The sequence below is a fragment of the Pelobates fuscus genome, chromosome 7, assembly GCF_036172605.1.
Source record: "Pelobates fuscus isolate aPelFus1 chromosome 7, aPelFus1.pri, whole genome shotgun sequence".
NCBI lineage: Eukaryota > Metazoa > Chordata > Amphibia > Anura > Pelobatidae > Pelobates > Pelobates fuscus.
Genome location: NC_086323.1, coordinates 39112510 through 39184598, shown reverse-complemented (window position 1 = coordinate 39184598; position 72089 = coordinate 39112510). Strand labels below are relative to the sequence as shown.

Below are 72089 nucleotides of genomic sequence, written 5' to 3'. Positions count from 1 at the left end.
CGATTTTTTGCTGATATCCCATTCTCGGCTCTAGCAGAGAGAAAAAGGCTAGCACCAGTGGCCAGAAGGCTAAGGGACTCATCCATCAGGTACCGGTGGGGCACAGAGGGATCAATACTAGCGGAGAAGGGGGGTGAGAGCTTCACGCTAACGTCCCGAGACGACCCCGACCAATTCCTGCAAAAGTTAAACCTGGCACCTCAGGCGCAGCTGGAGGATACACCAACCTCACCAAGCAAGGCAGTCTGTGGAGACAACGCCAAGCGCGTCTTTAAAAGCTTAACAAAACTTATCACCAAGAAGCAGAAGCCGTGATAGAGGCTTGGATACCCGCCCTTACCCTCACTGGCCCAACATCAATCCACTGACACCGGATGGCTCCTAAATACCTGTGGCCCAATGTCAGGGTACCTGTTGTCTCTACCTCGGAGGAGGTGAGACACTTAGACGTCCGTCCTCTCAGGGGGGCTGACTCACCTGATCCTCGCAGTCCTCCCGGCCGTTTACACGCCGGCCGCGATTGATCCGCCTCCTTTTATGACGCGGCGCTCAGTAGCCGACGTCATGACGACAATCCGTTCCGACCTGTCAATCAAGTCCCGATCAACGAATCAGGACTCGTCGGGGGCGGGATCATCAATTAAAGAGCCAAGGTATAAAATAGGGTTATGTGTAATGGTTCATTGCCCTGTCGTGGTTCTAGCTAGTCTGGTCACTCAGTGCTCTTATTGCGATTTGTCTTTTTGGTTCTGACTCGGCTTGTATTTTTCTACCCTGCTTACCTCTCTTATCCTTTTGACTCGGCTTGTCTCTCGCTTACCTGCTCTCTCGTTCCCTCGACCTCGGCTTGTCTCTGACCATTCTTTGCTTACTCCTTACGTTAGTCCGGCCATTCTAAGGTCCGGTATACGTACCTAGCTCCTGTTTGTATTCTGCGTGTTGGATCCCTGTCCCGATCCTGACACCCACAAGGGTCTAGCACCACTGCGACCTCTGGCAACAACATTTGAGAGGAAGAGTCGGACATATGCACAGGACAAATATGCAAATTTGCACCCCTCTGTCCTTGAATACTCCCATTATTGTTTGTTTCCCTTTTTGTTCTTCTTATAATACATATATTGGAAAAGTTGTATAATGCTGAGAATAACTCAATAAAATACAAATTTAAAACCAATATTATTATATCCCTGTACAGTCTGATTTACTAACCTGTATTCCTATAATACTGATATAAAACATCTAGTCTGTCCATCTAGTTTGATGATCTACCTGCTTGATTTTATGAAAATACGTGCATGTTTACATTTTATAAATCCTCAGCATCGTTTGCCACAAGATCTTCAAAAGTTATTTGAGGTATCTATTCCTATTCTACACTACAACTTTCTCACCATATTATATCCCATAGTTCGTTCTAGTGTTCAAAAATTATCCTTATACTGATGTGCCTTCTTTTCGCTCTAAATATAAAAACACAGACGTCATGGGGAGCAAATTTGTTTGTTTTTTTTTGGTTTGTTTTGTTTTTTTTAGGGACATGCATGCAGTAAATGGTCTACTCTGGGTAATCAAATAGCACTCCATGGGAATGAAAATGTATTTATGAGCAGAATATCCCATTAATGGGTCGCCACTTACATTTTATAGTCCACAAAACTACTGAATGCAATTTTATACACTTTAAGCTCAGAGAACAAACTGGCAATAAATGTTTCCAAATGGGAGGATAATTTTGCCACTTTATCGAACAGACACTTAACGTACATGAGTTCACAAATACTGCCTCTTTTTCTGTTTTATTCATTGAGACATTACATTGATTTGAGAAAATGTTATCTTAAATTGTTAAACATAAACATACAATAAAACAAACGATCATGTTTTTTTTCGTCTCATTGACTGTGGTAAGCATCTTTTGGTTGTACAACAGAGGAGCACATTCTACAAAGATTTTAAAATGAGGTCTTTTATTTGTATTACTTATTGATAAAGTGGAAACATGTTTCGCAGTGCTGTACAATTGAGGGAGAATAGAGTACAATATACATAGACCAATACAAAAGGTAAAGAGGGCCCTGTCGGTAAGCTGAGATCTAGCTATTATTGCTCTATTGTACAAAGTGCTTAGATAGACAGCCGTGAGCTTACAATCTAAAGGATATAATGGGCATTTGAGACATCAGATAGAAGGGGGAATTTGGAAGTGACGGCCAGAGAAAATGAATGGAAAGTTGCAGTGGGTGGAAGAAGGGCCAGGTGTGAAGTGCAAAATTCAAGCCATACCGGCAGAATTAGCAATATACTGAAAGCATTTCTAGTATTTTTTGTGGCTGGCAGCGGGGAGGGGGAGGAAGGCAGTGCGGTGCCTGTGCACTGCATACATACTGTCTGTCTGCCTCTCGTGCGCCCCACGTGTCTTGAGATATCAGAAGACGCGAGTCACATGACCCACTACCTTTAAATTAATTAAACCTACAGAGAGCTCAAGAGGCAGACATTCAAGATGTCTGTACACATACACACTGTGCTGCCTCCCACTAGACAACAGGGAGGTCATGAGCATGCTACCTGGGTTCTAGGGTAAGACAGGGGATGTCATCCGGGTCCTGTAAGTGCTAAGGATGCCCTCTGTGTCCTGGGTTAAAGGGAATCTCCAGTGCCAGGAAAACAATCCATTTTCCTGGCACTGGAGAGTCCCTCTCCCTCCCACCCACCAATCCCCGGTTACTGAAGGGGTGAAAACCCCTTCAGTCACTTACCTGAGGCAGCGGCGATGTCCCTCGTCGCTGTCTCCTCCTCCGCGCCGCTCCTCCTCTGAATTGCGTCGGCCGGTGGGCAAGACTGATCCCGCCCACCGGCCGAGGAGACCTACCGCATATGCGCTTTAGCGCTCCCCATAGGAAAGCATTGAAAATGTATTTCAATGCTTTCCTATGGGGAAATGAGCAACGCTGGAAGTCCTTTTCCTGTGCTATGAAGGAGGAAGTGACCTCTAGTGGCTGTCTAGTAGACAGCCACTAGAGGTGGAGTTAACCCTGCAAGGTAATTATTGCAGTTTATAAAAAACTGCAATCATTACACTTGCAGGGTTAGGAGTAGTGGGAGTTGGCACCCAGACCACTCCAATGGGCAGAAATGGTCTGGGTGCTTGGAGTGTCCCTTTAAGAGGAGGGGATGCCATCTGGATCCTGGGGTAAGTGCAGGGGATGTAATACAGGTGCAGAACAAGTGCTGGGGATACAATCAGGGCATGTGCAAATTGCTGGGGGAAGAGAGATGTCACAGAGCTGCTGGGGGCAGTGCAACGACACAGATCTGCTGGGGGCAGAATGATGGCACGGAGATGCTTCAGGACAAAGAGCTGGCACAGAGAAGCTGAAGGGATGAAGAGAGATGGCACAAGAGGTCGGCTGCAAAAAGATGTCAGAGAGAGTCTGGGGCAGAGAGATGGCACAGAGAGGCTGGTGGCAGAGATATGGTACTGGCAGGCTTTTTGGAGACATGTATGGCTCTTTGCTATGATATCCACATTTTATGAATTTACTGCTCTTTTGCAAGTTTATGCATTTACTGCATATTGGCATAATATACTTGTAAGGAATCCTGTACTTGCCTTGACGGTCCGCCGATCAGCTGTTTCTCAGATCGAGCGGACCGCTTCCTCCGATCATCCTGCCCATTCTGGTAGTCTCCTGGACCAATGTACACACGCCCCTTATTATGATGCAGCGCACGCGTGCCATCATCAGGTAATGGGCAGTACTGAGGGTGGGATTTACAGATGCCCTCTCACGTTTTGGGGCTGTGACTACATCAATTATGCCCCCAAACATATAAAAACACATTTAGCCAGTGTTTCAGTGCCCTGTTGTGGTTCCTAGTTTACTAGTGTCCCAAAAGTGCATTTCTTGCTTTTTTGTTATAGACTCTGCTTTTCCCTGACTACTCCGTTTTCTGGTTCCCTGGATTTGACTCTGATATTCGTTTTGGTTATTCTCTGGTTTCCTTTGACTTAGGCTTGTTTTACTATTCTATTCATATCACTTTTCGCCCGGCCATTCTAAGGACAGGTTTAGGTATTTATTTTACCTATGGGAGGGTTATTATTCTGTGTGTAGGATTACCAATTTGTGACATTACAACAGGGCCAATGGATCCTGCAGGTATCAATCCCCCGGGTGTCTCTCATGATATGCATCTGGATGGTCTTGACCACAGGATGGCTCAGTTTGCTCAGGCTTTACAAACTTTGTTTAACTGTTCAGAGAACATGCAGCCCGAAGGTCATGATCAATCCCTGAGTCCTATTGCTGCAAGTTCTGACTCATATATCCGTAGCAATACTAACATGACTTTTCCTTTGCGCTATGGAGGGGATCCAGTAGGTTGTTTGAACCAGATAAGCATCCATTTAGCTTTCCCCTAGATTCTACCCTTGTGATAGAGCAAAAATTGGTTTTATGATTACGCTGCTTACTGATAAAGTTCTGACCTGGGCTAAACCACTTTTAGAAAATTATAGTTCCCGAGTTTATGATTATAAGGAGTTTGTCATTGCGTTTAAATGCACATTTGATCCAGGACAAGCCAATGCAGCAGATTTGAGGGAGACAAGCCAATGCAGCGAGATCCCTCTTAAGATTGAAACAAGGGAATCATTCATTAGTAGGCTATGCCTTGGAGTTTCGCACTCTAGCAGCAGAAATAAAATGAAATAATCGAGCTTTTGCAGACGTATTCTTTAATGGCTTATCCGATTCTATTTTGGATGAGGTAGCCGCTCGAGAATTACCTGAAAGCCTAGAGGAACGCATCACTTATCTCTCCCTTATAGATGAGAGGTTAAGACACAGGCAAAACACTTGTGAAAGGCATAGAAGACCTGCTGTAAGATTAGCACCTACTTTGCCCTCTGATTCTATGGCTTTGGCTATCCCAGAATCCATGCAGTTAGGTGTGACTAGACTGTCTGAGGCAGAAAAGATACATAGAAGGAGACAGGGTCTATGTATGTATTGTGGTAAGAGGGATCATCTCCACTTATCTTGTCCTGAAAGACCGGAAAACTCCAGAGCCTAAGGTCTAACAGAGGACCAGCCTTGGGTGTTTTAATTGAGTCCTGCACGACCATAAAATCTGAAAAAAGTCTTCTTATACCTACCACCTTGAAATCGAAGGTAAAAGAGATACATACCTTTGCTCTTCTATATTCTGGTGCAGCGGAAAGTTTTATTGACAAAACTTTTGATAATAAATACTCTCTTCCTCTCAAAGAAAAAACGACAGCCTTGGCCATTGAGGCCATAGATGGTAGACCATTGGAAGACTGTTACTAAAGAAACCATTCCACTTCTCATGATAGATGATGTTCTTCATAAAAAAATAATAATCTTACAATCTATTTCTTCACTTCCCTTTCCTATTGTTCTACGTTATCAATGGTTAACTAAGCATAATCCTGTTATAGATTGGAAGAAGGGTGAAAAAGTGAAGTGTGGTTCTTCTTGTATCAGAGGATGTGTTACTGAGATTAAACCTCTCAGCATTATCAATGTACCTACTTTGCCTCCTTTATCCACAAAATACCAGAGATATGTTGTGCTATAGGAGAAGTGTTTGATAAAAGGGAAGCTATAAGTTACCCTTGCATCATTCTTGTGCTTGTACCATTGTACCAGTTACTTCCTAGAACAATGCCACCTAGTGGTTCAGTGTATACTCTTTAATAAAATAATAACATTTTAGAGGAGTACATAAAAGAATCTTACCAAGGGTTTTATTCACAGGACCTCATCTCCTGCTGAAGCAGGATCCTTTTTCATTTCTAAAAAGAGGGTGATCTTGGGCCATGCATTGACTATCGTGGACTCAATAAGATAATAGTCCGTAATAAGTACCTCATACCTCTTATAACAGAAATTTTGACAGATTCAAAGGTTCCAGGGTTTTAATTAAATTAGACTTACGAGGTGCATAAAATTTAGTAAAAATCAAGCTGGGTGATGAATGGAAGATGGCTTTTAACACTGGATATGGCCATTATGCATATATGGTAATGCCTACATGAATTTGTGACATATTGATAAATTCCTCTTGTCTCGAGGAACAGCATAAACACGTAAGATTAGTACTCCAGACATTGTTGAAGAATGGACTATATTTCAAACTTGAGAAATGTCTCTTTGACCAAGAAAACGTGAATTTCCTAGGTTATGTTATATCTGAATCCGGGATCCATATGGATCCACAGAAACTAAAAGCCATTCGTGATTGGCCTATTCCTAATGGGTTAAAAGCTTTTCAGAGATTTATTCGATTTTCCAATTATTATAGGAGATTTCTAAGGAAGGGGTTTTCCTCTATCCTTTTTCCTATAATGAACATGACTAAAAAAGGAAAGTCTAATCAAGTATGGACCCCAGAGGCCTTGGCTGCCTTTCATACTCTTAAATAAGCATTTGCTCCTGCCCCCATTCTGATTCATCCTTCTCTTCCCTTCCTTTTGAAACTAGATGCTTCAGACTCAGGAGTAGGGGCGATACTCTCACAAAGAAAGGCTCCAGATCAACCTCTTCACCTATCTGTTTTCTATTCTAAAAAATGTGTCTAATACAGAAAAGAATTAGGAGATAGAGAGTTGTTGGCCATTGTTTTAGCCTTAAAGGAATGGCATCATTTGCTTGAAACATCACTCATTCCTATTACTATCCTACTGCAAGACAGGCTCGTTGGTCTTTATTTTTTACACGTTTTAACTTTGTACAAAAAGAGAAGTCCTGCGCTTAGTCCCATTACTACTGGGCCAGCAGCAACGACTACAATACACATCAGCCCCAATATATAGTAAAAACCAAAGAAAAGAAAATGTTACTTGCGCTTTCTCCTTAATCCCTATGTATATTTAGACAAATGGAGGTCATTTAGTTGCTCCAATGGCCATTGGAGGGAATGCCCGCCTGCCAACGTCAAGGCAGACCCCCCTAAGCGGGTCCTAACACTGACCCTTCAGCCTGCTTCCTTGAGCTTCTGGCAAAGATATCTCTAATGAGACAGAAAGGGGTATTTTTTATATACACCCCTATACTTATTAACCCTTAATAGGGAACACATGGGGTGGTCTAATCAAGTATGGACCCCAGAGGCCTTGGCTGCCTTTCATACTCTTAAATAAGCATTTGCTCCTGCCCCCATTCTGATTCATCCTTCTCTTCCCTTCCTTTTGAAACTAGATGCTTCAGACTCAGGAGTAGGGGCGATACTCTCACAAAGAAAGGCTCCAGATCAACCTCTTCACCTATCTGTTTTCTATTCTAAAAAATGTGTCTAATACAGAAAAGAATTAGGAGATAGAGAGTTGTTGGCCATTGTTCTAGCCTTAAAGGAATGGCATCATTTGCTTGAAACATCACTCATTCCTATTACTATCCTACTGCAAGACAGGCTCGTTGGTCTTTATTTTTTACACGTTTTAACTTTGTACTTACCTATAGACCAGGTACAAAAAATACCAAGGCTGATGCATTGTCACATCAATTTGAACCTGTGCTACTCACTGAAGTTGAGATGTCTCCTAGAATGCCTAAAGAGAGAATAATAGCAGCTACCTAGTTCCGAGTGAGTTCTGAGTTATTGAATACCCCTCAGAGAGAAACAAAATGACGAAGCACCTAGTCAAACTCCCCAAAATACGTTATATGTCCCTTTTGGTCTAAGGAAAAGTGTTTTATCATTATGTAATGATAATAAAACCGCCGGCCATCCTGGAATAAAAAAGACTTTCTCTCTTCTTTCTTCCCAATTCTGGTGGCCTTTCTCTTACACAAGATATCAAAAAATATGTACAGGCTTGTAAAGTATCTGTTTAATCTAAGACACCTGATGCTTTACTGTGTGGTTTACTTCAACCATTAGAAATACCCAAGAAACCATGGTCTAGTATTCCTACTAATTTTATCATAGACCTATCATATCTAATTGTCACACTGTCATTCTTACTATAATTAACACATTTTCTAAAATGGCACATTTTGCATAAACTACCTTCTTCAATAGAAATGGCGGATATATTTGCTAGAGAGGTATTTAAACTACATGGCATACCACAAGAAATAGTATCAGACAGAGGTCCACAATTCATATCTCATTTTTGGAAAGAATGCACTACTCGTCTTGGTATCAAACTATGTCTCACGTCTGCTTATCACCCACAGTCTAATGGGGCTGCTGAAAGAACAAATCAGTCCGTGGAACAATATTTAAGATGTTTAATTTCATATAATCAGGACAATTGGACGGCTTTGAATCTCTCAACTATGGGTTTCATCCTACTTTTCTTCCAGCTTCATTTCTTTCATCGGGAATGTCTGCTGTTGAGAATTATTTGGAGAACCTGCAAGACAAATGGTAACAAATCCAGCAAATCCTGACACGTCAGTCTTCTGTTCAGAAGAAATATGCTGATGAACGTAGACAAGCAGCCCCCACGTATCAACTGGTTATAAGGTTCGGTTGAGTGCCAAGCACATTCATTTGAAGGTTCCATCCATCAAACTTTCTCCTCAATTCATTGGTCCTTACACGATTTTGCGATGTTTGAATCCTGTTTCTTAGTGGTTGCAGTTGCCTCCTGCATTACGTATCCCCAATTCCTTTCATGTTTCTTTATTGAAACTTCTTGTTTGTAACAAATACACCAGGCATACCCAGTCCCCTTCTCGTGTCCTTGTTGAGGATCATGAGGAATATGAGTTTCAGTCCATTACCGATTCTCGTATCTCCAGGGGTACACTACAGTATCTGGCCCCGAGGAAAGCTCCTGGATTGCTGTTCATGGCGTCCATGCTCCTTATTTGCTGAGGGCTCTCCATGCCCGTTTTCCTCATTATCCTGGTGGTTCCCACCCAGTGGGCAGTTCTAAAGGGGGGGTTAATGTAAGGAATTCTTTAGAAAAGCCAGAGGCAGTTCACCTATATGAGTGGAGCATACAGTGATAGTAATGGATACCTACCCTATAACAAGGGTTGTCTAGTCCTGATATTGTAGCAGTATCACTTTAAATTCAGCATATATATATATATACATAGAAAGAAAAACATATACAGGGAAATAATAGTGCAAATCTGTATGGTAATTAACTGTTGTGCAGTGATCAAAACAGAATGCTAACTCACATTTTTAGAGCCAAAGATGGGATAGGCTCAAATCACTTGCGCTTTAGTACCATCTGGTGGTACTTGTCCCCTTTTTTTTTTTTGAAGCGTTGGTGGAATCCCTCAGAGATAAGAGATACAGGGAAAACGTAATAGGAGACAATTTAGTGTAGTAACTTAGGTTATAAAGGTGAGTATACTGTATCTTTAAATAGGTGCTCACCTTATTCAGAGCCAGGTACTCGGCTCTGAGTTTACCAGCTTGAGTGTCAATAAGGGAGACACTTTCCCTTCTTGGAGCAGGTTTGGTGAAGATCAGAGGAGGCTTGAATTAAAAATAAAAATGTATTTTGCCAGCAGGCAGTAAAATACAAACAAATAAAACAGAATAAAAAAATGTCCCATAAATATCCTTCACTTCCGAGATGCATTTCACCCTACTTGAAGGCTTTCTCAATCGGTGTTCACTGCTCTCCTCCTCATTCTGGTTTAAATATCCTGGTCCAGTTCTTCATTGGTAGATTTCCTCATTGGTTAGCCAATCACATCACTCGTTTGGGGGGAGTGTAGTGTGGCTTGTCAAATTCTGTTCTTAACCGGAAGTGACATCACTTCTAGTATTGCGGTCGCCATTTTACTTGTGGGCAATACGTAGGGAAAGTAGCAGAGTATCATATGTTCGTGCCTGTCACTTCCCTTATGCCCTTTAACCCATATTTTTTTACAATTTGTATTAGGCAAGTAGAAGGATGTACATATATCTTGTATATTGTAAAGATGTCCTCATTTGTGTCAAGCATGCAGAAAAAATGATTGGGGCATAAATGAAAAAATGAGAATACATATATCAATCAACTGTGCATTAAATTTAAATACAATGAAAATTGACATTCTCACAGCATGTATATACATCCTTTCAACAAGCTTTAAAGAAGTAGCTACATAAATATATGATGTAGTGAGATAAGATTTAACTTAGTTAGTAATAGTAATTTTAAATCCCCTGTGATTAAAGTTTCACTTGAATCGTATAGAGTAGATGTGATAAGCATCTTATAAAGGGAAATTAATCTATTCACTCCAAATACATAATAAACATAGAGGATTAATACATGTTGTTCGGGATAATATCATAAAAAATAGTCATAGTGTTGAGATTGACATTTATGGGTATTCAAATTGTTAACATCAATTGGAGGGGTGAGGATACAATAAGGAAGATGGGACAACAAGAGATGAGATGGATTTTCAATCTCAACACTATGATTCCCACCGGCCTTAATGGCGATTTTGAAATGTGTAATTTTTTATGATATTATCCCGAACAGCATGTATTAATCCTCTATGTTTATTATGTATTTGGCGTGAGTAGATTCATTTCCCTTTATAAGATGCTTATCACATCTACTCTATACGATTCAAGTGAAACTTTAATCACAGGGGATTTAAAATTAATATTACTAACTAAGTTAAATCTTATCTCACTACATAATCTATTTATGTAGCTACTGCTTTAAAGCTTTTCGAAAGGATGTATATACATGCTGTGGGAATGTCAATTTTCATTGTATTTAAATTTAATGCACAGTTGATTGATATATGTATTCTAATTTTTTCATTTATGCCTCAATCATTTTTTCTGCATGCCTGACACAAATGAGGACATCTTTACAATATACAAGATATATGTACATCCTTCTACTTGCCTAATACAAATTGTAAAAAAATATGGGTTAAAGGGCATAAGGGAAGTGACAGGCACGAACATATGATACTCTGCTACTTTCCCTACTTATTGCCCACAAGTAAAATGGCGACCGCAATACCAGAAGTGATGTCACTTCCGGTTACAAACAGAATAAATTAAAAAACATTTAAAAAAAAACCGGAACTTGACAAGCCACACTACACTCCCCCCAAACGAGTGATGTGATTGGCTAACCAATGAGGAAATCTACAAATGAAGAACTGGACCAGAATATTTAAACCAGAATGAGGAGGAGAGCAGTGAACACCGATTGAGAAAGCCCTCAAGTAGGGTGAAACGCTACTAAATGTAGGGTGAAAGGCTCTAAAAATGTGAGTTGGCATTCTGTTTTGATCACTGCACAACGGTTCATTACCATACAGATTTGCACTATTATTTCCCTGTATATGTTTTTCTTTCTATGTATACATACGCTGAATTTAAAGTGATACTGCTACAATATCAGGACTAGACGACCCTTGTTATAGGGTAGGTATCCATTACTATCACTGTTTGCTCCACTCATATAGGTGAACTGCCTCTAGCTTTTCTACCTTTCTTCTAGTTTTTACAATTTGAGGTGGGTGTGAGGGACCCCCACAAGAGTGTTGTAGCATCTACACGATTTTCAATATTTTATAAGCGCCTTTTATACACAGTTTTCTTAGTCTTTTTCTCTACATAAGGAATTCTGTATTGGTGCTCTGCCGATCAGTTGTTTCTTCAATTAAGTGGACCGCCTCCTCCGATCATCTTGACCAATCTGGCAGTCTCCTGGACACCGGCCACTGTGTGCATGCCCCTTTGTATGACGGGGCGCACGTGTGCTGACGTCAGGTGATGGGCAGTACTGAGGGCGGGATTTACAGATGCCCTCTCATGTTATGGGGTAGTGACTACATCAATCACGACCCCAAACATATAAAAGCACATGTAGCTTAGTGTTTTAGTTACTAGAGTCCCAAGAATGAGTTTCTTACTGGTTTTGTGCTATTTTGTTATTGACTCGGCTTTTCCCTGACTACTCTGGTTTCTGGTTCCCTTGACTTGGCTCTGGTATTCGTTTCGGTTATTCTCTGGTTCTCTTTGACACAGGCCTGCTTGACTATTGTATTCTTACCACTTTTTGGCCCGGTCATTCTGAGGACCAGTTTAGGTATTTATTTTACATATAGGAGGGTTATTATTGTTCGTGTTGGGTTACCCATTCGTGACAATACTAAGTTTATGTATTTAATGTTATTGGCATGATATGTCTAGTTTACATTTGATGTTCATTGTCATGATATACCAAGTTAATGTATTTCCTAGGCATGTGCATGGGGAAAATATTGCTTGGTTCGGCATTCTGAAATTCGGGACTTCGACACTTCGGCACTTCTGAACTTCGGTAACTTCGGCACTTCGGAACTTAGATACTTCGGAACTTCGGCACTTCGGCACTTCGGAACTTCGGCAACTTCGGCACTTCGGTACTTCGGTACTTAGATACTTCGGAACTTCGGCACTTCGGGACTTAGATACTTCGGAACTTCGGCACTTCGTAACTTTGGCAACTTCAGCACTTCGGAACTTAGATACTTTGGAACTTCGACAACTTTGGCAACTTCGGCACTTCAGAACTCCGCCATTTCGGGACTTCTCTTGCAGCTGCATGGTAGATAACTCCCTAATTCCCACAGTACTAGGGAGTTATCTACCAAAAGGCTGAAAGACCTAAATTGGTATTTAAGCCAAATTTACTAATACTAAGTAAACATTATTTAGTATTAGTAAATTTTGCCCCTACTCGCTATTCCACCAATCAGAGTGTTATGAGTCAAATTACACAGCGTGGGAAAAAAGTTTATGTATTTAATGTTATTGGCATGATATGTCTAGTTTACATTTGATGTTCATTGTCATGATATACCAAGTTAATGTATTTCCTAGGCATGTGCATGGGGAAAATATTGCTCGGTTCGGCATTCTGAAATTCGGGACTTCGACACTTCGGCACTTCTGAACTTCGGTAACTTCGGCACTTCGGAACTTAGATACTTCGGAACTTCAGCACTTCGGCACTTCGGAACTTCGGCAACTTCGGCACTTCGGTACTTCGGTACTTAGATACTTCGGAACTTCGGCACTTCGGGACTTAGATACTTCGGAACTTCGGCACTTCGTAACTTTGGCAACTTCAGCACTTCGGAACTTAGATACTTTGGAACTTCGACAACTTTGGCAACTTCGGCACTTCAGAACTCCGCCATTTCGGGACTTCTCTTGCAGCTGCATGGTAGATAACTCCCTAATTCCCACAGTACTAGGGAGTTATCTACCAAAAGGCTGAAAGACCTAAATTGGTATTTCAGCCAAATTTACTAATACTAAGTAAACATTACTTAGTATTAGTAAATTTTGCCCCTACTCGCTATTCCACCAATCAGAGTGTTATGAGTCAAATTACACAGCGTGGGAAAAAAAGTTTATGTATTTAATGTTATTGGCATGATATGTCTAGTTTACATTTGATGTTCATTGTCATGATATACCAAGTTAATGTATTTCCTAGGCATGTGCATGGGGAAAATATTGCTCGGTTCGGCATTCTGAAATTCTGGACTTCGACACTTTGGAACTTCAGCACTTCTGAACTTTGGTAACTTCGGCACTTCGGAACTTAGATACTTCGGAACTTCGGCACTTCAGAACTTCAGCAACTTCGGCACTTCGGTACTTAGATACTTCGGAACTTCGGCACTTCGGAACTTAGATACTTCGGAACTTCGGCACTTTGTAACTTTGGCAACTTCAGCACTTCGGCAACTTCGGCACTTCGGAACTTAGATACTTCGGAACTTCGACAACTTTGGCAACTTCGGCACTTCAGAACTCCGCCATTTCGGGACTTATCTTGCAGCCGCTTGGTAGATAACTCCCTAATTCCAACAGTACTAGGGAGTTATCTACCAAAAGGCTGAAAGACCTAAATTGGTCTTGGGGGGGGAATTTGTATTTAGGGCCCCCACCCGCCGCTCAGAGGTGGGGGGCGAGGGGAAGGACATAAGGTCCCCACCCAATTTGTATTTAGGGCCCCCACCCACTGCTCAGGGGTGGGGGCCAGTGGGGAGGACAATAGGTCCTCCCCCATTTTTTTACTTTAGGGCCCCCACCCGCCGCTCAGGGGTGGGGGTCAGGGGGGCAATAGGTGAAGGGACCTTTTTTTTTTTTTTTTAACAGTGAGCAGTCACAGGCTGCTCACTGTTTAATAGACATGCCCCTACTTGCGATATAGCGAGTAGGGTCATTATCTACTAATACTAAGTAATCTTTACTTAGTATTAGTAAATTTGGCTGAAAGACCAATTCAGGTCTTTCAGCCTTTTAGTAGATAGCTCCCTAATACCGTGGGAAATTGGGAATTAGGGAGTTATCTACTTATTCATTCCTGTCATTACATGACTGGCTAAGTAACTTACATTTTATATGAATGTATGTTACTTGATTGTTGTAAGTGTGGCAAATGCTTACAGCTGAATGCTGGCTATGTTTGTATACTTTTTATTTAAAATTTTATACAATGTAACAGTCTTCTTCTTTCACTGTGTAAGTATATTAGCACTTAGGCAATACTGTGTTTCGGAACTTCTGCACTTTGACACCTCGGAACTTCGGCACTTCAGCAATTCGGCACTACTACACTTCGGAAATTCAGTAATTTCAGCAATTCGGCACTTCGGCAATTCAGCTATTCAGACATTCGGAAGCACCCGAGTGTCCGAATTACCCGAAATTCAACCGAATTTTAATTCGGACCAAAACGAATTGCACTTGTCTAGTATTTACTGCTTATTGGCATGATATACAATGTTTATGCATTAATAGCATTCCCTTGCTTCAGAACTCCTTTACTAAACACTTGTCTGGTTGGGAAGATCTCACTTGTCCAAGATGTCCAAATGTCAAGTGGGCAGGAAAATTGCTCCCCTGGCTCTAACTACTTTTCACATCTAACTTCCCAAGTGCATAGCAATTTAATGTTTTCTACTCAATTATCTTGTATGTCTATTAACACATCTATTTTGTTTGTGCTATGTTACCTATTACTGATGTTACCAGTTGGGTTGGTAAAATTGCACTGTGGGCCACTAATTGGTTTTGGCCTCCAGATTAAAAGTTGCCAGCCCTGCCCTGGTAGTTTTTAGCGAAATTAAAGAGTCTAAGTTTTACTTGTGAGATGGATTTGTGGATTAATCATTAAGATTTTACTTGTTTTGACTATGTACTATGTAAAAACAATAATTTAAAATATTTTAAAATGTTACTTCTTTTAACATAATATTTGCAAATTCTATGTTACGAGTAGAATATGTGTTTAAATTGACTTTAATAGTATGTCTGAGTTTTATTTGTTCCTCCAATACATGTGTTTTACCAAAAGTGATAAATTCTTGCAAACCCATGTCTTAGTCAATGACCACAAGAATTTTTTTTAATGTTTTAAACACTTACACAACGTAAAAAAGCAAGATCTTTCATAGTTCTCTGTAAATTGCGCCACTGAATAAAACATTGAAAATTACCTACTTTGTGTGTCAACTTTTTCATGTAATACATTTTTTTTAATGTAAATTAAAGATTTTACATAGTCTAGTTTAGTCCATGCATAGACGCACAGACAGAGCGCACATTGCATTGCTGGAGAAACAGTGTGCTCTCTTTATGCAGATTGACAGGTGCAAAGGGTCGGCAGAGCTTATAACAATGATTTTAATGGAGCCAAAACGGAAGCGGTAAGAGGCAAATGCGGAAGTCTGAATTTCTCCATTTTATTTTTTTATTTTATTTTAGTCCTTCTCAAACACATATTTGTTAAATAAATGGGGATGACAAAACATAATTTGTGGGAACAAAATAAATGTTGAATACCCCTTTAAGCTGCAGACTCTGGAATCTTAATAATGCAAGCTACACTCATGACACTCAGACTGGTCATTGCGTATAGTTCCAGATGTGTCAGATTCCGTCACGATGACAAATTGCTTACAGTGTTACCAAAATATGTCACTGTTTTTTGTCAAACATCTGTCTGCATTTGTTCTCCATTGTGCAATAAATCAGCGTTTTTGAATTTTCTTAATGGTCATTTTTGAGAAGTTTTTTTTTTTTTTAGAAACCAGTTTGCTGTCATCCAATCATCTTACCTTCGTAAACAATATCTACCACATTCAGGAACTTAGATGATTACTAATAAGGTGACAGATTGTCCCCACAGCCACATTCACATTTCCCAACAATGTCTATGCATCATCTTTTATTTTTATTATAACATAATGCCCCGGGTTACTCCTTTCCTCTAGAATAATTTTCGGAAACAGGGCTCTACTCTGCCCCTCTGCGTCTCTGCACAAGGACTGTTAATGGCATTATTTTACTTGTTCAGGTATCCTTTAATAGACATCTTGGTATTTATCTATATTATGAGTTAGCTATTCATTTCAGATTTCAAATAGCTGTTAACTTTTTTTTTAGCAGAAAAGACCTGGTAGTAAAGGGGTCAAAATATACATTTTCTGTACATCATACTGTGCACAATCAATAATAGCTACAGCATGCACTTAGACTTATATTTAGACTTTGAAAGGACGCAAAGTCTCTGACAATCACCAAATATAATAAAATACAGTAATCGATAAATTTGTGAATATCCACAATGGAATGTATGCAGTTCCATTTTATGCACATCTGGAAAACATTTACAAACCCCAGGAATGGAAATCGGTTTCACCATAACCTTATTATACATGTAATAAAAGAGACATTTATGTTGCGCAAACACGAGTTAAGAGACAGATAAATATAATGGGGTAAACTGAATCACCTAGGGGAGAATCTGTGTCTTGGATTATTCTAAAAAACAAACAAGCTGTTTTTAAGGAATTTGAGGCTCACTTGTAAAATATTGTTTTAAATACATATCTGTGACAATAAAATTGTGCCACCATTGCTATTACGGTATATTAATAGCATATAATATACATAAATTGTGACATACAGCCCAGAGCAGAGATGGTGCACATGGTATAACAATTTACTTTGTTCAACAGCCATATCTCATCAGACATTTGTCTGTGGATTATTAGAATTGTAGTTTACAAACATCTTCAGAGCACAGATAACTGCACTATAATAAACGTATCATTAATTCTTTTTTAGAAACTGCCTTTTTTTTAACAATCTCGAAGTCCATCTCTGTTGTCATATATTCTGTTTTTGGCTTGGTTGTGACCTCGGTAGTTATTGCAGCTGTCAGAGATCACATGCCCAGTGATGCTGGAAACCAATGAAGTCATAAGCAACAATCCGCTGGTTTCTATGGTGATTGCATGGATTCTATTAAGGTAAGTACTATCAGACATTTAGGCTCCATCAAGGAACAGAAAGGGCAATTCTTAGCATTAGCCAAGGTTGGGAAAAGATGTCTTTTGAACTAGGCAATGCCATTCTTAGAAGATCTATTCATTTGCACGTCAACAATTTGTTACAGTTCTGTTCTTAACTCACAAACAGTTGCTGTTTAGTGAATAGAACACTATATTTTCTTACTACTTTAAGGGTAAAATTGATGTAGAGCATAAGTTGTGTCCACAACAAAGTTTTAGCATAACCAAGTGAATATGAACCTCTCCTTAGACTCTGGGTATATAAACAGCAGAAATAATACTTTCTTAGTGGCAAAAAAGGAGGATATATTAGCAAATACATTATATAATGCAGGTCAGGAGACTTTGAGGAAAAAAAAAATACATTTAATCCCAATTTATCTTACTTAGCAATACATCGTTTTGAAGAACTATAATTATTTTATTTGCATTATTAAGATTATTTTTGCATAAATTGTATTGCAGTTCCGATGTAATTATGACCAGTACCGATATAATTGTGACCTTCACCTTCCCGTTGTATCTATCTAGAATAGTGGTTACTGATATTTTTTAGTCTAAGGCACTCTCCTGTGACAAAAGCAAATCCAAGGCAATGAATAGTTTAATGTTTGACAGCCCATAACTCTCACATGTACTTACTCATTACTAGAGAGATATACAGTACAAACCCCTAAGTATTAATTCACATGAAGGTCAGTGTGTTAACCACTGTAAAGTAGATTTATGTGAATTCTCAGTTTAGATACAAACCTAAGGGGAAATTCCAGAGCTTAAGAATAGCTTAAATTTTGTTAGTCTCATTTTTTAATTTTACTTTGATATTCTGCCATTCACAATCCACAATGGGTTCATCATTAATCTTATGTGTAGATGTAGTATTAAGTCTAATCACATATACTAGGCAGAGTAGGGGGAACGTGGATGTGGCTTAGGAATCCCTGCCTGTTTAGACTTGATCCCCTGGTCGCCTAATGAGTTGTACGTTGGGCCTCACTATACAAGTGAAAACGCAGAATTTGGTGGACACCACAAATAAATAAATTGCAGTCAATCCTACAGGTTGCAATGGGAGAGATCTAAGAGGATCCAGAAAACTGGTTCCCGGACATCCCACCTGGAGTTCAAGATGGAGGGCTTTATAGAGGCCCACAATAATCTGGCAGACCAGGTTAAACAGCTAGAGGTCCAGTTGGAGAAGTATGAAAAGAAGGTCATAGATCTGGAGGATAGATCTCAAAGGAATAACCTTCACCTGTGGAGTATTCACCAGTGGCACCTTCATCCCTAACATCTTACATGCATTGCCTGTTCCAGGCTCTAGCCACTGATATCACATCCGACATGCTGCTGGACAGAAAACACAGAGTAATAAAGATGAAACATCTACCAAGCTGGTGCGCATCCATTACCACCATGTGAAGGAAATGCTGTTTGAGATCTAGCTGGGCGAAAAGAAGCATCCCGGATGCCTACAAGGTTGTAATAGTGTATGTAGACCTGTTAGAGGCAACTCTGCGGCTGAATAGGGGTTCTAAAAATATATATCTTACCCTGGCTCCTCTATCTAATTCAAACCATTCCAATACAGATGTCAGCTTCATACTTTGCAGTCCTGAGGACAGTCCTCCCAAGATATGCCTGGGGCAGCAAACTGCCTGGCTTGAAATGTGGAAATCCCATGAAGCACCGCCGTGATTGTGTACTCGCTCTACCTTATCCATAAGAGTTGTCCCAAGATCACTAAATACTGGACAGACATATACAATGCTATCGTGAATATCGTTGACAAACCCTCCACCCTTACCATCCACACCATACCTCACAATCATACAATGCTACGATTTATAAACTCCTCCAACTGGACCATAAAAATCCTTTATCCCCTTTCACAGAATCATGGGCTGCAGATTTAAACATCAAACTTACAATATCACAATGGAGAACAATTTTTACATAGGTACACACCTCCTCAATATGTAATACCATACAAGAAAGTGGATACAAGATAATATCCAGAAGGCCTTACTCACCAGCTAAACTACATAACCTATTTCCGAATACACCGGCTTGTGCTGGAAATGCACTCGACCGGGAGCCTCATTATGGGCTGTGCCCATCCATTCAAGAATACTGGACAAGAGTAGTAACTATGATCAAGACTATCACAGGTACCCAATTACCCTATACACCTGAAACACTGGTGTACCTGTTCTATCCATATAATTTACCCAAACACCAGCGCATTCTACTCACTCATCTACTAATGGCTGCAAATTTACTTATTCCTACTAAAAGGAAAAGCCCTAATGTTCCATCCATTAGGGAATGGATCCAAAGAGTGGAATCAATCAGAATTTTGGAGGAAATTCAGGCCTCCTTCTTTCACAGATACGCCCTTTATTACTTGATGTGGGAACTATGGGTAACATTTATGTAAAGCCGGTAACATACCCTCTATAGAGAACAACCACATCACTCCAGTACCAACCAACCCATGAACTGCAAATGCCAGCCTGTGATATGTCTTCCGGTAAGGTCTCCAAATTTCCTATATGTAGAAGTTTTGTTTAATTGTCTATAAGCCTCCTTCATATATTGATCTTTACAATGACGTACAACCCCTCACCCCTTATCTCCTGGTTTTATTACTACATATGTATTTTTTTTTTAATTCATTAATTGATCTGTATTGTTAATATTTCAATTACCTTTTCTTATTATGTTTTATATTTTTAATTTCTCACATACAAAACTTTTTTGAATACCTTCTCGGCAATGATATATATTGTTAAAAAAAAAAAAACATTTCATTTTCCCTTTAAAATTACTACTAGTTTGTATTTCTTCCTAAACATTTGAAGGAATTATTTTAAAAATGCATTTAAATACAGATCTTATGAATACAATCAATATGTATATTGTCATTTAATGTTTCTGACCTATATTTCATGTACACAGTAATTCATATTTTGGGTGTAAGAATTTGGTTGTTAAACTTATACAAAAATTGTATACAACACATGGCTACTCTACCCTCTCCCCCTTTTCCTTTCCCCCTTTTCCTTTGCTCCTCCTGACAGTAAATAACTGTTCCATCTCCATCTCCATCTCTATCTCCATCTCTGTTCTTTAGACCTTACCTCACACTCAGAGTACCATCAATACTCAAGCTCTGCATTTTTTCCTCAGCACTAACCGCCCTCTTTCCCCTCCTCCCTTCCTCCCTCCCTCCCCTGAATCATTCAGCAAGAAAGTTTTTTAATGATGATTTAGAATTCTCACCAGAACAAAAGGAACAGGAATTGAGAAGAAGGGAATATCAGTCACAACCACAAACCCCTAAATGGGGGATAATCCAGTTTCTTCAGTAATTCTTATGTCTTTGAACTTGAAGTCTTGAGCTGCCTAGACTTTCAAAGCTCTCTGTGGCTTCCTGTATTATACATAATTGTAAATTAAATTCAGTCCTAGTATTCATATACAATGATTCCATATACAATAAGCTTCTAGGATTGATTCTCTCAAACACATTGAATATATGTACTATACATTGAGAGAAAACGGAGCCTATAGTGTCTACAGAATATGTGTAGATAATATAGAAGATGTAGTGTGTGAATAGGAAGGGGCTGTAGTTTATGCCGGGGGGGGGGGGGGGGGGGGGGACGACTCTTGTGTAGGGGAGGTGATCTGGGCTATATGTTGGGGGGGAAAGTTGCTGTTTTGTGTGGGGTGAGATGTAGTTTATTTGACCTTTTGTATTTCATATTTTGCCACAAATGTATGTATCTCTGAGTTTATATGAATCTCCATAAATTATTGCACAACAGGTAATACCATATCATCACTAATAACCTTACACACACAATATTTCTGAAAAAGATGAGACCACAAACAAAACAAAAATACCATTATTAAAATGCACATATTGAACCACAATCAGTTGCAATTGCTCATTTATTTATAATGTTATGTATATGTTTGCATTGCATCCATGTTGCAAATAAATGCCACACTTAATTTTTTAACATAATGTCAGAATAAACAGGTAACATAACAATTATTTATTTGATCCCATCTAAAACTGATTACTGATTTATTGATGCACCACTTGTTAATAATGAATCCCTATTACTGATTTGAATAAGTAAATACATCTATATTGAGCCCAAATTGGGAGATCGCTTCTTTGTTGGCTTTTTCTACGGGTCTGCTGGTGTGAGACAGTTGTAATCAATATTCACATCTCTATTATCTAGCCAATTATAGCCAAGTGCCCAATTACTGTGTGTTCAATGACATGGTATCCAGATAACATTAGCTATTTTTACAGAGAACACATAGTATCCAATGGAGGAAATGCACAAGGTCACTTAATTACAGGAGTGTCTGAGATAACACACCAACACATCGATCTGTCCCTCAACAAAAAAGGATATTTTATAATTAGATAGAGTAATTCTAGGGAAGAGCTGATTTCTAACTAAAGATCAGAGAGACTTTGTAAATGTTAAAAGATGAGAGATTAGTGAAGATCGGGGGACAAGGTTAAAATAAGAACAAGATCAAATGAAGCTATTTTTAGATATAGATCTATATGTATTTATTGTGCCAATTTAATAGACTTGCTGTGATACTCACACATTGGGTTGATCTGGTGCTTCTAAGAGGGCTAATTCCCTTTTGGCAAGGTGCATAGGTACTCTGTGAAATCTGCTGCATATTAACTAGATTACATTTTCTAAATGAGTTCAGTTAAAATTTACAGCTTTCCATAAACACTGATCTCTTACATTCTTCATCGATGCAACATTGAGCTCTGCAGCATATATATATATATATATATTCTTTCCAACATAAGCAGATCCTCATAGAACAGAAAAGTGCAGATAGTGCAATATTGCAAAAAAAGATAACACATTATAATTCAAAGTTGCCCTAACATACAAGCAAGGACAGCAAGCTTATCTCCACTAGCAAGTGGATCAAATAGAGAATCCTTCAATCCTGGGAGATGAAGTGTAGTATGCTGGACCAAATTACAAATAAAATGGACATAAAACAAATACAATAAAAGTACAAATAAAAGTCCAAATGAACTGACTGTATCTCACATAGACTATTGTACCCAGCCTCTCTCCTTAGACTGAACAATGTACTCTTGCAGCTCAATATAGACAAAATGCAAGGCACGATGAGACCTATGGAGAACACATAGAATGTTGCAGCAAAGCGCATCCACCAGTCTTTACACAGCAGTTGTCACAAAGTATAACCCTTACACGCAGAGTTTAGTATAGTAATGAACGGACAAAGTAAAATAAATGTATTACTAAGCCTTAGAGTGGCCTGAGCAGCACGCGGGTCTCCTGGAGGCAGGAGTGCTCGAGATTTCTTTTGGCTCGACCAGAGGACTCCGGCCAGCCCGAGGACCGGCTCAGTACCGCTACAGCAGTGAATGCTGGGATATAGTGATAAAAAATTGAATTGCAGTTATAGTTCTCAATAATTTATTCATACCTAGATGAAGAACACCTTATAATTCTTTATTAAAATAAGTCATTGACGACACTGATCATCAATTATTTAGTTTTTCAAGTTTTTCAAAAAAGGCATTTATTAGTTACGCATGCGAGCCACAAATGTATATACTTGCAAACCCTGAACAGAACGTATGCGTCCCAAAAACATGTTACCAACAGGCAGCAAAACTAGAGCGCAAAATAAATAAATAGCACCCTATCTACAAAAGAAAATATACCTATTACGTCGCATTATCTTGTATTAGATGTAATGTTTGTCTTGTGTGATAATTCTCTCTGTGTGTCTTTGTACTGCATGTCAAGATCTGTTCTAAACACACTTGAAATAATAACCAAGCAAATGAGATCCCATTTCACAGCCAGCTTCACCAATTCTGGATATCCCGAACATAGTGTAACAAGATAACTCCAAATAATTCATCGTATTTCTTGAAATAAATTAACCATTTCAAACAGAGCAAAAAATAGATTTAGGCATTGCCTTCTATGCTGTACGGTTGAAAGGGTTAAGGGGAGGGTGTTGAACCTTTATAATGAACTGGTGACCTGAAAATCTCAGAAGTTATTATAGTATAGGACAGGGTCACCTATTACTTTGAGATCAGTAACATTTTAGTCCATTTCTGCCTTATTACAAAAGTATTAGATCGCTTTAAGAGTGCTGGAGTTCTATTCAAGAGATAATTACTACATTGTGTTGATGATTAGTTTGTCAGGGCCCTTATAATGAATAATATCTCTCCGGTGTTAGACAGAATAACCCCAAATCTAAGGGTCTGTGATTCACAATAGTCAACCATAGACCGATAAACCCATGAACAAGGTAATTTAACGGAATTGCTGTCTTAGTATATCTAGCTGTTATCACGAGCAAAATGGACTTTTTTTATTATCTACTTCACCTCCTGCATTTAGCTCCTGCTATTATTTTGTTTTTTTCCAGAAAGAATTAACGAGATGGCACTCGCCAAACTGGGCCAGGACCAAGTCAACAGTGTTACTGCAGAATCCTGGGCATCAACCTCAATAATGCAGAAAGAAATATCAAAAGAAGGAAAAATCTCTTAAAATGTCCCAAAACAGCTCTTTATTAGGAATCACAGATAGTTTGTAGTTCCTGATAAAGAGCTCTTTCGGGACGTTATGAATGCCGGCTCCCTCTTTCTGTATTTATTTCTGCATGATTTATTTTAGTCATTCAGGGCATTTTACATTCGTTATTTTTCAGTTCAGAAAAAAAAAAAAAAACATCAGGTTATTGCACGTAAACAAGTTTGGTCAGGTCTAAAGTATTTTTAAAGATTGTGTTTTGTCCAATTTAGCTATTAAGGTCACAGGTGCTAATTATGTAATTGTTGATATACCTAGTTGCTGGAAAAAAAACGTTTCTGAAAAAATGTGTTACGTTTAAAAAAGATCTGTGATATTTACTATTATGTCTCATAGGCTGGCTGCCAAGAGGAACTAAGCCTTTTCAGTTTAAAGTGTAAGTGTAGGGGGGCGTGGCCTGGACGAGCATGGTGCAGGACGCTCAGTAAATCAGCTCCGCACCCCTGGCCGAAATTAAGCTTAAAAACAGCATTAGCACGGGTACTAATGGTCCGAACAAAGAAGCACCTAGCCCCGGAGACATCGGGGGTTAACTCCCCGAGACGATACACAGGTCCGATGGACGATTATGTCGCAACACCGTCGGACTCCAGGGAGCCGCAGCATGCAGCCAAGATGGCGCCCACATCTCCAAGCTCAGAGAGCGCAGAAGATATGCGGACGGGAGACACCCAGGCGAGTGATTTTGCCCTCATTAGAACTGAACTCACCCGGATCTCTGCTAACATGCTCTCCAAAGCTGACAGGGGAGCCATAGTCCAGGAACTACGCACAGCGCTACGAGAGGAACTGGCTGGCCTCCGCAGAGACCTCACAACACTAGAACACCGTGTTGACGAAATGGAGACGGCTGTGCAAGGTAGCGAGGATCAACACAGGGCCACAGAAGTAGCAGTGACTAGGCAAGGTAACATGCTCCTCGCCATCCGCAGGCAGGTGGAAGACCTAGAGAACAGAAGCAGACGCAATAACATCAGGGTCCGCGGCCTGCCTGAAACAGGTAATGAACCGCTCCACACCTCGCTGAACGATCTCTTCCGGCAGATCCTGGGAGCACAAGCCCCAGCCACCATACATTTTGAGCGGGCGCATAGAGCCCTGGGACCAGCAAGACAAGATGGGAACCCACGAGACGTGGTCTGTTGCATAGCCACGCCAGGACTCCGAGATAACATAATGGCGGCCGCGAGAGTGCTCCCTGCCATTAACTACCAAGGGTCGGACATTTCTTTATATCAGGACTTATCTAGCCTAACGCTCGATGCCAGGAGAGCCCTCCGCCCTGTGACGAGCGCACTACGTGAAAAAAGAATTCAATATCGCTGGGGGTTCCCCTTTAGCCTGCAGGCGAGGCATGGCAACGCTTGGCTCACGGCCCGCTGGCCAGAAGATGTTCCGAGACTCCAACAGACGCTGGGCCTACCTCAAGTAAGGGTCCGAAACTGGATCCTCGACGAAGCCACTGCCACCAGGAGAGACCCATTGGCTCCTGTTCGATTACCCGACACTGTGCCTGGCCGCTTAGAGCAACCGCAATGGAGAGGGGGCCCGGAAGGCCCAGAGGAGTAACTTGGTCGGAATCTGGTCGGAACATGGGGACTGGTGAGTGCTCACGGTGATTTGGGGGAGCGAGGGGTCCTGCCAGGATCGGGGATTGCTGAGGATTGTTAAGGGGATGGGGGACTCTTTGCTGGACACTTGGGGAGGGGGATGGGGACTGGGAGGCCAAACCCTGAGATTCAAAGCGTGGGCCTGTCATGAAGGGAAGGGTCAGTGTAAAGAGCGACCTTATTAGCAGGCTGTACCCCACTGACCGTGCCGAAGCCAGCAGCCATAGTGTGTGGCTCCTATCCCAATAATAGGCCTTTTGGGTGGGGGGCCGCAGGGGGGTGGAAGGACGGACAATGTTTTGTGAGACTAGGGATTGAGGGCATGTAAGGCGCCTAGACCTCCCGGCACCAAATAGACAATCCCGGCAGCATGAACGTGAAGAGCTGACGAATGCCCTGACCACCTCTATTAAAGGATGGGCACCCCCTCACCTTCCTGGCTGCCCACGGTCATTCATCCACATAAGGACCCCTGCTTTTACCAAATGTTGTTGGGGTACGATGAGAGGGACACGGGGTCTTGGGGGATGGAGGGCGGAGGGAGCTAAGCCTACTAATGTTGTTGCTGATATTAATGTTTTTGTCATAACGTACAGAAAAGCCCAGTTGCCCACTTAAGTAGTCCTTGAATGTATAGAGGACCCCCTGCCACACATAGACAGTTAGGGAGAGGTGGAGAAGCAGGGCATGGGATTGTAAAACCGTACTAGCCCCCGATCTTTTTGGGTAACCCCAGTTATCGCCCCGTAAGGATTCCGGACAGTGGCTGACCCAGACACCCCCCCGACCGACAACATGGAAGTGCATCTCACCTCCGACAGGAGACACAACGCTGAGGGAGACAGGAAATACTCAGAGGACGGACTGAAAAGGTTAACTAAAGCATGTAATAGATACACTGACCGTCCCCCTAACCACTCCCAGACAGAGGGTAATCCCCCCCCAGGTAAACGTAGACCTGGTGGGCGGACTCGGCCCCCCGGGCACTGTTAGTCTCTCATCCGACGGAACCGACTATAAAACGCTCTATACGAACCACATGCCTCCCGTGTCACTCACGCTCCCTCGGCCAGGGGGGATGGACACTGAACACTTACCCTTGGTATACGACACTAGTGTTAATTACACCCTGATAGACAGAGCTAAGAACCTCGTAGTTGGATACCTTAGTCCATAGACAGATATTGTAATAACACCTAAGAGGTATCTACCGACACATACCATAAACGATAACTGAATACTGCACCAGTATATAGTTCCCCATAGACGGGCACCCCCTAACACTGGTGGGTGCAAGTAGGACTCTACCTCCTCAGAGATCCCGCACGACACCGCCACCACAGGTGCCAAGTCACTGTGAACCTGCGTCGAGCAGCTCACACTCCTCCCCTTTCCACCCCTCCTGGTCCTCCCATTCCCCCTCTCACCCCGAGAATCATGGGGACGGGGTTCGCCCCCGCTCCCCTCCGTATCTGGTCGAGCAATACCCGGGGCTTAAACATCCCAGAAAGGAGGTCTCATCTCTTACGCTCCCTGTGGGCAGAACGGGTGTCAGTGGCGTTCCTCCAAGAGACTCACTTTCGGGGCCCAGACGGACCAAGCTTGAAGGACGCGAGATACCCGGTGGGGTTCTTTGCGAACCATCAAACAGCCAAGAAGGCTGGGGTCGCGATCCTGTTCGCTAGTTCGATTCCGTTTGAATGCTCGGCAATCAAAGCAGACGCAATGGGGCGATATTTATTCATAAAGGGCACGATTGCGGACAGCACCTACACCTTCGCTAGCATCTCTGCACCCAACGCCCGACAATCTAGTCCGCAAAACGATACGCAAACTTGAATTATTCAGGGAAGGTTTCCTTATTGTAGCAGGCGACCTGAATGCCGCCCTGGAGCCGAGAATAGACACCTCAAAGGGTACGAGTTCCCTCCCGTCTCGAGACCTCCACGCAATCCGAAAGACACTTCAGGACTCGGGACTTATGGACAGCTGGAGGGTCCTACATCCGGACGAGAAGGACTTCCCCTACTACTCGACAGCACATAAGTCATATAGCAGGCTGGACTACATCTACGTTGCCAGAGAACTACTGCCTCTGCTGCTAACGGCTGAGATTCGACCCATGGGATGGTCGGACCACTCCCCAATAACAGCGACAATCAAATCCCCCCTATTCCGACCTAGGGAGCGCCAGTGGCGGTTGAACGAATCCATCCTCAATGATGACCTGGTTACAACCGAGCTACGTTCGACGTTGACAAAATTCTTCAAGGAGTATGAAACCCCGGAAATTCCAGCATTAACAATATGGGAAACCCATAAATGCGTAATCCGAGGTGAGCTGATCAAAATCTGTACACATAGGCAGAAGCTACAGTGACAACGAGTTGCGGACCTGACTTCGCGGATCGCGGCCCTGGAAACTACACATAAGAACACCCAATCAGAGGAGAACTACAAGGCACTACTAGATGCCAGAAGCGCACTGAGGGACATCCTACAACAGAAACTTCAATTTACGATCCGCAAATCGCAGCGCTTCTTCTATGAATACTCGAGTAAATGCGGTCGACTCTTGGCCCGGATGCTGCAAAAACAATGTCGTAAGTGCCAAATTACGAAAATACAACACAGAACCCAAGGTGTAACTCAGCTCCCAGATAAGATCACAGAAGCATTCCATAGCTTCTATAGTGACCTGTATAATTTACCGCCTAAAGATGGGGAAAGGGACCACCACCGGCAGGATGAACGCATAAGTAGCTACCTGCAACGCCACATCACGGAAACCCTAAGCGAGGAGGTGGCGGACAGTCTGGAAGCGCCGATCACTCTCGAAGAACTCCAGGCTGCATTGAAGGGCTCTAAACTGAATAAGGCTCCTGGCCCGGACGGTCTACCACTCCGCTACTTCAAAGAATTCGGGGAGGTGCTCTTGCCCAAACTTCTCATAGGCCTCAATTCCATACTGGACGGTAACACGCTACCCAGAGATGCCCTCACGGCAACAATTGCGGTAATCCACAAGGAGGGTAAGGACCCCACTAAATGCGCAAGCTACCGGCCAATCTCGCTCCTGAATGCGGATTTAAAACTCTTCACGAAAATCCTAGCGACTCGAATGAAAGGAGTGGTGCCTGTTTTAGTCCACCCGGACCAAGTGGGGTTCATCCCTGGAAGGGAGGCGAGAGATAATACCACACGGGCCCTAAATGTCATCCATGCGGCACGACGCTCCAGACTGAAGGTCCTCCTCCTTTCCACCGACGCGGAGAAGGCCTTTGACCGGGTGGACTGGCGTTTCATGTTGGCAACTCTCCGATCGATGGGCTTTGGCCCCCACCTCATAACGTGGATATCATTGCTATATACGATACCCTCCACTAGGATACGGGTTAATGGCGCTCTGTCTGAACCAGTACAAATCCACAATGGTACGAGACAGGGGTGCCCACTGTCCCCCCTCCTGTTTGCCCTCTCCCTGGAGCCGTTCCTGGGGGCGGTCAGACGGGATGGGGGTATTAGGGGGTTTACCCTGGGTGGTCAGGAGCATAAGGTAGCCGCATACACGGACGATATGTTATTCTTCGTCAGCGAACCCCTGGCCACCCTCCCGAATCTCCTGAGGGCCTTCGCTGAATACGGGCAGGTCTCTAATATGAAGCTGAACACAGATAAATCGGAGGCCCTACCCGTTACGACTGGAGAGGGAATGACTACACATCTCAAGACTCAATATGCATTCAAGTGGTGCCCCCTTAAAATCAAGTATCTGGGGATCTGGCTGGCCACTGACCTGACTCGGATGTATGCCCACAACTTCGAACCCATGATCCACAGACTACGGTCGGACTTGGTGCACTGGTCGGGCCTGTGTATTTCCTGGTTTGGCTGGATGAACACAATAAAAATGAACCTTCTACCGCGACTACTGTACCTGTTCCAGGCCATCCCCATAGGCATACCACAGATTTTTTTCCGATCAATGGACACAGCCATTACCAAGTTTGTGTGGCAATCAAAGACTCCCAGACTGAAAAGGCAACACCTCCGCCTGCCCAAGGCTCAAGGGGGAGTGGGGCTCCCCTCACTTTTCGACTACTACAACGCAACCCACCTCCAACGCATAGTAGATTGGCATGTACCCAAATCCAATAAGCGATGGATACAAATGGAGAAGGCTCAGATGGCTGGAACGCTCCCGGCCGCGGTTTGGCTTGGGGACCCCTTAGCAAGTGAACACCTACGTGGTCACCCGCTCGTTGGGGCGACCCTACGAACCTGGTATCGCATCAGGATCACCCTCACGCTGACCACCACCCCGGGCCCACTGACGCCGATAACGAATAACCCGGAACTAGCGGGAGGACTCTCACCACAGGACATCGCGACCTTCGGACTCTCGGAGTGGACGTACATGCGACAATGGTGCGAAGGGGAAGAGCTGAAACAACTGCTGGATTTGATGCCGGAACGTACCCCTACAGGCCTCGATAGGTTCAGGTACTTCCAAACTAAAACCTACTACCTAGCCCAACAGGGGAGGCGACTATTCCATAGACCCCTCACAGAATTTGAACAACTCTGCACGAAACGCACACATCTGTGTAGAGGAATCTCGAACCTCTATGCAATGCTTCTGTCGTCGCAACAGCCGCTACGCCTCAATCATATAACGCGCTGGGAAGAGGGCACGGGGGTGAAGCTGTCAGACCCTCAATGGACTAAAATCCACGTCTTAACACACCAGAGCTCCCTGTGCTCCAAACAGCAGGAGCTCAATTTTAAACTACTGACCAACTGGTACAGGACCCCAGCAAGGATTCACAGGATGATACCAACGGTCCCCGCGACTTGCTGGCGCTGCGGAGAAGAAGACGGCACGGACCTACACATCTGGTGGTCCTGTAGGCTCATAGTCCCGTACTGGCAACAAGTTCACCAGCGGATCACGAACATCATAGACCCGGATCTCCCGTTCCAACCGCTCCCGATGCTCCTACACCACACGTCGATATCCATATCGAAATACAAAAAATCGCTAACTAAACATCTGCTGAACGCTGCTAAATCTCTCATCCCTATGAAATGGAGGACAGCGATGGTACCCTCTCCACAGGAATGGATGGCCAAAGTGGAGGTGATCCGCGGGATGGAACAGCTGACGGCTTCACTGCACGGAATCACAGAACGTTATCTACAAACCTGGACACCCTGGTTAATGTACATATCTGGAAGGTAACTGGGGTAAATGCTACCCTTTGGCTTACAGTGAAGATAGGTCGAGCGACAATAAGGGATATTAAGCTCCTTCGATTAGACTGGGAACCCTCGGTGCGCTCGGCTGGATCCCTGGGGAGACTTGGGGACGAGTCCTCGCCCGCCATCACCTCGGGTTGAGAACCCCCTCCCCTCCCAACCCCCCTTCCCCTACCTCACCTCTTGTACCTACACGTCTACACACGCCACGGTTAGCCAGAACCGCAATAGCCTACAACTATACACGTTGCTTAGCTCCTCACACTTCATGGCCCAAAATACACTCGACTAAGGCTGAGCCGCTAACTCGGACACATGGTAAGCATACACAGTTGGACGAGGGCGCACTGGCTGAAACGGAGAGGCATGCCGAGGTCCCGGACCCCGAGGTCTGCGGATACTCTGTAGACCGATACTTATGACTGCCCCACAAGGACTCCATGCGTCCGAGACCTTGACAGTGACCCACCAGACGTATGACTACCCCCACAGAAACCAACACCAGACAACTACAGTCCCATGTGACGCTCTGACCTAGACTCCCATACCCCTGGGAGCTTAGCCACCACTGCATAAGTAGAGGACAGAGACGGAAGACAATGTAACAAGACCTGACTTGCCCATGACAACTACACCGGTAGTAGAAGCGGTATTCTTCGAACTCCTGAGTTATGGAACCAATTTATAATATATGTTTGTATTGTTGTATTTATACCTGTAATACCTATTGCTTGATGCCGAATTTATGTTATTATCCTGTACGTCATGACAACGGGTTACCTTTCCCACGCAAACACAAAATCTAAGCAAAGATTGCAGCCTTTAAACGTTAGTATAGGGGTTAAGGGCTCATCTTAGCAAGTATCTGTCACGACTAGTAATGTGGTCCAGCACGCAGAAACTATGTAAACATATACATAAGTAAGAAAAGGAAAATAACAGGATAGAGCGTAAACCGGACCTTAGAATGGCCGGACTAATACGCTAGAGACAGAGAATGGTCAAAGGGAAAGCCGAGGTCAAGGAAGCCAGAAAATACTCAATACCGATAAGACAAGCCAAGTCAGGGAAACCAGAGATCAGAATAACCAGGGAAACGCCAAGGATCAGGATACCAGGAAATCAGAAACACGAGAATAGCACTTTCAGGAAACCAGGAAACTGAAACCACGACAGGGCAAAGTTCTGGGAAAAGCTAGGGGTTTAAATACCCCTCTCTAGGCTATGATTGGTCAGAGGGCGACCTCTGACCCCAAAACGTGCGTGTGCGTTGACGTCGTGATGTCACGCACACGTTGGTATAACTCTCGGGGGCGGGGCTATCCATAGACGCGACCATGTGATCGGCGCCATATTGGATTCGGGCGTGATGCCCGGAAGAAGTGAGTGCGCGGTTCCCGGCTCGCCGACGAGCAGGTAAGCTCGTGTAGTCGGTACGGTCGTGCCGGTCGGGCACGGCCGTGAGGCTCGGCGGGCCGGTGACCGCAACAGTACCCCCCACTCGAAGACCGCGCACCGGGCGGGAAGGACCCGGCTTAAGAGGAAAGCGGTTGTGAAATGACCGGATAAGACGGGGCGCATGGACCCGGTCAGCAGGAACCCAACAACGTTCCTCGGGGCCATAACCCTTCCAGTCAACAAGATAGGACAAGACACCTCTGGATAACTTGGAGTCCATGATAGAACGGACTTCATATTCTTCTTGATCACCCACTACCAAGGGCGGAGGAGGAGTGGATAACTTGGTGTAGCGATTGCAAGTAAGGGGCTTGAGCAGAGACACATGGAAAGTATTCGCAATTCTCATATGAGCCGGTAGTGCCAAAGAATAGGTCACTGGATTAATACGTTGGGTAACTCGAAAGGGACCTATGTATCGAGGGGCAAATTTCATGGACGGGACCTTGAGCTTGATATGTTTTGTGGAGAGCCACACCCTGTCACCTGGAAGATAGACAGGATTAGCGCCCCGTTTTTTGTCAGCTTGGACCTTTGCTCGTAATGAGGCTTTTTGCAGAGCTGAATGGACGGAATCCCAGGTATCATGAATCGATTCTAAACGGGTGTTCAAAGCAGGAATTTCCGTGTCTGAGAATTCAGAAGGAAAAACCGCGGGGTGATAACCCTGATTTACAAAGAATGGACTATGATTAGAAGATTCATGAGTGGCGTTGTTCCTGGCGAACTCAGCCATGGGTAAGAGTTCATACCAGTTAGACTGATTGGCATTTATAAAGCAACGTAAACCCCTGCCTGCCTGCCTGCCTGGCCAGCCTAGCTGGGGACCTTGGTGTCCCTAATCATTTTCGCCAACCAGGGGGTGCTCCACTAGAGGTGCAGGGGACACAGGGCAGGCACCCTTCACCTGCCCAACCAATCCTGGGTGGCTGGGAGCGAGCAGAGGACCTTGGAAACTTTTATCATTTTTGTCCACCGGGGGGCGCCACTAGGGATGCAGGGTGCATCCCTCTCTGCTGCTCCATTTGTTTGAGGGTGATACGCTGATGAAAAGGAGAGTTCGATGCCCAATTGTTTACAGAAGGAACGCCAGAACCTAGAAACAAACTGGGTGCCTCTGTCAGATACTATGCTTTTGGGTACACCGTGCAACCGAAAGATTTCTCTCAAGAATATTTGAACTAGATCCTGAGCAGATGGTAATTTTTTAAGTGGGACAAAATGTGCCATCTTTGTGAATCTATCGATAACCATAAGGACTGTATTAAACCCGTTTGAACTGGGTAGATCCACAATAAAATCCATGGCTAAGTGGGTCCATGGAGCACTAGGTATGGGCAGTGGTTGTAGCAGTCCAGGAGGCGATCTAGGAGGTACTTTAGAAACGGCACATATTTGACATGCCCCAACGTAATCTTTGATATCGTTCCTAAGAGCAGGCCACCAAAACCTCCTGGAGATGGCAGAGAGAGTTTTATGGACTCCAGGATGGCCCGCTGTGAGGTTGTCATGGAACATATCTAGTACCTTCTTTCGGAACTGAGGTGACACATACAGTTTGTCCGGAGGCTTTCCCACAGGTGCCTGAGTTTGATCTGCTATTATGGCACCGAGGAGTGGAGAAGACACTTCGGAAACTGTAGTGGCAATGAGGCATTCAGGAGGTATAATAGGATATACCTCTTGTTCCAGAACTTCCTCTGTCTCAAACTGCCTAGAAAGTGCATCTGCCTTGGTGTTTTTAGTACCAGGCCTATACGTAATTACGAAATTGAATCGGGAGAGGAACAATGACCATCTAGCCTGACGAGAGGATAGTCTCTTAGCGTCCCCAATATAAGCCAAATTCTTATGATCAGTAAAGATCAGAAGTGGCTCTTTGGAACCTTCCAAGAGATGCCTCCATTCTTTAAGGGCAAGTACAATGGCCAAAAGTTCCCTATTCCCTATGTCATAATTCTTCTCGGCAGGTGTGAGTTTGCGAGAGTAAAATCCACAGGGATGTAAAGGCGTATCAGGACTTTCTCTCTGAGACAGAATGGCTCCAACTCCTGTCTCTGACGCATCTACCTCTAGGATAAATAGTTTGGTTGGATCAGGATGGGTCAGGACAGGTGCTGAGGAAAATAAAGATTTTAACCGTTCAAATGCCTCTCTTGCTTCTTTGGGCCAAGATATACAATTTGCTCCTTTTTTTGTTAAATTGGTTATAGGGGAAATCACGGAGGAAAATCCCTTTATGAATTTGCGGTAGTAATTCGCAAAACCTATAAAGCGTTGAGTAGCTTTAAGGCCCTTGGGCAATGGCCACTGTAAGACTGCCTCCAGTTTGCGGGGATCCATCTGGAAACCAGACGGAGATATAACGTATCCAAGGAATTGTATCTCCGTTTGGTCAAACTGGCATTTCTCCAGTTTACAGTAAAGACCGTTCTGTAACAGGGTTTTGAGTACAATTCTCACATGTTCGTGATGTGTCTCTAGGTCTGGGGAATAGATGAGTATCTCGTCCAGATACACTAGAACGAACATGTGAAGGTACTCTCTTAGGACATCGTTAATAAAATCCTGGAATACCGCTGGAACGTTACATAATCCAAACAGCATAACCAGGTATTCGTAATGTCCAATTCTGGTGTTAAATGCGGTCATCCATTCGTGACCGTCCTTAATTCTGACTAGATTGTATGCACTTCGGAGATCGAGCTTGGTAAAGACTCGAGCTCCTTTCAATCTGTCAAACAGCTCTGATATAAGGGGAATAGGGTAGGCATTTTTTATGGTAATCCTATTCAAACCCCTATAATCGATACAGGGGCGTAGGTCTTCTTCTTTTTTAGAGACAAAGAAGAACCCAGCCCCGGCTGGTGAGGAGGATCTACGGATATGACCCTTTCTGAGAGCATCCTTTATGTATTCTTCCAAACAAAGATTTTCCTGGGGGGACAAGGCATAAACTCCTCCCTTGGGAGGCATAGTCCCTGGTAATAAATTTATAGTACAGTCATAGGGTCTATGAGGAGGTAACCCTTCTGACTGGACCTTGTTAAATACCTCTTTTAAATCCTTATACTGCGGCGGTATTTGTGTGGTCAAGGGAGGTGTAATAGGAACATTAATGGTGCCAATAGGTTGTGGGATTTGCTTCAAGCACACACCTTTGCACCTCTCACCCCAACTCACAATCTCTCCTTCAATCCAATCCAAACGAGGATTGTGTTTCAGGAGCCAAGGAAAACCGAGTATTATCGGACATGTAGGGGAAGATATGATTTGAAAGGTCATTTCTTCAGAGTGGAGAATACCCACTGAGACAGTGATTGGCAGAGTTTCGTGTGTGATGAAAGGCTGGGAAAGAGGCCTTCCATCAATGGCCTCGACTGCTATAGGTTTCTCTTTTTGTCTTAAGGGCAGGAGATGTTTAGCAGAGAACTCCTTGTCTAGGAAATTCTCCGCTGCCCCAGAGTCAATCATAGCCTCACACTGGATAGTAGTCTTCTTAAAAGACAAGGTAACTTTAACAAGGAAAGGTTCTTAGTCAATTTAGGGGACATATACATCACACCTAAGGTCGGTCCCCGTACGTGCCTTAGGTGTGCAAGTTTTCCGGCCGAACCGGGCATGATGATCTTAGATGTCCCTTCTTGCCACAATACATACATAACCCCTCGTTACGTCTGTGTTGTCTCTCTGCCTCAGTGAGTTTAGCGCTACCCAATTGCATGGGTTCAGGTTCTGGAAGAGGCGCTTGGCTACTCACCACTGGGTTAGAGAAATGAGGGTCTATGGACAAATTAGAACGTCTGTTACGTTGTTTGTTTTTCTCTCTCTCTCTGAGCCGGTTAGCAATGTCTATCATGTAGGCAATAAACTCATTAAGATTAACCGGAAGGTCTCTAGCTGCGGTCTCATCTTGTATACTCTCAGCTAGACCTTCAGAGAAAGCAGCCACCAGACCACTATTAGTCCAATCAACCTCAGACGCCAATGTCCTGAACTCTATGACATAATCGGCTACAGAACGACTGCCTTGCTTTATTCTCATAAGGGCTTTGGCAGCGTTCTTCTCCCTGCCTTTAGGTTCAAACGTAGCCTTAAAAGCTGTGAGAAAGGCACTGTAATCACGGGCTACTGCGTCACCACTTTCCCATAAGGGGTTGCCCAGGTTAAGGCTTTTCCAGTTAATTGGTTCATCAGATAGCCTATTTTTGATCTATCTGTTGGGAATGAACCTGGGGAGGCCTCAAAGTGGTATTCAATTTGGTTTAAAAAACCTCTGAATTCTTTAGAATCACCTCCATAACGAGGGGGAGGTGACAGGGTTATGGACGGTGGTTTATGTGGTACGGGAACCACTACAGGTGGAGGAATCACAGGTGGTACAGGAGGGACCTCTAAATAGGCAGTCCTCTGGAGCAAGGTCTGAAATGCCTGGGCAAATTGGTCTAACCTGTGGTCCATATCCTCCACCCTATTTTCACAGGCGATCATATGTTTGCATAGTTCTGCAGGATCCATGGCCCTGTCGTAATGTCACGACTAGTAATGTGGTTCAGCACGCAGAAACTATGTAAACATATACATAAGTAAGAAAAGGAAAATAACAGGATAGAGCGTAAACCGGACCTTAGAATGGCCGGACTAATACGCTAGAGACAGAGAATGGTCAAAGGGAAAGCCGAGGTCAAGGAAGCCAGAAAATACTCAATACCGATAAGACAAGCCAAGTCAGGGAAACCAGAGATCAGAATAACCAGGGAAACGCCAAGGATCAGGATACCAGGAAATCAGAAACACGAGAATAGCACTTTCAGGAAACCAGGAAACTGAAACCACGACAGGGCAAAGTTCTGGGAAAAGCTAGGGGTTTAAATACCCCTCTCTAGGCTATGATTGGTCAGAGGGAGACCTCTGACCCCAAAACGTGCGTGTGCGTTGACGTTGTGACGTCACGCACACGTTGGTATAACTCTCGGGGGCGGGGCTATCCATAGACGCGACCACGTGATCGGCGCCATATTGGATTCGGGCGTGATGCCCGGAAGAAGTGAGTGCGCGGTTCCCGGCTCGCCGACGAGCATGTAAGCTTGTGTAGTCGGTACGGTCGTGCCGGTCGGGCACGGCCGTGAGGCTCGGCGGGCCGGTGACCGCAACAGTATCTCTGACAACGGGACAAGCTATAAAAAGATAACTGCACATGGTGGTCGGAGACAGGGATTTACAATGCCTAATTTGAATATCAGCCCTTTCTCCGAGACAGAACAGGCACGGGAAGAGTGTCAGGATCGGGACAGGGATCCAACACGCAGAGTACAGACAGTAGAAAGGTACGTATACCGGACCTTAGAATGGCCGGACTAACGTACGGAGATATAGAGAATGGTCAAAGGCAAGCCGAGGTCGAGGGAACGAGAAGACAGGTAAGCGAGGAACAAGCCGAGTCAAAGGGTAACAGAGATAAGCAGAGCAATACAAACAAGCCGGGTCGGAACCAAAAGGATAACTGGAATACAAGAGCGCTGGGTGACTAGACAGGCTAGAACCACGACAGGGCAATGAGCAAATGGAAGAAGCACTGTTAAATACCCTGGCTCAGGAGAGTGAACATGCCTCCGATGAGTCCTGATTAGTCTCCAGACAATTGAGTGACAGGTCGGTCCGGGTTGGCGTCATGACGTCGACTGCTGGGCGTCGTGTTACAAAAGGAAGTGGATCCCTCGCGGCCGGCGTGTAAATGACCGGAAGAGCCGCGAGGGACGGAGGAAACAGCCCTTCTGGACGGATAAACTTCTAAGTCTCTACCTCTCTCAGAGGTAGAGACCTCAGGTACCCTGACAAAGAGGACCCTGCAAGTTGGGATGTTAAGGGATAACTGTGAGACATGGTCAGATGGGAAAACCCTACCTCAGTTAGTCAGGCCGAGCCGTAATAGGGAATGTCACATACGACTGCTGTTCAAGAGATTTTTATAAATAGACACATACAGTGTGACACGATGCATATCGGAACTGCATATTTACCTGTTCAATGCTGACGAAGTTAATCCTGTAAAATGTATAACGTGAATTAACATGTATACCCCTACCTTTATTCTGTACCCCTTGAAAATTCCTTAATAAAAGAAAGATTGACTATAAAGTGTAAGTGTAGAGCATAACATTTCATCTATACATTGCATTAGCAGAAATGCTAGGAAATGCATAGATTTGAAGAAAAAACTTTTTTTAAATAGCCCTTTTCACTACCTGTCAATCAATTCTTTATAGACCTAGGTGCAGAAGAACCGACTGACAGGAGGAGTAGGCGAAATGTCTCAGAAAAGCAGAACAAATTCAATCAGAATGTAGGCAAACTGAAGGCGGACTGCAGGTAGTTTAACACCTACGAAGCTGCAAGGTCAGAGGCAAAATGGGTTAACATCTCAATATGTCACAGATATGTCTCTAAGGTAAATTATATATTAGCTATAGTGATGTCCCGAACGGTTCGCTGGCGAATAGTTCCTGGCGAACATAGCTTCTTCGCGTTCGCCAAGGATGGCGAACATATGCGATGTTCGGTCCGCCCCTATTCGTCATCATTGAGGAAACTTTGACCCTGTACCTCACAGTCAGCAGACACATTCCAGCCAATCAGCAGCAGACCCTCCCTCCCAGACCCTCCCACCTCCTGGACAGCATCCATTTTATATTCATTCTGAAGCTGCATTCTTAGTCAGAGGAGGGACAGTGTGCTGCTGCTGATTTAATAGGGAAATTGATAGCTAGGCTAGTGTATTCAGTGTCCACTACAGTCCTGAAGGACTCATCTGATCTCTGCTGTAAGGACAGCACCCCAAAAAGCCCTTTTATGGGCTAGAACATCAGTCTGCTTTTTTTTCCCCTGTGTAATCTAATTTCAGTTGCCTGCCTGCCAGCGTGTGTGTCAGGCTCACAGCGTATACTGTGCCCACTTGCCCAGTGCCACCACTCATATCTGGTGTCACAATAGCTTGCATTTAAAAAAACAAAAAACTTTTTTGACTGTAATATAATAGCAGTCAGTTTCCTTCACACGTGTGCATTTCAGGGCCTGCCAGGGCACAGTGTCACACCAGTGCAACTCATATCTGGTGTAACAGTAGTGTACATTTAAAAAAAATATATATTTGACTTTAATAGATTGAATAGCAGTTAGTTGTCTGCCAGCGTGTGTGTCAGGCTCACACCGTATACTGTGCCCACTTGCCCAGTGCCACCACTTATATCTGGTGTCACAATAGCTTGCATTTAACAAAAAAAACTTTTTTGACTGTAATATAATAGCAGTCAATTTCCTTCACACGTGTGCATTTCAGGGCCTGCCAGGGCACAGTGTCACACCAGTGCAACTCATATCTGGTGTAACAGTAGTGTACATTTAAAAAATATATATATTTGACTTTAATAGATTGAATAGCAGTTAGTTGTCTGCCAGCGTGTGTGTCAGGCTCACACCGTATACTGTGCCCACTTGCCCAGTGCCACCACTTATATCTGGTGTCACAATAGCTTGCATTTAACAAAAAAAACTTTTTTGACTGTAATATAATAGCAGTCAATTTCCTTCACACGTGTGTGTTTCAGGGCCTGCCAGGGCACAGTGTCACACCAGTGCAACTCATATCTGGTGTAACAGTAGTGTACATTTAAAAAAAATATAAAATTTTGACTGTAATAGATTGAATAGCAGTTAGTTGTCTGCAAGCGTGTGTGTCAGGCTCACAGCGTATACTGTGCCCACTTGCCCAGTGCCACCACTCATATCTGGTGTCACAATAGCTTGCATTTAAAAAGTAAAAACTTTTTTACTGTAATATAATAGCAGTCAGTTTCCTTCACACGTGTGCGTTTCAGGGGCCGGCCAGGGCACAGTGTCACACCAGTGCAACTCATATCCGGTGTTACAGAAGTGTACATTTAAAATAAAAATAAAATTTTGACTGTAATAGATTGAATAGCAGTTAGTTGTCTGCAAGCGTGTATGTCAGGCCTACAGCATCTACTCTGCCAACTTCAGCCAATGCACAGTGTCACTCATATCTGTTGTCACAGTAGCTTGCACGCATAGTACCACTAATGCAAAAAAAAATGACAGGCAGAGGCAAGCCACCCCGCAGGGGCCGTCGTGGTCGTGGTGCTGTGATTCCCATTGGCCCTAGAATAATGTACAGTGTTCAGAGGCCACGTACCCTGAACTCTAAAAGTTCTGAGGACACAGTTGACTGGCTAACACAGGGCACCCAATCTTCTACAGCTTCCGCTCGGAACCTTGACGCACCATCCTCCTCCAGCTTAGCTTCGGGTACCTCTCAAGTTACCACTCGCCTGCCTGCCGCCACCACCAACACTAGAACCACAGCCGCTTCACTTGATATGTCAGAGGAGTTATTTACACATCAGTTGGTAGAAATGAGTGATGCGCAAGCATTATTGCCAGAGGATGTAGATAACAGGGATATGTCTCAGTCAGGCAGCATTACACACATGGACGTACGGTGTGATGATGATGATGTTGTACCCGCTGCTGCTTCCTTTGCTGAGTTGTCAGATACAAGTGAAGCGGTTGATGATGACGATGCGTCCGTGGATGTCACGTGGGTGCCCGCTAGAAGAGAAGAAGAACAGGGGGAAAGTTCAGATGGGGAGACAGAGAGGAGGAGGAGACGAGTTGGAAGCAGGGGGAGGTCGTCGCAAGGAGCTAGTGGCACAGTCAGACAGCATGCATCGGCACCCGGGGTCAGCCAGACAGCACGCCAATCAACGCATGCTGTTGCCACCACCAGAATGCTGTCATTGCAGAGCTCAGCAGTGTGGCATTTTTTGTGTGTGTCTGCCTCTGACAACAGCGATGCTATTTGCAACCTGTGCCAAAAGAAACTGAGTCGTGGGAAGTCCAACACCCACCTAGGTACAACTGCTTTGCGAAGGCACATCATCGCACATAACAAACGCCTATGGGATCAACACATGAGTACAAGCAGCACACAAACTCAAAGCCGCCATCCTCCTCCTGGTCCAGCATCTTCAACCACGTCAACCACTGCTGTCCTCCTTGCCCCCTCTCAACCATCCGCCACTCCGTCTCTCGCCTTGAGCAGTTCCTGCTCATCTGCCCACAGTCTGGTGTCTGTCAAGGACATGTTTGAGCATAAGAAGCCAATGTCACAAAGTCACCCCCTTGCCCAGCGTCTGACAACTGGCTTGTCTGAACTCTTAGCCCGCCAGCTTTTACCATACAAGCTGGTGGAGTCTGAGGCGTTCAAAAAATTTGTAGCTATTGGGACACCGCAGTGGAAGGTACCCGGACGAAATTTCTTTGCACAAAAGGCAATCCCCAACCTGTACTCAATTGTGCAAAAGAAAGTAATGGCATGTCTGGCACACAGTGTTGGGGCAAGGGTCCATCCTACCACTGATACCTGGTCTGCAAAGCATGGTCAGGGCAGGTATATCACCTACACTGCGCATTGGGTAAAACTGCTGACGGCTGCCAAGCATGGAATGCGTGGCTCTGCAGAGGAGTTGGTGACACCGCCACGACTTGCAGGCAGGCCTGCTGCCACCTCCTCTACTCCTCCTACTCCATCCTCTTCCATAACCTCCTCGGCTGAGTCCTCTTCTGCTGCTGCATCTTGCTCCACATCAACGGCACCCCCCCAGATCCCCAGGTACTATTCCACATCCCGGATACGGCAGTGTCACGCCGTCTTGGGGTTGACTTGCTTGAAAGCAGAGAGTCACACCGGACCAGCACTCCTGTCCGCCCTGAACGCACAGGTGGATCAGTGGCTGACTCCGCACCAACTGGAGTTAGGCAAAGTGGTTTGTGACAATGGAAGAAATTTGTTGGCGTCATTGAATTTGGGCAAGTTGACACATGTGCCGTGCATGGCACATGTGTGTAATCTGATCGTACAACGCTTTGTGCTTAAGTACCCAGGCTTACAGGACGTCCTTAAGCAGGCCAGGAAGGTGTGTGGCCATTTCAGGCGTTCCTACACGGCCATGGCGCACTTTTCAGATATCCAGCGGCGAAACAACATGCCAGTGAGGCGCTTGATTTGCGACAGCCCGACACGTTGGAATTCAACACTCCTAATGTTCAACTGCCTGCTCCAACAAGAAAAAGCCGTTAACGAGTATTTGTATGACCAGGGTGCTAGGACAGCCTCTGCGGAGCTGGGAATTTTTTTGCCACGTTACTGGACGCTCATGCGCAATGCCTGTAGGCTCATGCGTCCTTTTGAGGAGGTGACAAACCTAATAAGTCACACCGAAGGCACCATCAGCGACATCATACCATTTGTTTTCTTCCTGGAGCGTGCCCTGCGAAGAGTGCTGGATCAGGCCGTAGATGAGCGTGAAGAGGAAGAGGAAGAGTTGGGGTCACCATCATCGCCAGAAACAGCCTTATCAGCTCATCGCTTGCTGGACCTGTGGCAACGCTGGAAGAGGATTGTGAGGAAGAGCAGTCAGAGAAGGAATGTGTGGCTTTGAGGAGGAGGAGGAAGACCAACCACAACAGGCATCCCAGGGTGCTCGTTGTCACATATCTGGTACCCGTGGTGTTGTACGTGGCTGGGGGGAAGAACATACCTTCAGTGAGATCACTGAGGATGAGGAACGGGACATGAGTAGCTCGGCATCCAACCTTGTGCAAATGGGGTCTTTCATGCTGTCGTGCCTGTTGAGGGACCCTCATATAAAAAAGCTGAAGGAGAATGACCTGTACTGGGTGTCCACACTACTAGACCCCCGGTATAAGCAGAAAGTGCCTGAAATGTTACCAAATTACCGCAAGTCGGAAAGGATGCAGCAGTTCCAAAATAAATTAAAAAGTATGCTTTACACAGCGTATAAGGGTGATGTCACAGCACAACGGGAATCTAACAGGGGAAAAGGTGAAAGTAATCCTCCTCCTCCCACGACCACGACGTACAGACGTGTTGTTGATGGAGGACATGCAGAGCTTTTTAAGTCCTACGCATCGCCACAGCCCTTCGGGGTAAACCCTCAGAGAACGACTCGACCGCCAGGTAGCAGACTACCTCGCCTTAGCTGCAGATATCGACACTCTGAGGAGCGATGAACCCCTTGACTACTGGGTGTGCAGGCTTGACCTGTGGCCTGAGCTATCCCAATTTGCGATAGAACTTCTGGCCTGCCCCGCTTCAAGTGTCCTGTCAGAAAGTGCAGCAGGAGGTATTGTCACTGAGAAGAGAAGTCGCCTAGGTCAAAAAAGTCTAGATTACCTCACCTTTATTAAGATGAATGAGGGATGGATCCCAAAGGGACTGACAGTGGGCAATACATTCAACTAAAAAAGGCCTGATGAAGGGGACTACTTAATACACAACTCCTATCTGGTGGCACATTAGATTACACGCGCAGTGCCCCAAATTTGAAGTAGGAGGACCAACTGATAGTAATAGTACTACTTAACACACCTTATAATAACGCAGAGAGAGGCAACGCAGAGAGAGGAGTCTGAAGAAGAGGAGTCAGAGGAGGAAGGTGGCTTTGAGGAGGTGGAAGACCAAACACAGCAGGCGTCCCAAGGGGCTTGTTGTCACCTTTTGGGGACCCTTGGTTTTGTACGTGGCTGGGTGGAGGAAGAGACCTTCAATGACATCAGTGAGGACAAGGAACGAGACATGGCTAGCTTGGTATCCAATCCAACATTGTGCAAATGGGGAGTTTGCGGTTGTGCAAATGGACTGTTTGCGGTTGTTTGCGGTGGGTTAAACGGGGAGTTTGGTCTGTCACTGTGAAGCGGGCGTAACCCTTTCACTACTTGATCGATACAACATAAAGCAAGTTATTCCAAACAATTTAGGAATGTTAGGTGATTTATGCCGTTTATGGATTAAAACCAGACTCTGCATCAACTATGTAATTTTTGCCATGGATCCCCCTCCGGCATGCCACAGTCCAGATGTAAGTCCCCTTGAAACAACTTTTCCATCACTATTGTGGCCAGAAAGAGTCCCTGTGGGTTTTAAAATTCGCCTGCCCATTGAAGTCTATGGCGTTTCGCCCGGTTCGCCCGTTTCCGAACATTTGCGGAAATTCGCGTTCGCCACTTGCGAACGGAAAATTTTATGTTCGCGACATCACTACTTAGCTACATAGCTGATAAGAGACTTGCGTCCATCAAGTTCAAGTTCAGCCTTTCTTTCATCTGTTTTTTGCTGTTGATCCAAAAGAAGGCAGAAAAAAAAGTTCAAAGCGCTTCCAATTTTCCAACACACTAGGGAAAAATAATTCCTTCTTGACTCCAGGATGGCAGTCAGATATCTCCTTCAATAAAGAAGCTATTAGCCCACTAATTAAAAATGATATTCCTGTTTATTATGTTTTTAGAAGTATTTATTCAATACATTTTAAACATTTGTATGGACTCTGATAAAACTGCTTCTTCAGGCAGAGAATTTCACATCCTTATTGTTCTTACTGTAAAAAAAACAAAAAAAAAACTTTCTTATGTCTTAGATTAAATCTCCTTTCTTCCAGTCTAAAATATTTATTGGATATTTGGGGGATTTTTCTGAAAGTGAAACTGTCATGACAGAGTTTGCATGATCCCAGGTGAAAACATAATTTAAGAGGCAAGTTACAAATGCAAACAGCAAGAAATATGTGCTGTTTACAACCATAATGCTTGGATATGTGAAATTTCAGCTTGAAACATAAAGGAGAGAAAATCTTGTCTCTCTTCTCCTGAGAGAGAGCTGCCCATGTTTTATTTAAAAGTCTGAAGTCCTGATACTCCACTATTAACAATGAGTATATGTTAACCCACTATTAACAAAGCCCCCAATCTTCCTTCACCATGTGAAGGGGTGGAGGTAAACTTTAACCAGGCATGGGAACAACTCAGTGGTGCCTAGACCTTAGCCTCCCTGCTTGTGATGGGTATGGATGAGAAATATAAACCTGGTCAGGGGCACTACGCCTTCCTCCACCTCCTGAACTATGAAGTAGAGGCTAATATATCTAAGGGGCTAGATGGCTCCCAAACCCCTAGACCTATACTAACGTCAGTTGCATGATCATAATACTTATAAGGACGGGTGGTGCGAAATGTCTCTATCCCTAATGGCATTAGGAACCGGATGAACAGGGGATGCACAGATTCCTGGACCTGCCAAGTTACCTTCCCAACCTAGTATTTACAGATTCTACTAACAAACCAACCACAACAATCACTGTGCAGACCCTAAATAGTAGCAACCCATCGCTAGTCAGTATTAGATAGGGAAACACTATAACCATAAAAAAAATGTAAAAAAATAATTCATATCACAGTCACCAGAATCACTTCTTCAAAATCTTTATGAAACACTCATATTGACTGCATTGGAATTTCATTGAACTTCCAACACAATTAAAAGATATCATGAGATAAAATAGAGACTACTTTGTACCATGGTCACGTAGACAATAATTTGACAAAAGGCAGAGCTAGCAACCACTGTGGGAAATAACACCTTCTGAACCATTTTGAGACTTGGTCTAAGGTAAATTCTGTGGTCTTGCATGATCCTCCATGGGCCTCCTTTCTGTGTATAGTTGAGATTACAGCAGTGATGCAGGTTCCAGCAGGATGAAGCACCAATAGCAAACATGAAAGAAGGTTTCACCCGTGTCAAAAATTCCATATAAATTAAATAATTTCGTAAAGCATTCATACGCAGGATGCAGCTCATCACAGCTGCTAAGGCAACATCAAAATCCAAAGCCAACAAGTCAGTCTGCTTTCCCGGGAACATTTTGGACTTGCCCAATAAACGTTATAATGGCATTATTATACAAACTTCACATTGAAGAGTGAAACTGTTGCAGTTGCATGATAAAACAATAAATAAGTATTATTTTTGCATAAATTTGGAGAAAAAAAACACTCCGTGCTCCAGCATTTAATGAATAACATTAAATGGCAAACTACAAAACGTTTCATAAATTGTTTGTTACATATTTTTGATGTTTGTATGTGTCTGCTCACTGATATCTCATCCTTGTCCAAGTCTTTGTTCACGGTTTTGTACAGCTAAACTTATTGATGATGTTTATATCTTACAATATTTTATGTATCAACTATGTAATTCCAAATTTTTCTTCATATGTTCCTGCACTCAGATTACTACTAAAAAATTTACCTCCTCAGAGTACTTCCTTTGAATCGTGTTACCCCCTGCACCCTCCTCATACCTTTCATACCAAGTCTTGGCATGTGACAGCTCTGCCAATAAAGGTCAATAACTAGTCAGCTATTTATGGTATTTCCTTTAACTAAATATAGTGCTGCCTTCACAAAAAAGAGGGTATTATGCAAGAAATTGGTGAATCTCTAGTGGCCAATTATATCATAGACCTATTCGGAATTAGTGCCGGATTTGGAGAATAAGGTGGAAGTGTCCTCCATGTGTTATTGAAGAGGGTCTATAGAAGCATGATTTGTGGAAGGGCAGTACAAGCTTCATAAACTCCAAATAATATTCCAACAACCCTGGACATGAGTTTATTTATCCTCCAAATCTGTCTAATGTCTTCTTCATAAATTCAAGTATTCGTTTTCATTTTACCTATTTTTAAACATGTTTTAAAAACGTAAGATATTCTGTATTTGAAACAGATGGGGCATTTTATTTGACTCTTCTCTTTGTTTTTTACTTACCCGACCAATTAAAGTATTTTATTTTGCCCTATCACACCTGAGAGTCCTGAATTTAAAAAAAAAGTGCTCTTTCTATTCCCGAGTAAATTTTTATACAAATCACTTTCAGAGAGATGAGACTTGTTTTGTAATGTGGAAAACAAAGAGTTAATGCACATCTGTTTTTACAATGTCTTTAAATAGTGAATCACAGACACAACATTGTTTGAAACTGACTGATTAAAAATACTGTGTCTTCCAAGAAAATGATACCTGGTTTGCTTCATTGTAAGACAATGGAAGTTATTTTTTTTATATATATATATAACTTTAGAATTAATTTATTATTATTAGCGTGTATAGACTGATAAGCCACAACATTAGAACCACCTGCCTAATATTTGTAGGTCCCCCTTGTGCTAAAAAAACAGCTCTGATGCATCAAGGCATGGACTACACAAAATCTGTGAATGTGTCTTGTAGTGTCTGGCACTAAGAATGTGAGATGGGGCCTCCATTGATCGGATTTGTTGTTCCACAGATGCTCAGTCTAGGACATTGTCCAGAGAATAACACTGCCAATGTTGGCCTGTTTTCTTCCAATAGTGAATCCTGCTGACATTTCTTCCCCAGGTATCCAACGCACATGCACCTGGCCATCCACCTTATCCAAAAGAAAACATGATTAATCAGAACAGGCTGCATCTATTGCTCCTTGGTCCTGTTCTCATGCTCACATCTCCATTGAAGGTGTTTTCAGAGGTGGACAGGGGTCATCATTGGCACTCTGACTGGGAACAGAAGGGCTAGTCTTTGCACCCGAAATGTGTGCAGAAAGAAAGGGATCATGTTACAATAACAGTACATACCAACCTTAAAAATATGGTACCATGGGGTGCTAAGTCAGTACCTAAATATCTAGTTTGATAGTGTTTTAATAGCAATTTTTCTAGTTCTTCTTTAATTGTAAGCTCACTAACCTTAACCCTTTTCTCCCCCCCTCCATCTCCCCCCCCCCAGCAACTGGACGAGACTGAGTTCTGGAGGTACAACACTGACAATGCTTTATTGATACACGCAGCTTTTATGCACAGACCCCCGCGGGGGTCTCCATCCTGTTCCATACATTCCCAGGCTGGAGGGGGATGGTTTACTGATAACTATCTCCCACTCTGGGAGATACCAACTACGCAACAATTACAAACAGTAAAACACATTACATATACGGGGGAACACTTAGGGGCTCCGTGCCCCAGGAAGGGAATGGGGTACACACATGAAACATACATCCCTGGATAGCCTGGGTCCCAGCTAGGACCCCTGCAAATAGTGGGGATATCAGAGCCTGAGAAACCACCAACGAAGTCTGGGCTCGGGGCTCTGTACATCCCCAAAAATAGTTCCACAGCGTTCCTTGGTTTAGTCTGGTGAATTCAAACTTCGTGCCTAAACCAAGCAACAGCCAACCAGCTGAAAGGCGCAAAACCAATTTGCGCCAATCAGTGCTCAGGGAGGAGAGGGGTTTTGCCGCCCAATCAGGAGAAAGGGCACAAGACCCTGTTTAAATGAGTGCTCCTACTCTGATTGGTTGCCTGCGCCCTGCAGCGACCAATCAGCGCTCATTTGTGCTGACCAATAAGGAGAATGGCACAAACCCAGTTTGAATGGGAGCTCCCTCTCCTGATTGGCCGGCACAGACTTCCAAGCGGCAAGGGGGCCACTGCAGCTGTGAAGCTGACTCTCAGCTTCAGGGTCTCCACTGGGGCTCGTGCCTCTCTCTGGTGGCTGCCTCCACTTAGGCAGTCCTGGGGAGAGTGCTCTTTGGGCAGCTACGAGTCTGGCCTCGTAGCTCCTGGGAAGTGAAGGCAGTGACTATAGCTCTGTTGGGAGCAGGTAGGGCGATCCCCGACACAGGGACCTGAAACAGTGCAGGGAGACCAGTTTGGGATATGAATGCTCCCCTGGTTGGCGTTCGGCTATGCAAACCGGCGGCGATCCAGGGGAGCATTTGTTAATGATTTCCCTTGAGGATTCAGAACGAATGTTCTAATGAGCGTTCTAAATGGGAAATCAAGACGGTCCCCGTTTGGGAGACGTATGGGTTTCATTCATATTAGCTCTCCCAAAGGGGGAACAGGCAAAATACACGAAATACATAACAGATATATGGGGAAACACAGAAAACAAGGGGAAAAAAACACGAATAAGCAGTAGGCATGGTACTTAGTGATGGTGGTCCATCACACCAACAACTGGAAAATACAATTACAATTAATTTATCCTAAAAGTCAGTTGTGCTGTTTCCATTATGAAGAGTCAAGTGGAGGGGATAGTAGATTCCAAATGGCTTCATGCATGTCGTGGTTCTAGCTGAATCAGACATTTAAAGTTAATGTAAATTATATTTTAATAGCCTATGTCCACAACTTCCATGAACACTTTATTGTCTTGCATTGAAACCACAAAAACCAAGATTGCATGTCAGTTTCTGTTTAACTCTTCCATGATGGGTGATGTGCCAGAAGCAAAGAAAGGGTCAATACGCTGAATTTAAATTTTTTTTGTGGCCAAATATTTATCAAAGGTAAAGGTAACATCTTCATGCTAGCAATGCAAACATTTTGAAAATAGTATCAGAGATCCAAGACAAAGAGTGTCCACTTAAGAACTCATTTAGATTTAAGTATTGTGGAAGCTTGAAGATGTTGTAGCCAAACAGGGATGATGGTCAGATATATGATTTTGAAGTTTCTGTGAGTCCTTCCTGCAGAGAAAGGTCTGATTGTGCAGCATTTACCTACAAGATCAGAGTTATTTGTCTACTTAGAGAAAGAAATGCTTTCAAAGAAAATAAGTGAACAATCTCGTTGCTTTTCAATTTACAGTCAGAATAAGCCCAGCTTTTGAAAGTAATAAAATTGTGGCAGAATTTGAGTTTAACCCCTTAAGGACCAAACTTCTGGAATAAAAGGGAATCATGACATGTCACACATGTCATGTGTCCTTAACCCCTTAAGGACACATGACATGTCTGACACGTCGTGATTCCCTTTTATTCCAGAAGTTTGGTCCTTAAGGGGTTAAGGGGTTAAAGATGTTATAATACATTCTTGGCAAATAAGGCTAAAGAAACTTTAAAAACATATGAGATACAGCAGATGGACAAAAACACACGTAAGAGAAATTCTTACAGAAGTAAAGGGAAAAAAACACACAAAATTCTTAGATTAACTGAAATCATAGCTGAATTATGGGAAACTGGGGTTGTGATGTCTGAGACATCTCTCTTAATTAACTGGATATTAACTTTTTATTTTCCTTCATATGACCAAACATAAGGCAGTGGGGGCTTTATAAGAGGGGGCTCTACATGCCCACCATTTTTATTTTTTTTCGGGGGGAGTATTATTAATGGAGAGTAGGTGGACTCATTTTATATTTTTGGATATTTTTTTAATTTTTATATTAGTTTGTTATTTGGCGCAACCTTTTCTCTTTTTATCTTGTCTATTACATTTGTCAGTAAGGATTAGACGGAGCCCCGCTACAGGTTTGCTACCCCTTATATAACATCTTTATGGTTTCGGTTTCTTTAGCGCTGTTTCCCCTACCCTGTAATTTTTTCAGGTGGATGAACAGATGGATGCACCGACAGACAGATGGGCTCACTCTTGTAAATACTTATCAAATACCTACGATTCACAGCATGAAATATTTCATTCCTGAATATTGGTTTTCAACCCAAAATGCAGCAGATGCAAATACCTAATAAAATGAATTAAATTAAATTAAATTAAAGGTAATGTCATCAAATGTATGTGATATGATATGTGATATGATAGTTGCTGGAAAAAGCAATTCATCTTCAGCAAAACTGGAAAAAGAAACCTGGAAAAGGAGTGGGTTTGCTCAACAAGAGGCTCCTTGGCCACCCCCTCGACAGGCTTCTTTGGCAGACCCCCCTGGCAGGCCCTTAGCCTTCAGGACCATGCAGGCAGTGCTGCCAAACCAAATGTTCTGAGCTGGCCAGGGATAGTCCCCAGATACCAGACACCAGGAACTAAAGTGGGATAGGACTCCGAAACCGGTACTGTTGGGAGACGAGCACATGTTTTTAGTTAGGGAGAGAGTAGGAGACCTATTACATGACTTGTGTATCCTGCAAACCATGGAGTAAGCATCAGAAACATAGGGGTGCTTGCAGATTCTGCTTCAACAGTGAGTAGAATTTAAATCTAGCTATGAATATTTTCTCCTAGACCTTGTAATTTATCATAACTTTACGTGAACCCATCAGTCACAAATGAGCAGACAGTAAATATTGAATTTCGTTAGAAAAGACATCATGCATGTCACGATGTGCACCACTCAGAATGTAGTCAGTGCATTTAAATTTAAAGTCTACTAGTCATGAGTACACTGAATTATGAATTATGTAAGAGCACACAAATCACCTATACATAGAGCCAGCACAAAAGCTAGCAAACGAGGGGGACGGGGCCTGACCGCGGTGCAGAGCAGACACAGGTTGCAACAGCTCCTGCGATATACGGCAAATCCTGTTAATTTTCCACAAACAGAAAATGGAAACAGGCTAAAGCTTACCGGCAAAAGACAGGGGACCTAAAGACCAACCTGGAGATGCCACACAAGTGGATTCCACAGTCAGCTCCGCTTGGACAACTTATGCAGCCTAGATGCATGGATCTCCCGCCGCCACAAACCTCAACTGATCTTACTAATAGCCTCCATTCCCCCCTCTATGGACCAGTGGGGGTTATCCCGGTCCCCACCAATCTGGCACACGTGTGGCCTCAGGCCCCTGCGTCAAACTCTGTCTGCACTGGGCCCACAAAATGGCGACTGCCACCTACACCACAATGCCTGCACCCTCTCAGCCATTGCACAAGAGTCTGGACAACATATTAAATTGCTTCTGGGAGAAAGTGGAGCGACGGGATACACGGCTCCCTCCTCACCATGGCAGGGAAGTGGAGAAGATCAAGGTCACAGAGCGGAGCGGGCATACCCTGTGCAAAGTGATACGCAAAGCACTCGATACTCGAGCCAGTGGGTACTCAGGCCGGAGGTCACAAGGAGACCCCCTCCAAGACATCAACCACAACGCCGGAAGGCCACCCGCCACGTGGGGGTGGATGACCACTGGTACCCTCCACAGCACCCATACAGGGAGAGACCTGGTCTCGTTGAGCCCCCGAGTCTGTGGACAATGGATGTCGACCTCACGAGAGGCCTGGGGATGGGAAGAAGCCACCTGCCAAATGTGGTGACATTCTGTCATCAAACTAGCATGGTGACCAGGGGTCATGTGATCAAGTTCATGTAGATCTTTCTTACAGGGGGATAAGCTTTACTTTGATATGGTAATTGATATGGTAATTTACAAGTCAGGAAAGAGATAACCATTCCCCCACTATCCTCATTTTCTCTCTGTTCCTTCTTGGCTCTACTGCAGAGCAGATGTGCAGACGCCATGTGCTAGCATGGGGAACCATGTTACACTCTGTTGCTTCCTTTTCTTCCTTGGTGGATGTGATGTTGGACTTGCAGCAGTGAGCCATTACTAGATGTGAAGGCCTAACCGTGGGTGAGATCAAACGTGTGGGGAAGGGGATTACTATATAGATAGATAGATTTTGGTTGTTGCTCCGTGGGTCTGGGCTGTGTGTTTGTGATACATTTATAGTATTGTGTTGTTGTCTTCTAAATAAATACCTTTTAATGTAGACGAACCTTGTGTAATATATATATATTAATTTGGTGATACACCACACCAACCACGACTCTTCACCGCACTCCAGTGCCTCCAGGTGCCTGCTCCTAGATTGCCCAGCAGAAGTACCGGCTGATACCAGGTCTCAGGACCTGACCCTGCCACACCATCCACGGAGAACGTGACCGCCGAGAAGGAGTAAAGAAGGACTCACTTAAGCTCGAACACGTGCCTAGCACCCTCATGTTTAGGTGACACACACTGCTCTCAGTTAACCCTATCTAGAGGCTAATGCCACACCACTAACGATACATTGCACACTGTCCCAAACAGGTTGAACAAGGCAGCATTAGGCAGACTAACTTATCAGCACACACATGTCATGCACAGTGAGCTAACTCATGTGCCCAATGCACAGCTTATATGCGGGACATTATAGCTTCTCGATCATAGCCACTGCTGAAGTGAGTATTCTTTTAAATCCCCAACCACTCGGTCGCCTACGCGTGGGCCACCTAGGTGGATTCAAGCTTGTCACCCTCATGGGTCTGCCTTTAAATTTCAGGCGACTAAAGCAACAGGGCAGACACCCTAGCCTTCATACTTCCTTAAACTGATTTGAACCATGTCTAAGCATACTACACAATTTAAAAATGTGCATGTTATCTTTATGTTTGTGGAAGCTGTTGTGGCTTACCAAGCATTATGTTACTTCTTCGCACGCTATAAATAAAGATTGAAAAAAAAAATGCTAAAAAAAAAAGCTAGCAAACGTATAGAAGTCACAGTGCTACTCCCAATAATGGCGTAAAGTGACTGATATAATTTTATTCTGATGCAGATATACTGACAGTGAAGCCAGCATGTTGGCGTCATGGAGGAGGATTGCACTGCTTGGGGAGATATCTTCAAGTTGGTCCAATCAGTTTACAGAAAAACAAGAGTATGGCAGGACCGGATGATGGATGTTACAATAGTGGACATTTGAGAATGGAGGTTCTGAAATATGGCACAACAGGTAAGATAATCACAAATCACGGCAACTTAGTACCTCCATGAGCAAGCTGCCAGAACCCAAGAGGTTCTAAATCAAGTTTTCAGTAATTGAGAAGATACTCTATTGGCTGCCATGCACTGCACAAATAGGCACACAGAGATCAATTAGAAATAAGTGAACACACTCAATTATTCTCTTATGGACAGCCATAGAGTCCTTGAATTAGCATCAGACAGTTCCTGGTTTATTCAAGCATCAGATAGAGAATATAAGATCCGTAGGAGAACTTGCAAGAAAAAGACAAACACGTATCTTATTTGTAATATATTTTTGTACTATTGCATTTTTGTAAATTAGTTATACAGTGTGTGGGATGATGATTGGAAATGGAATGCCATTGCAACATTCTATACGAATAGTAAATTAAATTGAGATTTCCTTTAACATTTGTACAATGACCTTAAGAAGAAAGTTATTGTAAAAATAGATTTCATCATTTTTTTTTTTTTACAATGTTGAAGTTAAAGTGCAGAGGCTAGTCCAGGGTAACGTAAAGCAAAATAAATATGTTAAAAGTGATAAGTTGCCCACTAACGTGTTTACACTGAGGACAATGTGTGCTGTACTCTCTGCATTGTACACATTATTTATGAAAGCTTCTTGAAAGCAATCCAAACATAATTTTAGAAATGAGACTGTGCTCACATGTGGAACTTAATGAAAGGCATATTAGAAGAAAGTGAGTTATCGCTATAGCGTATCTTGCCAGATTTTCTTCTGGTATGAAGGTACTGGCTGACTGGTTTTTGATGATCTTCATTCATCACATTCCAAGTTTGTTTGATCAAACAGTTGTCAGACATATTTACTGAGCTGCAATATACAGAACTTGAGTAACAGAATTTGGGACTAAATGTCTTCATAAGCCGTGCTTCTGTTCCTCTGCAATGTGGCCTACAGTCAGGGCCGGTGCAAGGATTTTTGCCACCCTAGGCAAAGAAAAATTAGCCGCCCACCCATATGCTCTGCCCACCATGTGACATCACAATGCTCCACCTATATGATTTGCTATAATAGCCAACGCCAGTGCTGCACATATTGTCTTTTCTCTGAAAAGGCATTGTGTTTACATTAAAAAGTCTGCAGGGAGAGGCTGTAGACACCAGATCAACTACATTAAGCTGTAGATGGTTCTGGTGACTATAATGTCCCTTTAATGTGAGGTAAATTAGAGATCAGTGCCACTAATAATATACTAATATACTACTTACCACCAAATGAGTACAAGAGGATGATGATAGGCTCAGGCTACAGTCTGGCTCCACTGGTCTGGTGTTAAAACAGGCTCTCTGGAGGCACTGCTCACAAAAATAAACCACATACAGACACAGATTGTAACAATTAAGGCAATACGGCACCTCCATGTTACAGAGGGCCCGTGCAGGTGCCCTTCCAGTGTCTTTTAGATGCAAAAGAGCATTGGGGTTTTCGGGGCCCACAGCCTCCGCGGCAGTTGAGGTGTCAATGCCCGCCATGTCGGGGGAGTTGTGCACCAGCATCTTGGCTATAGCTTTCTCTACTGAAGCTGCGACTACTGCATTTATTATTGATTGGAAGTCTTGAGAAGGTGGTTGTGGTGAGTCGCTCATATTGGGCAGTATAATCTTCCAGTCTGTGGAAGACAGAATACTGTCAGGTACAGTAGTACACGTGGTGTTACACAGTGGGCCTCCACTCACAACCCAGAAGTCAAACACAACAAACCTTCTTCCCGCCATCACGAGCTGCATTCACAAGGGGATCCTTTTGTGCCAGAGGCTCTCGTGGACATGGACGCGGACATTTCAACTCAGCTGAGCATACCCCTTTCTTTGCATTGTCAGTCGAGTATAACCGCAGGCAGACTGTCTCTTTTCCACAGAATTGGGAAAAGATTTCTGCAGACGCTTGGATCTTCCAGACGATAAGAGGCTATGTCATAGAGTTCACGATACACCATTGCAGAGCGAACATCCTCCTCCCCTCGGGCATCGGCAGATGTCAAAACCATCATAGACGAAGACATTTGCGCTCTCTTCGACAAAGGAGCGGTAGAATTTGCTCCGGACCATACGGGATTTTTCAGCAATATCTTTGTGGTCAAAAAGAAGACGGGAGACTACCGACCCGATTAACTTACGTCAGCTCAATGACTTTGTGGCGTTTCAACATTTCAAGATGGAAGGTATCCATCTCTTACGAGATCTGCTCCTCGCAAACAACTGGTTCACGCATTTGGACTTGAAGGAAGCGTACCTGTCCGTCCCAATAGCACCATTGAGTCGTACATTCCTTCGGTTCATTTGGAGAGTCTTTCATGGGAGCCTGTTTCGTCAAAAAGGCCTATCACAATCGACTAGAGACTAGACATGTGCATTGATTTTCGTACGAATACGATTTCGTACGAAAATTCTAGTTTTTTTCGTATTCGTTTACTAAAACTTAAATAAAGCCCTACAATTGAAATATAAACGAATCAAAAGGGCAAATGCCGAATGCATTACCTTTTCATTTTGTTTTGTTTGTTTAATAGACTCCATGCTGCAGGGAAATCAACCCCCACAGCACTGAGAAATAACAGTGCGCATGCAAATTTGGTCCCCCCAATTATTTATTTAATTAGGGTCCCCACCCGCCACTCATGGTGGGGATTTGGGGAGGACATTAGGTCCCCCCCATTATTTATTTATTTAGGGTCCCCACCCGCCTCTCATGGGCTGGGACCAAGGAAGACATTAGGTCCCCCCTTTAATTAATTAGGGTCCCAACCCGCTGCTCATGGGTGGGGACCTGGATGGGGACATTTCCGCCAGACTTCACACACGTCTTTTAATAATTAAATAAATGATGAATGAGGGCAAGACAGGTTGAAGGGGGTTTGGGAAAATGTATAATAACAAATTTTAATATAACTAATATAATTCAAAATAATGTAATTGAGCTGAGAACATATTACTCTGACCTGTGCTTGGCTGGAGCAGCAAAGAAAGAGGAAGAGCTTTGCCTATCAGGGCTTAATATGGATATGATGCTTGTTTCTGATTGGTTAAAAGTTTTATGATTGACTTGTGCTGCTGGAGGCATAAGTAAAGAAAGTATTGCAAAATACTCGCCTCCTGTCATTATTAAAATTGAGATTACACCCTGTTCCAAATTATTATGCAAATGATATTTTTCTCATTTACCTAAATAATTGATGTAAATAACAGTCAGCATAATTCTCATGTTATCAACTATTAAGGGTACAATTCAAATGTTATTGAACAAACCTCCTAATGATAACAGTATTTTTTTTAAACATAAAAAACTTACAATGCACTGTTACAAATTATTACGCAGAGTAAGTTTCAAAACACTTTATAGGTTGTAAAGAACTAAAAATTGTCATTTGTTGTGTTTGCAGCATACTTACTGAAATCAAAAGCTATTTCAATCAAACTTATAACATTTTAACTTTTTAAACATTTTAACAGGTCACGTTACATTTTAACATAGGACCCCTTATTTGATAGCAGCTTCACATTGTCATGCATGAAGATGATTTTATTACGGAAAGCATAGTTCTTCTTTCTGTACCAGGGAAGAAAGTGGTCAGTTAGAAACTCCACATACTTTGCAGAGGTCATCTTTAGACCTTCGGGGAACCTACAGGGGCCGACCAGCACTCTTCCCATGATTCCAGCCCAAAACATGACTCCACCACCACCTTGCTGACGTCGCAGCCTTGTTGGAACAGGGTGGCCGTCCACCAACCATCCACTACTCCATCCATCTGAGCCATCCAGGGTTGCACGGCACTCATCAGTGAACAGGACTGTTTGAAAATTAGTCTTCATGTATTTTTCTGCCCAATGCAGCCATTTCTGCTTGTGAGCATTGGTTAGTGGTGGCCGAATAGAAGGTTTATGCACAGTTGCAAGACTCTGGAGGACTCTACACCTTGATGTCCGTGGGACTCCAGAGGCACCAGCAGCTTCAAATATCTGTTTGCTGCTATGTAATGGTATTTTAGCAGCTGCTCTCTTGATCCGATGCATGGATCTGGCAGAAATCTTCCTCAATGTGCCTTTATCTGCACGAACCTGTCTGTACTCAGAATCAGCCACAAATAGAAACATAGAAACATAGAATGTGATGGCAGATAAGAACCATTCGGCCTATCTAGTCTGCCCAATTTTCTAAATACTTTCATTAGTCTCTGGCCTTATCTTATAGTTAGGATAGCCTTATGCCTATCCCACGCATGCTTAAACTCCTTTACTGTGTTAACCTCTACCACTTCAGCTGGAAGGCTATTCCATGCATCCACTACCCTCTCAGTAAAGTAATACTTCCTGGTATTATTTTTAAACCTTTGTCCCTCTAATTTAAGACTATGTCCTCTTGTTGTGGTAGTTTTTCTTCTTTTAAATATAGTCTCCTCCTTTACTGTGTTGATTCCCTTTATGTATTTAAATGTTTCTATCATATCCCCCTGCCTCGTCTTTCCTCCAAGCTATACATGTTAAGATCCTTTAACCTTTCCTGGTAAGTTTTATCCTGCAATCCATGAACCAGTTTAGTAGCCCTTCTCTGAACTCTCTCTAAGGTATCAATATCCTTCTGAAGATACGGTCTCCAGTACTGCATACAATACTCCAAGTGAGGTCTCACCAGTGTTCTGTACATTTCTTGCTGCTCTATTACATTGTCTGCCTACCTTTAGGTCATCAAAAATAATCACCCCTAAATCCCTTTCCCCAGATGTTGAGGTTAGGACTCTATCAAATATTCTGTACTCTGCCCTTAGGTTTTTACGTCCAAGATGCATTATCTTCCCTCCTGGAACATCAACCCTGTTACATATCTTAGTATCATCAGCAAAAAGGCATACCTTACCATCAAGACCTTCTGCAATATCACGAATAAAAATATTAAAGAGAATGGGTCCAACTACAGATCCCTGAGGGACCCCACTGGTGACAAGCCCAAGCTTTGAATATACTCCATTGACTACAACCCTCTGTTGCCTGTCATTCAGCCACTGCCTCACCCATTCAACAATATTGGAATCCAAACTTAAATATTGCAGTTTATTGATAAGCCTTCTATGTGCAACAGTGTCTAGGTAAGCAATGTCTACTGCACCACCCTGATCTATAATTTTAGTTACCCAATCAAAAACATCAATCCGATTAGTTTGGCATGATCTCCCTGAAGTAAACCCATGTTGTCTCTGATCTTGAAATCCATGTATTTTTAGATGTTCAACAATCCTATCCTTTAACATGGTTTCCATCACTTTCCCACTACTGAAGTAAGGCTTACTGGCCTATAGTTGCCTGACTCCTCCCTATTACCTTTCTTGTGAATGGGCACAACATTCGCTAACTTCCAATCTTCTGGGACTACTCCTGTTATCAATGATTGGTTAAATAAATCTGTTAATGATTTTGCTAGTACACCACTAAGCTCTTTTAATAGCTTTGGGTGTATTCCATCAGGTCCCATTGACTTATTTATCTTCACTTTTGACAGTTGAAATAGAACCTCTTCCTCTGTAAACTCGCGTGTAATAAATAACTAATTTATCCTTTTTCTTAACTGAGATCCCTCTCCTTAACCCTTTAAATCCGGAGGGCGTACTATTACGTCCTGCAGGAACCGGCTCTAAACGCCGGCGGGCGTAATAGTACGCCCTCGCCATAATAGCCGCCCACGTGGCTGGCGCTAATCGCCCGCTGCAGATCGCAGCCCCCCAGGCAACCCCCCCTGTGGCCGGTGACCGCGATCTGCAGTCTCTGATCGCAGTGACAGGCTGTCACTGCGACCAGTATTCAGCATGTGTCAGCCGATTTCAAATCGGCTGACACATGCGGCCGGCGGCTTTCCCCTTCTGCAGATCGCGGTCGGGGGACTTACCTGGCCCCCCAGGCATTCCCCCTGGGGTCAGTGACCGCGATCTGCTAAGTCTGAGATCGCAGTGACAGGCTGTCACTGCGATCTCAGAGCTCTCTGATCGCAGTGACAGGCTGTCACTGCAATCTCAGAGCGCTCTGATCGCAGTGACAGCCTGTCACTGATCAGCGCTCTGATCGCAGTGACAGCCTGTCACTGCGATCAGTGTTACATGTGTCAGCCTATTGGCTGACACATGTAACTGGCACAGTGATCCCCCTGCAGATTGGAAGGGGGGAGTGCTTGTACCACCCAGGCACTCCCCCCTGTGGTCAATTACCCAATCTGCAGGAGGTGATCACAGTGACAGGCAGTCACTGTGATCACTGATCCTGTGTGTCAGCCAGTGATGTGAAATCACTGGCTGACACTGTCTCTGCCCCCTGTCCTGTAATAAAAATCAAAAATTAGTAAAAAAAAAAAAAAAATGACAGTTACAAATAAAATATACTTAGATCATATATATTATATATATATATATGATCTAAGTATATATATATACACATTTACACATACACGACGTGTATTTAAATATTAATATATATATATATATATATTAATATCAAATTACACGTAGACTGATACTGATTAAATATATATATAATTATTGTTATATATATATTTATATATAATATAAAAAAATATATATGTAAATACGTAAAAAAATAAAATTAAAAAAATATTTAAAAATAAATAATTAAAAAATATATAGATGTGTGTTATTTCGTTCTAACTGTATTGTGATATTAATATATATATATTTATATCAAAATACACATAGAACAAAATAATATATATATCATAATATATATATCTATATACATAAATATATACGTATATATCACTATATATACCTATATATAAATAAAAATATTTTAAAAAAATTATATATATATACGTATATATACACATATGTATATATATACATATATTAATTCTACACATATATTTATGTAATAATTTTACATAATTAGGTATCCTAATTAATTACAATTAGCGGGACCTGCCTGACAACCCATGCCGAAAGTATAGGGAATTTAATTTGCTAGCACTATATTTAACCCTATAACTTTCCAAGACACCATAAAACCTGTACATGGGGGGTACTGTTTTACTCGGGAGACTTTGCTGAACACAAATATTAGTGTTTCAAAACAGTAAAATGTATTACAACGATGATATCGCCAGTAAAAGTGACGTTTTCTGCATTTTCACGTACAAACAGCACTTACACGGACGATATTATTTCTGCAATACTTTTTACTGTTTTGAAATACAAATATTTGTGTTGAGCGAAGTCTCCCGAGTACAACAGTACCCCACATGTACAGGTTTTATGGTGTTTTCAAAAGTTACAGCGTCAAATATAAGGCTTGTGTTTCATTTTTTTCACATTAAAATTCGCCAGATTGCTTACGTTGCCTTTGTGACCCTATGGTAGCCCAAGAATGAAAATTACCCCTATGATGGCATACCATTTGCAATAGTAGACAACCCAAGGTATTGCAAATGGGGTTTGTCCAGACTTTTTTAGTAGCCACTTAGTCACAAACACTGGCCAAAATTGGCGTTTTTTGCATTTTTCACACACAAACAAATACTAACGCTAACTTTGGCCAGTGTTTGTGACCAAATGGCTACTAAAAAAGACTGGACATACCCCATTTGCAATACCTTGGGTTGTCTACTATTGCAAATGGTATGCCATTATGGGTGTAAATTTAATTCCTGGGCTACTATACAGTCTCAAAGGCAACGTAACCAATCTGGCGAATTTAAATTTCAAATGTAACACGCTACATTTGACCCTGTAACTTCCCAAAACACCATAAAACCTGTACATAGGGGGTACTGTTTTACACGTGAGACATCGCTGAAAACAAATATGTGTATTTTATTGCAGTAAAAGCAAACAGTATTTTGACATCCACAGTTAAAATGTCACATAGAACTAAAAAAAATTTAAAAATTCTTTTTTTCTCCCATTTTTTTTATATATTTTTTATATTAAATTATGTTCAATACCTAAATATTTGATGTTAAATGAAAGCCCTGAATAAAATGATATATAATAAGGGGGGATGCATTTAATATGAAAGAGGTGAATTACGGTTGGACAGACATATAGCGCAAATGCCAGGTTTTGTTTACGTTTTGTTCTGTTCACAACTTGTACATTTGGCTGCGGTGTTAAGGGGTTAATTTTCATCTGTAAATACCGAACAAAAATATTAATTAAGGCAGTCAGCTAGACCTTTATCCTCATCTACATACCTTCCTTCTTTTGTTTTTAATCTAACTAATCCTTGTTTTACTTTTCTTTTCTCATTTATGTATCTAAAAAAAGTTCTGTCCCCCTTTTTTTACTGACTGTGCTATTTTCTCTTCTGTGTGTGATTCGGAAGCCCTTATAACTTGCTTAGCCTCTTTCTGCCTAATCTTATAGATCATTATGTCTTCCTCACTCTGGTTTTTTTTATAATTACTAAATGCTAACTTTTAGTTTTTTTACTATTTTGGCCACATCTGCGGAGTACCACAGTGGTTTCTTGAATTTTTTGCTTTTACTGACAAGCCTAACGCAATTTTCTGTTGGCTTCAGTAGTGCAACTTTTAAATAATCCCATTTCTCTTGGACGCCATTTAAATTGCTCCAGTCTGATAATGACTCCTTTACACATATTCTAATTTTAGAAAAGTCTGTTTTTTTAAAGTCTAAAACTTTTGTTTTTGTGTGGTGTGACTCAGTCACTGTTCTTATATTAAACCACACTGATTGATGATCACTGGATCCTAAACTTTCACCTACAGTAATATCGGATACCAAATCTTCATTTGTTAACACTAAATCTAGTATGGCCTCTTTATGAGTTGGCTCCTCAACAACTTGTTTTAGAGACAATCCCAGTAGGGAGTTTAGAATATGGGTGCTCCTGGCACAAGCAGCTATTTTTGTTTTCCAATTCACATCAGGAAGATTAAAGTCACCCATGATGATAACTTCCCCTTTCATTGTCATTTTAGCTATTTCCTCAACTAGTAAATTATCTAACTCTTTAATTTGTCCTGGGGGGCCTATAAATCACACCTACACGAATTACTGTGTGATTACCAAATTCTAACGTAACCCAAACGGACTCTATGTTCACCTCACTAACTTTTATTAGGCTAGATTTTATGCTATCCTTCACATACAGGGCCACCCCTCCCCCTTTCCTGCCTTCCCTGTCTTTTCTATATAAAGAGTACCCTGGTATTGCTATGTCCCAGTCATTTTTCTCATTATACCATGTCTCAGTAACAGCGACTAAATCTACACTATCAGTTGCCATTGTTGCCACAAGTTCATGGATCTTATTCCCTAAACTACGAGCATTTGTAGACATGACTCTAAGCTTATCATTTTTTAACACACTTGCTACAGGCACCTTCTGTCCTTGTTTTGGGGGACAATTGGATTGACGTTTTATCACCCTTTTGCCCCCCTCCTAGTTTAAATACATCCTAGCAAAACCTCTGAATTGCTCACTGAGAACATTTGTTCCCTTTTGAGAAAGATGCAAACCATCTTTTTTGTACAGTTTATTTCCATTCCAAACAGAGCTACCATGAGAAATAAAGTCAAATCCTTGCTCCCGACACCATTCACCAAGCCACGAGTTAAAGTCCCTAATACGTTTCCACCTGTCGTTCTGAGTGTTATGCACAGGGAGAACTTCAGAGAATGACAGTGTGGAAGCAACCTGCCGTATATCATTGGCAAAAACACTAAAAACCTCTGAACCCCCTTAACCTCTGAAACCTCAATGCAAGCCAAGTCATTTGTCCCTAGATGGACAAGTACATCCAATTCCCCTTCCTGCTTTGCTCGCTTAACAATATTACAGATACGTCTCCTGTCTCTGTGAGCAGTAGCTCCGGGAAGACACCTTACAGGACCACCATTGTCCATCTCCACACCTCTTATGATAGAATCCCCTAACAACAACAACTGCTTTCTATAAATATATATATGTATATATATATATATATATATATATATATATATACCGTATTTATTCGAGTATAACGCGCATTTTTTTAAACCGATTTTTAATTTAAAATTAAGGGTGCGCGTTATACTCGAATAAATATACCTTCCAGGACCGCCGGGCTCATTACAAGCCCGGCGGTCCTGGGGGGGGTGGGCAGCAAGCATTTACTCACCTCCGTGCAGCTCCTCCAGCTTCCCAGTGTAAATCTCGCGAGACCCGCGGCCAGCTCTGACGCTCTGACGTCGTCAGAGCTGGCCGCGGGTCTCGCGAGATGTACACTGGGAAGCGGGTGGAGCTGCACGGAGGTGAGTAAACGCTTGCTGCCCACCCCCCCAGGACCGCCGGGCTTGTAATGAGCCCGGCGGTCGGTATTATCGAGCACCCACTCGAATATTTATTCGAGTATAACAACCACCCTAATTTTAGATTAAAAATCGGTATAAAATTTGATACCGATTTTTAATCGAAAATTAGGGGTGCGCGTTATACACGTGTGCGCGTTATACTCGAATAAATACGGTATATATATATATATATATATGTGGGTATGTATCTCTTAAATGTGCGATGATCACGCTTAAGTTTTCGTGAAATATCTAATGTTTTTATACCTCGTCCAAGGCATTAAAATATGTCCCTCTTTTCGGCAGCAGAGAGATCCTTTTCTTCCCCATATTGCATTAAAATGGTGCTCTGCTTAATAATGTGGAACACCCTCCTTTAGTAGTTTTTCCTTAAATTGGGCTCACCTGGCAATCTCATTATCACAGGTATCCGAGACTGTTTTCAGTGATCAAAAGAGCCCTGAGACACAATGCCATCCATGAGTTAAACTGAAAAACAAAATATTTAATCTTTGTGACACTTAAATAGAATTTGCATAATAATTTGGAACAGGGTGCATAAATACACTACGTTAGCATAATCTACAATTGTCAGCCATGCTCTAAATGTTCAGCTATGTTGGCTTTCTGTAGCACCAACCTTCTATTAAATTCAACAGTGACATTTCTAAGTTGTTACTCACTCCTCACTGTTGGGAACATTATAATCTTCCATGTATGCGCAACATCAAATAATACCCATACACAGCCCCCCTCTTAAAGGAACACTCCTAGCATTAGAACTGCTTAATTTATTAAAGGTGGTTAAGATGGTTGAGGTGCTCGTGGTACCTCCCCACCATTTTAGTTTAGCTAACCCCTCCTTGTTTAATAATTGTCCCATACTCATGTCAGACCCCCCTAATACCTTTATATCTAGTTAACACTTTTCCCCAAATTATAAAAATGAACAGAGCTTGCTCTGTTTGCATATTAAATGATAGATAGACCGACAATATAGAAGAACAGACAGACACACATAGAAAGATTCACACATTTTCTATTCCTCACAGCGCAACCAAGCATATAAGGATGGTTAGCCCCATGGTAGAACCACCCGTTTTTTCAAAAATGGGTGTATGGTTAGATACACAAATATAGCACCCCCACCTAGAACCTGCATAGCTCAGGGTTAGTTTAGGGCAGAAAAGTTCCAAGTCTTCAGACACATCCAGTTGAGTTCTCTATGTTATGACAATGGATGTATGGTGATGCACACTCAGAACCTCAGACAGGTCTGGGAAAAAAATAGAATGTTCAAGTATTTAAAGCAGCATTTGCCAGTATGACATCACAAAATGACATCACTATGATATCACAGCCACGAATCCCTGATTCAATATAAAAGGGTCTTCAAAAATCAATAAACATTTGATATCAGTGTAAAAGGAAACATAATTTCCAATCCAGGGTCTTCCCCATCCTTTTATAGAGCATGGTCACTCTTTTTTGTAGCTACAAAGATGTTGATATCTAGACATTGGAGAGACTCCAACCCAATCACATGGACCCATTCAAAGAACCAAATGATGTACCATCTTAATATGGAAAAAGGTCTGTGGTGGATTACTACGTCGTCAGTTAATAAAATCAATGATGCCGTTAACAGGTTAAAATGTTTTCGGGATCAACATTTTTTGGATAATCTTTTCACAACATTGTATTTTATTTTTTCTCTTTCTTACTTGTTTGATTGATTTTTTTTTTTCACCCTGGCTTCCAAACATGGTCTATCTATTATATGTACTAAGGGTATATGTTACTAGTTAGTAATGAAACAATGCAATGTATATGTATGTTCGTCATTTGTGTTATCAATATATGTTTAAAATGTATTAATTACTACTATAACAAAAAAAAACCTCAGTATCCTGAATTCTAAATGATTGCCCCATACTCATGTCAGGCCCTCCTAATCCTTTCATAGCCAACAATCGCGTTTACCCAAATTACAAAAATGAACAGAGCTTGCTCTGTTTACATATTAAATGGTAGATAGACAGACAGGCTTGATAGATGAGCAGACAGACAGGCATAGGAAGATAAGCACATTTTCTTTTCCTCACAGACACATCCAGTCGAGGTATAGTCCTCTATGTTGTGACAACGGATATATGGTGAGGCACTGTCAGAACCTCAGCTATGTCTTTCAGAAAATGGAATGTTCATGCTTTTAAAGCAGCAGTTATCATTATGACAACACAGAATGACATCACTATGATCAATAGACATCTTATATCAGTATAAAATAAAATATAATTTCCAATCCAGTGTCTTCACCATCCTTTTACTGAGCAGTAGCCATTCTTGTTCGATGAATTGCTTTGTTTCTACATTTTAATCATTTGTTCTTGGATCTCCTTTCTTTCCAATTCCACCCAATTATTCCAGTTTGAGATGACGGGATTAATTACCTAAATGATGGCAAAGGGTGCTGAACCAGAGGCTTCCCATGCTTGTTCCAGATTTAGGGTCTCACTTATAACCAATTAGTATTGGGTGGTTTCACCATCAGGTATATTTGTAGCAGACATTTAAATGCCCTTGAATGGACAGATTTAGGGATTACTTATGGCTAACTTTTGCCTTTCGATCCGCTCCACCTCATATGTTTTTTCTTCTCTCAAGATACCCTATGCACATTTTGCAATCTACCTACTTATCATAATATTGCTCTATCTGTACACTTTAGTAGATTCACTTTTTTTAAAGACATGTAGGTGATAATTCCTTTTTGAGGTTCATCTAGTACTAGAGTTTATTGCTACTAACGAGACATGCTGTAACTGCACAGATGGCTACTTTGTTTTTTTTCCCTGTGTTGCACTTCCTATTTAGGGACCTGGTTAAATTGTTAAATTCTTTTCGTTACACATTTCTCCAATATAGCAATTCAGCAGTATATACTCCCGGTGGCGTTACCACTCAGATTTCCTTTTTCTATAAAGCAATGATACAGCAAATTATTTTCTATTCATTATTTTCCCATGCATTTCAGTTACTCCTTTTTAATTATACCCATTGAATGTTATATTTTATATATTTTGTCTACTCCAGTGGTACTATTAGGACAGATCACGTTTTCCTGTTTTCCAATTTACTACTAAAAACGTATGTATGCGTTCATGGGGATTTGGCCATCCAACAGTAGTTGGTGGTTTTTATAAGCAGATGGGTAGATGTAGAGCTGACAAGACTACCATGAAATCATTATGTGTAATAATGTGCTATACACGTTACCATAGCAACGATAGCTAAACCAGTCCTCAAGGACACCAGTGCCCAGAAAAGTGAATTTTCCAATTTCAATAACTAAACATAATGGACAAAGGTGTCAATAAAAGCACAAACTGTCATTATTAACAAATCCTAAATAATTTCAGAGGATTACATTGTACGAATGTCTCAACATTATTGTGGAAGTTTTGTGAAATTTGTGCCCCTATACTACTTTAGACACCAATTTAAGATTCCTTCTGGATTTACAGTCATTATTCTGGATTGTCTTACTGTTTAAAGTTTCTGCATAATAATGTGGAAAATAGTGCCAGCAATGATTCCAGTTACCTTAAGGTTAGAAAAAATGGACAAGATAATAAATATGAACCAATACTTATATTTTCATGTAATTTCTGTTGCAGGTTTTCCTCCAGATATCACAGAAAGTGCATGTAAAAGAAAAAAAAAAAACATAGAACATATAGTGCAGATGGTATTTGTAAACGACAGACTAAGGCAATTATACAAACTTTTTGTAAAGCTCACAAACCAGCTTATAAAGCATTAGTGACTCTCATAGGTGGTTACCTCCCTCACACCAATATTAAGTAGTAGATAAAGAAAACTTTTGTTTTATATGTATGTAAAAACATAAAAAATAGCGTTACGTACATATGCTCTGTTTAGACGCAGTTGCACACATGCAAAACGCATAGACGTGGACAAACAACGTCCCAAAAGTGGGCGGAGCCAGGGTGCTGTGAGATTCAAAGGATATACCACCTCAGCTGGATCCTAGCTATATTTTAAATATGCATTTAGTGAGTAGCTGTAAATTGCTGTATTCGATTGTCTGTAAAGGGATATTTTGTATGTTTTTAAATAGATATGAAATAAAAGTATTCTTTATCTTTTACGAAATATTGGAGTGCAAACATTTATATAAGGATGGTGACCGCTTATTAGAGTCACTAATGCGTCATATACTAGATCTTAATTTATCAGTCCTTGGAAAAGTTAGTGGATTTACAGGGCAGGTTCAAGACATTGCTCTGTCTGGGTCCAAAGATAAAATGTTGCCCCCCCCCCCCCCTGCCACGCACACACACTAAAACAACACTCACCAAAACATGCCCACATTCATTATGTTATATCATGATAATTAAAATAAAAGTAAACTTTTTAAGAAGTGAGATTTTACATGCAAGAGCACCTTCTCTATATTCAAAATGATATGAAATACCATCATATTTAATTCCAAATGACAAACTCCAGTATTAATTTTTATATAGCTTTTTTTAGATAATTTGATTAAATAGCAAAGCAGATTGTCATTAACGAACAATGACAACAACAACAACAATAATGCAATCAGCTATACATCAATCAACTTAAATTTGTGCTTTACGTGCCTTTTTGGATGCAAATATAGACATTTCATCCTTCAGGTCCATAGTTTGAGCTGGATTGTGTTCGAACTAACTAGTTTAAATAGTTTTATTAAATAGTAAAACAGATTGTCATTAACAAACAATAACAACAACACTATTGCAATCAACTATATATCAGTCAACTTAAATATGTGCTTTCTGTTCTTTCTTGGATTCAAATACAGACGCGTTTATAACTACCTTAAAGGGACACTATAGTCACCTGAACAACTTCAGCTTAATGAGGCCGTTCAGGTGAGAACTATAGCTCCCTGCAGCCTTTCATTAAAAGCTAGGAACAGCACCTCCAGTTGCAGTCACTCAGAGTGAACCAGAGGGACTTCTGAGTTGATGGAGGCATAATATGCCTCCATCCACTCAGATCTGCTGTCAGCAGGGCACAGGGCAGCACTGTGTCTCCTCCCTCTGCATGCAGACACTGAACTTTCCTCATAGAGATTCATTGATTCAATTAATCTCTATGAGGAGATGCTGATTGGCCAGGGCTGTGTTTAAATCATGCTGGCTCTGCCCCTGATTTGCCTCTTTGTTAGTCTCAGCCAATCCTATGGGGAAGCACTGTGATTGGATCAGGCTACCACATGTCAGCAGACTGCTTGTTTTTCTGAGTCTAACAGCATGCAGATTTACAGCTTCAGGCTTGAATACAGTAAGATTTTTACTATATTTATGGAAGCATGAGGGGCCCAGGGGGGCTAGATGGTGGTGTTAACACTATAGGGTCAGGAATACATGTTTGTGTTCCTGAGCCTATAGTCATGGGCGTCCGTAGGAATTATTCCAGGGGGGGCATAATTGTAATGACATCCCTGCTTGGTCCCTTTTTGACAGTGTCATGAAGGGGAGGAGCATAGTCATTATCCCATAAAGCCAGGGTGAATAGCATTTTCACAACTATGGTGTCAGGAATACATGTTTGTATTCCTGACACTATAGTGTTCCTTTAAGCAAATTAAATAAACATTCTGGTCACCATAACAACTTAATGTAAATGAAAATGCTATAATGCCAGGAAGCCCCTGAAGCCCCCGCTCTCAAATGGTTTAACCACAAAGGCTTCCTCCAGCTCCAGATTTCCAGGTCACTCAGTGGTATTCGGCTTCTGAAACAGAGTGTCAGGAAGTGCAGATTGAGGTCAGGCAGGGGTGCTACAGATTGGCTAGAGTGGTCAGTTGATGCTCTAAGCCAATGGCTAGATCCCGGTTCATAAAAATGTTTAACTTTTTTATGAATGGAAGCTACTGATTGGCTTAGAGTGCCAGCTGACCGCTCTAGCCAATCAGCGACACCCCTCCTCAGCGGCCCTCTGTGCTTCCTGACACTCAGTAAATAAAAGTGAACACATTAACACTGATATTTTTTTACCTTGGGAGATGAGAAGATCCAAAGTTTCCCTGCCAGGCCCAGGTACCAAAGCCTTATTATGTGGTGTCCAGAATAAAGTGGAGGGTTCACTTCACTTGTCCTTCCTGCTCCAATCTCCTTTTCTTCTCCTTCATTTGACAAAGTCTTCTTTTTCTTCTGACACTGTCTTCTCTCCTTCTTGGCTCCTTCTGCTCCTTTACCTTTCTGCTACTTTCTGCTTATTGTCCTCCCCCTTCTGCTCCTGTCTCTCTCTGATCTTTCTGCTCCTTGCAGGCCCTTTCTGCTCCTTCTCCTACTTTACCTTTGTGCTCCTTGCTGTCCCTTTATGCTCCTTGCTACCCTTTTCTGCTCCTTCTCCTACTTTACCTTTGTGCTCCTTCTGATTCTTTCTGCTCCTTTACCTTTGTGCTCCTTCTGTCCCTTTCTGCTCTTTGCAGACCCTTCCTTTTCCTTGCAGACCCTTCCTACTCCTTGCTGCCCATTGCAGACCCTTCCTTCTCCTTGCAGACCCTTCCTGCTCATTTCTGGCCCTTCGCCTACTTCACCTTTGTGCTCCTTCTGTCCCTTCCTGCTCCTTGCTGCTATTTTCAGCTCCTTGCTGACCCTTCCTGCTCCTTGCTGACCCTTCCTGCTCCTTGCAGACCCTTCCTTCTCCTTGCTGCCCCTTCGTGCTCCTTGCAGACCCTTCCTGCTCCTAGCTGCCTCTTCCTACTCATTTGTGTACCTTTGTGCTCCTTCTCCTCCTTTACCTGTTGTGGTCCTTGCTGTCCCTTCCAGATCCTTGCTGCCACTTTCTCCTCATTTCTATTCCTTCTCGTTTCTGCTCCTTCTCTTACTTTACCTCCCCCATCCCTTACTTACCTGATCTATAGTCTGTCTCCCCCCCATATGCCTCACTTCACTGATCTCTAGGCTATCTCTGACCCCCCCCCCCATATGCCTCACTTCACTGATCTCTAGGCTATCTCTGCCCCCCCCCCATATGCCTCACTTCACTGATCTCTAGGCTATCTCTGCCCCCCCCCATATGCCTCACTTCACTGATCTCTAGGCTATCTCTGCCCCCCCATATGCCTCACTTCACTGATCTCTAGGCTATCTCTGCCCCCCCCCCCCCATATGCCTCACTTCACTGATCTCTAGGCTATCTCTGCCCCCCATATGCCTCACTTCACTGATCTCTAGGCTACCTCTGCCCCCCCATATGCCTCACTTCACTGATCTCTAGGCTATCTCTGCCCCCCCCCATATGCCTCACTTCACTGATCTCTAGGCTATCTCTGCCCCCCCCCATATGCCTCACTTCACTGATCTCTAGGCTATCTCTGCCCCCCCATATGCCTCACTTCACTGATCTCTAGGATATCTCTGCCCCCCCATATGCCTCACTTCACTGATCTCTAGGCTATCTCTGCCCCCCCCATATGCCTCACTTCACTGATCTCTAGGCTATCTCTGCCCCCCCCCCCCCATATGCCTCACTTCACTGATCTCTAGGCTATCTCTGCCCCCCATATGCCTCACTTCACTGATCTATAGGCTATCTCTGCCCCACTTCACTGATCTCTAGGCTATCTCTGCCCCCCCCCATATGCCTCACTTCACTGATCTCTAGGTTATCTCTGCCCCCCATATGCCTCACTTCACTGATCTCTAGGCTATCTCTGCCCCCCATATGCTTCACTTCCCTGATCTCTAGGCTATCTCTGCCCCCCCCCCATATGCCTCACTTCACTGATCTCTAGGCTATCTCTGCCCCCTCCCCCCCCATATGCCTCACTTCACTGATCTCTAGGCTATCTCTGCCCCCCCATATGCCTCACTTCACTGATCTCTAGGCTATGTCTGCCCCCCCCCCCATATGCCTCACGTCACTGATCTCTAGGCTATCTCTGCCCCCCCCATATGCCTCACTTCACTGATCTCTAGACTATCTCTGCCCCCCTC

The 72089-nt window shown here is 42.8% G+C and overlaps 1 non-coding gene across 1 annotated transcript; it reads right to left on the bottom strand.

The window, feature by feature from the left end:
- Positions 1-59755: 59755 nt before the first annotated feature.
- On the bottom strand, positions 59756-59902 carry LOC134570029 (small nucleolar RNA SNORA17). Its single transcript, XR_010084682.1, has one exon. It is a non-coding gene; the product is annotated as a small nucleolar RNA SNORA17 (small nucleolar RNA).
- Between the last annotated feature and the right edge of the window lie 12187 nt (positions 59903-72089).